This window comes from Copadichromis virginalis, linkage group LG4 (genome assembly GCF_057382275.1).
Source record: "Copadichromis virginalis isolate Kocher_CV1m ecotype Utaka linkage group LG4, C_Virginalis_male_GT1.1, whole genome shotgun sequence".
Taxonomy (NCBI): domain Eukaryota; kingdom Metazoa; phylum Chordata; class Actinopteri; order Cichliformes; family Cichlidae; genus Copadichromis; species Copadichromis virginalis.
The window spans coordinates 31821538-31893626 of NC_140621.1; the positions used below are offsets into that span (position 1 = coordinate 31821538).

General features: G+C 39.5%; 1 protein-coding gene across 1 annotated transcript; it reads right to left on the minus strand.

Annotated features, from left to right (window-relative positions):
• Window positions 1-9505: 9505 nt before the first annotated feature.
• mybpc2a (myosin binding protein Ca) lies at window positions 9506-48621 on the minus strand. Its single transcript, XM_085454930.1, has 26 exons — window positions 48543-48621; window positions 48263-48411; window positions 46295-46412; window positions 46007-46055; window positions 41954-42010; window positions 41688-41854; window positions 41346-41478; window positions 35639-35763; window positions 31802-31907; window positions 29834-30003; window positions 28129-28294; window positions 27489-27595; window positions 27358-27387; window positions 25887-26026; window positions 25485-25644; window positions 24621-24725; window positions 24267-24455; window positions 23993-24127; window positions 22072-22239; window positions 21653-21741; window positions 15727-15922; window positions 14453-14592; window positions 12698-12857; window positions 11313-11449; window positions 10200-10386; window positions 9506-9901 (listed from the first exon to the last, which is right to left on the minus strand). Exons 2-26 carry the CDS (start codon window positions 48350-48352, stop codon window positions 9867-9869), a joined length of 3159 nt encoding a protein of 1052 aa, XP_085311056.1. The 5' UTR covers window positions 48353-48411; window positions 48543-48621; the 3' UTR covers window positions 9506-9866.
• Between the last annotated feature and the right edge of the window lie 23468 nt (window positions 48622-72089).

The following is a 72089-nucleotide window of genomic DNA, read 5'->3' on the forward strand; positions in this document are numbered from 1 at the left end:
CGAGGGGGGGCGGGCAAAATAACAGGCGCACCCTAACAATATGTGAATATCAAGCAGCTAATAAGGAGGACCACCACCCTTCGCTCTCTTCATAACGGCTGCAGGCCTCCCCGTGACGCTTTCATGCTGCTTCGTGGACTGCATGTGGTCGGATCTTGGAACTTCTTTTAAGTGGGAAGCTGTGAGTTATGAGAGACAACAGAAGCGAAACACCCAGCGTTGTTTAGATCGGCTGGCAGAAACAACACTGCTGTTTTTTTCAGAATGTTAAAAAAGTGCTCGATTTGCCTTGAAAAATTAAATTTTTCTTTAAATGTGTGTGTCCTGCATAGGGAATTATGTGGCATTTGTTAATTATGCTTCATACCTTCATGCCTTTTAAACGGTTGCTTCAAAGATGGAGAGCAAGTCTGCAACCACTTCCAGTCGTCTTCGAAGGAACTTTGGTATATCAAGACAGCAATAACATGCCAATAAGACAGAGACGATCTGCCATCAGTCTGCTAGTCTGCAGCTGAGTGGGGTCAAGTTGGCAATTAAAATTGTTTGTGATAATATGGCAATTAACTGTGATAATTGGGGACAATTCCAAATCTGTTGCTATCTACATACACAGAACTTCATGTTAACAGTTTATATTCAGAGTGCAGCTAGAACCTCATAGATTTAAGCAGAAATTCCCTGAGTGATGTAGTTTCTGTGGGAAGCTGATTTCACTGCAAAATTTGACTGATGCTCTACAAACTTTCTTTTATAAAGGAAAAATAACCAGTCGGCAAACAGTTGAGTCATGTCCCTTACAGCAAAAAGATGCATCGGAGATAAATTGTGCTTATCAGCACAGACTGTTACAGACTGATTGCAATATAAAATAAAATAAAATACTCCAGTAAAAACTGAAGTACTGATTCAACTGCTTTACTCAAGTAAAAGTGAAAAAGTATAGGCTCTGAAACGTAAAATCAATAACTATTCAAGTAAAACACAGATACCTGAAAATCCTACTTAAGTACTGTAATGAAGTATTTATACTTCGTTGCTTCCCACCTCTGAGTCAGACCACAATTGTTTGGAGACAGGTTACTTCCCAGCATGCAACCCATGCTCGTCAAACGTGGTCACCGTGGGGCTGAAGGCGTGACCAGCTAGTCGCCATGTACTAGCAGTAAGTTTCTGAACTTGCCATCCTATTTTTCCTCTAGTGTGACTGAGCTGTGACTGTGGTTATAAATGTTAATACAAAGCAATAAAACCCAGAGCTGACAAAATGAGGAAGTGTCAAAAGCTGCAGTTCCTTGAATGGCCACTCGAGGCTGACACCTGAAGTAAGCCAATCAGCATTGACTCCCATGTCAAAATGAACTTTACAAATAAAAAAAACCAATAACTTTAATGAAAGCAAACCAAACCCAGTAACAACAATTCAAGCAAAGAAATCCAGAAGAAGCAGGTGTGAGGAGCACGAGAACATCAGACATTATCACAAGGAGACCACAAGCTGACAAACAGACTGATTAAACAACATAGTTAGAAACAAGACTACATACATACACAAGACTGACTGGGCACAGGTGAAAACAACTGAACACAGGTGAAATCAACAAGGAAATGACACAAAAAAAAAGCAAAAAAAAGCAAAAAACGAAACTAAAACAAACACAGGAACACAGATAGAGAAGCATATGAGAAACAAAAGTACAAGGAAAACTATAAATATGGCAGAACATATCACATACAGTCTATAGATACATCTATCTAAGAAAGCTAGAACTTAGCACAGCACACTGTCTTCCTTGTATGGTCACTTCTGGCTCAAAAAAACTTAACTTGACCTTTCAAAATGGGACCGTTATAATTACAATAATTTTCTACATTGAACTGTCAATGTAAGTTTGGCCTGTCATACTTTTTCCACTTACAGTGGAGGAAGCTGGGCATTTTACCCCATTTAAGCATTACTTATAGCCATCTATTTCAGCCGGTTATTGCTTACAACACTTACAACAATTTAGCTATCACTTTAAGCAAACTATTACAACTAATTTAGTGATTAAAGAAAGACTTGGCATTCTGCTCACTTGCTAACTAGCGCATTTTTTACTCTCTCAGTGCCAACACTGGTAAGGTACTAAAACTGATTCTGGAAAAGCACCAGGATTACTAGTCTGTGAGCAGTTACCTTACATCAGTGCATCGAATGCAGACCACAAAGACTCAACTATGATACATGTCAAAAATAAATAAATAATATCGAGCATGTCTTGTGTAGTGTAGACATTACGGTGGAGCAGCGTTTGCACCCCTGGGTGCCTCTGCCATTTCAAATGGCCTCAGACGTCTTGTCTGTTGCATGACCATGCAGATCTATGATCAGACCTAAAGCCTGTGCATGACTGACAGCAGCTACTGTTAGAGATCCACCATCGCGTCTCAGAGCTGCCAACCCATACTGGGCTGAAGGCTTTCCTAGGTTTGCTCCAAAAAAGAAAAGAAAGGGAAATGTCAACCACCTGAAATATTTTTCTTCACTCCACGATGCAGTCTGTACCGTTTTAAGCTTTTTGACCGATCTTTGTCTGCATATGTTTCCACGATTTTGCAGACTGTTATTTTTCTCACACTATGCAGGTGGATTTACGTGCACAGCATGTGATTCACCTGTGTGTGGCAACATATTAAACACCTACACACATAAACATGTATGTGTGTACCCACACACTTTTATTTACGAGAACCTTTTGCTGACTGTATTTATCACCTAAGCACATATTGTAACAGCCACATTTCAACCTAACATTCAAGCATTTAAATCCTAAACCCTTTAACCTACTCTATTCTATGATATTAATGAATTCTGCACACAATTTATAATTCAGCAGACATGTCCATTACAGTGAGAGCAATCAGTGTACCGCTGAAGACAGAGCAGCATGTTAGGACTGTACTGGGAACCGTACATGAGGAATAAGAAGCTCAATGACAAATCAGGAGGTAAAACTTTGATAGGAATAGTCAGGCCTATTAGCAGTAGGTGTTGGACACAAAAAGCTTTGTTACAATTTGAATTTTTAGTTGGCTTATCTCAGGGTATTTGTTAGCCCTTCTTTTGTTTTTTATTTTGAGCAATGGTCTACAGCAGTCTTCTTCCAGGCCAAAGGTGCTTCCAAAGGTAAAGATTATATACAACCATAGCAGCAGAAGTTAAAAGTCAGGCAGTGCTATTTCAAAGCTACAATATTTTAAATTTAGAGGTAATTCTGTGTTGCTGTGGATACTGTTTTCTGGTTGAGCTGCAGCAAGACCATTTTAAAGACTCTTTTTTGGAAAGTTGTCTGCCTGATTTTTTATAACTAAGACTTGTGAATCCTCAAATCATTTTCAATTCCACTCAGTCTGAAATTGGTGCTGAGAAGGCCAGTACACCAAAGGTGAAATATTTAAATCTCAACAACCCTTTCAGCTTATACACAGGCATGTGAATTATTTTTTAAAGCAGACTTAAAATCTTTAAAGCCATTTCTTTAAGATGTATCGCTGCATCTAAGATGGCCAGCTTCCTTCTGGCTGGGAGTAGATTTGTGCAAGTAAAGGCGCTCTCATGGTTTTGCTGATTAGTGAGCGTACATAAGATGCAGAATTAGATATTAGCCAGGGTTAAGAAGAGAGTCAACTAAGCCAGAAGCTAAAGCTGTAGATATAAAGTCTACTCTTAATTTGTGTTCATTAACTTTAAAGTAATAAGATTATTACTACGGCTGACCTGAACTATTAGCCTTCTTTATGACAGTCTGGGCTCAACCGTATTCGAACTGGATAAGGACTTCTGTATCCAGAAGGCCATCTGCTTCTTTTTTTTCTTTTTTTTTTCAAAGACACCAACTGTGGTTTTGGCATCTCATCCGGAGCCCTCGCTGTGTATGGAGGTTTTCTGGGCATTAAGGAGGAGACGCAGAGCACAATGCAGGGATTATATAGACATCCCTTTGGACCCGAGATTGCTGAAAGAACACCAGGAAGAGTTGGAGGATGAGTTGTGGTTGAGGAAATGTGTGTCAGGGCTAGTTTGTGTCCCCTGGACCATGTAGTGTAGGAAAAACGGGAGGGGGTATGATGTTTTAAAATGAAGTATATTGCCAAACTCTGTTACATTAAACCAGGGGTCAGCAAACTTTAACACCCAAAGAGCCATTTGGAGCCGGTTTCCATGCAAAAGAAAACACTGGGAGCCGCAAATACTTTTTGACATCTAAAATGCAGATAACTCTGTATATATTGTTTTTTACTATTATGCTTTGTGTGACCAACTAAGGTGTGTTTCTTATGCAATCCATGAAGTGCTACAGAGAAAATTACATTTTATTTATGTAATTAACACATTTTGAGCTCTTAAAGAAATATAACATAAGGAAAGACACCAGCTGAACTAAAATGATCCATGTAGCAAACAAAAACTGTTGTGAGCCGCCACCCTTATATCGCCTTTGGGCTTTTGGAGCCTTGACCTGACTTTTAAAAAATAATTGAAAAAAAAGCACTATGCTGCTGAAAAAAATGAAAAATAGATATTTGCATAATTCTGCCTAAATATGTATTTTACCTGGTTAATGTGTGTGGCGGGGCGTGGTCTGCAGTGTCGCTGCAGGAGAGGCGGACGCACCTGAGCGGCACCCGCAATCACGCCTCGCCGCCTTAACGTCTGTGCCGTCTATGCTGTTGTTGGTGTGTGTCGGGCTGTGAGCTGAAAAGCTACAGCCGCCTGTATGCGTACAGCAACCGTGTGTGAAAAGTGGTCAATAAAGAGATGCTGAAAAGCGCATTCATGCAAACATCGTCGGGTCTGCCGTGGTATGTTTACAGTGGGACTTCTGCTCCCGAACCTCTGCGTACAGCGTCTGCAAATCAGAGCTGTACGAAGTCACTTTCATCTTTACACAGGACTGTAAGCTGTCATCTGTGAGGCGTGAGCGGTTTTAGTTTTTAACATGGTTCACGGTGGAGAATAGCTGCTGACATAATGTGAATCCGAAGATCCATAATTGTCCCACCTGGGGTTGAAAGTCTCGATAAATGCACGGCGTTTCGGCGGGTACACCGGCTTCTGCGAGTGTGACGCTTGTTTTGAGCGATGAAAAAAATGAAAGAATATAATTGTATTTTTATATTTCAATATCACAATAATCTTCCAATTTAGAACAAGTTAAAAAAGAACTAACATAAATAAAATACACTTTAGCTAAATACTTCTAATTTATTTTCCCAAACCACGGGGAGCCGCATGTTGCCGACCCCTGCATTAAACTATTGAAAGTTCCGTTTAAAATTACAATATTTAATTAATTACACAGTACAGAGTACATCATAGGGGCTAACGAAAAACTCTGTTTCTGCTGTTTCATCAGCCTATACTGAACCAAAACACAAAGGCACATTTCTAATAGTATAAACTATTTAAAGACGCTAACAATACCACAGCAACCTTGTGATAAGAGGGCGTACCTGTTTCTGTTGGCTGCATGGAGCCATAGACTGTATATAAAAGATGGACATAGTGGTTCAAATAGTGATGTTGGTTTTTAAACACTATGTCATAAGTGTAAGCTATTTAAAGATGGCTGCTCCTTTTTTCTGCTGGAGATTTCTTCCTGTTAAAAGGGAGTTTTTCCTTCCCACTTTTGCCACCTCCTTGCTCTAAGGGGGTTGGGATTTTCTGTTATTATAAGGTCTTTACCTTACAATGGAAAGCTCCTTCAGGCAGCTGCTGTTGTGATTCTGCATTAAATAATAACAGTTTATCACATGCCTCTTCCTTTCCACATTGCACATAAGGTGTCTTTGGGCACTGGTGTCTTGATGCAAAGGCTGCCTATTCTCAGAAAAATAATGTTTTGCAGATATGCAAAGACCACATGAGAGTTATATCAGTTCATGTCATTTATACCTTTCTGTTTAGCATTTGGTTTCCCTTTTTCCAATTTATTTTATTTTCACTCACTTTCACCCACTACTTAGGTTTTGGCAATAAAAACTACTTGGTTAGGATTAGAAAGAAACTGCAGGAGTTAGATTCCCATGGCTCTTATGTCATAACCTGGTGAGGCATGCAGCTACCAAATGGCACCTTTTGAGGAATGAGGCATGCCAGAGGATTTCACAAAATTGTAATATTATAGAGACATAGACTTCTATCCAATTTGAATTACCCATTCAACCAGAGAAGTCCCTGCTCTGCATTAAAAAGACAGCAGGTTTAAAGTGCAAAAGACTTTCTGCCATAGACTGTGTATAAAAGATAGATATAGCCCCAGAAAAGTTTGAGAAATGAAGTGGCTCTTTCTAATAGCCAGCAGGGGGCTAAATCTGCAGTTTCAGAAATCTTCCTGGTTGTATGGAAGCTTTGTCTCTGTGACCGCAGTAAACCCTTTCGTAATGTGACAGTCCATTTTCCACAGGCAAAGACACTAAAGGCAAAAATGCTTAGTTTAAAGAACTTATTATGCTTTCAACATCTATGAGTCTGCTAGGATCTCCTCACGTTTGAGTGGCGTGAACTTCATCATCAGATGGCATGCACGCGGGTCAGTGCAAACATCCCAATGTCTGCTTGTTTTTTGTGGATAATTTACAACACAGTGGGCAAACTATGGACACTGAGTCTCCAGTTGTCTGTGTCCATGCCTATAAGAGACCATAATGAAGTTAACATCTTTAACCGCTACCCATCTTTTATATACAGTCTATAGCTTCTGAACTGGCTTCACTTTTCAGCCCAGAAAGCTGTATCTCTCATTTACTCATGTATAACTTGTGTATGCAAACATTTCCAAGCTTTACGTTTGTTTGCTTTTTAGTGCATAAGCGAGTCGAACCTGAAGTTGATCCGGCTGGCAAAATGCCAACGTTGCAAACTCTAAGCGCTCACCTGAGCTCTAAAAATGGGAATCTTCCTTTGCAGAGGTATGACAGCGCTGTGCCACCGTTAGCAGAAACAGAGCTGTTTCTGTCAGCCGCATGCAGTCATGAAGTTGTCATTATTGTGAAATGTGAGGGCAGCTCTCTACTTTATGCCCCCCACCCCCCTGCAGATACAGTGTGCTCATTATTTGGATCATGAGCTGCGGGAGGGTTCGGGCTCTTTAATCAATGAACAGAATGACACAGGGTATAAGTCACAGTGATCTTCAATAAAGCACACTACAGTAACCAGAAGATGAAGACATAAAGTCCATGTGGTGAAATGTACAGAATTACTGTGCAATAGCCTGGATGTAGATTAAAAGTAGCTGGCTGGACCTGGTGTGACGTTGAGAGAAAACAGGTGGATGGTCCAATGTAATGTGTGTGTTCCCCTTCTGTTTCATTTAGTTCCTATACTGCAATTACACGGATGAGACTCACTGCAAGGCTTTTTCCCTCCAGTGCTCTTTCTCTCTCCCTCTCTCAATCCAAGTCTGTGATTTCATGTATAATTACTTGCATAATTATAGTTCCCTCCGTTCTACTGTTTCAGGAGGTCTGTTTCTGTCTCTCTGGTATCGCTTGTCTTTCTCGAGCACTCACACATCCCGCGCACACAGACACAACAGTGCTTGCACCCTACTGATTCTCCCACCCTTTCCCTTTGCCTGGTGGTAAGACTTGTCTTGTCACTTTTCTTTGTTTAGTCGTCGTCTGAGGCAGGCCTGTTCTAATATTGGAAAGACAGCAGAGCAGATACAGTGTGCATGAAGAAGCTGGTGCTTTACTCCTGAGCTGCCATGCTTCCTCATTAATTATTCATCCAGACATCGCAAACTTAAAGAGCCTTAAGGTGTGTCACAGGGAATGAGGGGAAACAAAATGCTCTATAATTTTTTTTGTTCTTGCTTACAACTTAAAGCTTCCCGAACTGTGTGAGAAGACAAGAGGCGCACACGCGCACACACACATAAACACTGATCGTGGCATTGTAAACCAGCACCTTCTAATGTTTTTAACGTTTCCTACGGCTTGTGGATGATGCCAGTAGATACAATTAGTTTGATTGCTTAGCAACAGAACATCACTTTTGAGACAGGGTAAGATTCAGGTGGAGTATCGAGGTTACATGCTGTTTTTTTTCCCAAAGAATCTGTTTTTCCCAAAACTTCCATGCAAAGTAGCACGCGGTGTATCTTCAGTGCCGCTTTAATGTGTCAATCAGCAGAGTAACACACCACGCTGTGTCTCGGGTTAACTGACAATACGATTATATCAACACCACACATAATCCACACACACATACTCGCAGAGTCATTTACTGCTCGACAGGGTTCAAAATATAAGCTTTGTACCGCACTGCAGGTCTACTGTGTAACCAATCATGGCCTACTTTCAGGTATCTGGAGGATTTCCCCGCTTTATCTGGCCACATATGGCCTCATCCTATTTCAACTCATCTTTATGCTGCGATGTAAAGGAGGAAATTCAATTTCTTGTACTTGGAAGTGTTTCAGGATGAGTGCCAAGAGTTACGGGAAGATTGGCACAGTTTGGGAGCCAGGTTTGGCATTTCGATAAGCGGTGCATCAGTAATGTAATGATGCTTAATAACCTGCCACTCACAATTACAGCACAGACCCTAATGGTGGTCAGTTGTGTTCTTTGTCACTGTGCTCTTACCCCCTCTGCTGGAGAGACAAGAGACCGGGACCTGATGTACTCAGCGGTGGGGCAGGTCTCGAGAGTAAAAAGTACCTTCACATCTCCAAGGGAGGGTGATGTATTTGCCCTAGTTCACAAATGTCACACCTCACACTTTCACTCTCCAACTTGAGCTTTTCCTTCAGTCAGGTGAAGTTAGGGTGTGTGTGCGTGTGAGGGAGGGCAGGCACACTTGGGTCGGAGTTGCAGCACATCGGTGAGGCTTTAATTTGGTGTGCGAGGCGAGCCGCCGCAGACTCTCCCAGCAGAGACGGTGCTGTGTTTGTTTTGCGGGTGTGTAAATTAGCGGTAATTCGTTTGCTCAGTAATGACGTGGGAGAGCTAATTAGGGCAGTGTTGATGGGTGCATTAATTAGTCTCTAGTGTGTGATGCTAATGAGACCCTGATTTGGAGTGTGTATGTTTGTGTTTGCATGTGCATGAGTGTAAACCATGTTTCTGTAAAGGCCCACCAGTATAGGTCATGCCATGAGGAATGTAGTATGAGAGCATGAGGGAATGGGTAAATACTGCAAGAGAGTGCGTTGTGAGTCAACACTGGTACTTTGTGTGTGCGTGTGGTGGAGCAGCAGGGCTATATCTGTGTATGAGAACCTCTTTAATCCTGGTTACGCCATGATGTCGGCTATGCCTGACTGAATATTGATCCCTCCATTGAACCATTACAGGCCCCTGCTCACACACCACAGCGAGGAAACAGGGGCGTGCGTACAGCCGGTCAGTCACACTGCGGTGCTTTCAGTGCTGCAGCTGCATCCCAATCATAAATTCATACCAACCTATAAAAACGTCCAGGACACAAAACAGACAACACAGGGAGCCGTAATGGATGAAAGGCTGTTTTATAAGTGTGTTCAGTGACAGGTCCACTTCACAGATAAGAAGGATCCATCTGTGTGTGTGGTCACAGCAGGGCAGCTCTACTACTCTACACTGTGGGTTCTCTCAGTCAGGGAGTGACAAGGTGGCAGCGTGCTGAAAGAATTTATGGCATATTACTGATATGGCATTCATCATAGCAGCGGTGAAAGGCAAGCATATGCATTTAGGGGGGTGGGGGGTGCACGGGGTGGCTTTAGAGCCTCACAAGTGATCTATTTTAATCATATTTATTCATGACTATCCCGTTATACATAATCCATTACTATTCCTGTTCAACTGTATCCTCTGCTGTTTCGCAGTGCCGCTCATTTCTTCGCCTCCTCCCCTTTCTCTTGTAAAACTGTGGAGAAAAAGAGAAATTTAAATCAGCACGAGGGGCCAGCAGATCATCCTGTTTAAAGTCATCTGTGGCTCTGAAACTTTCTCTGACAAATACAATAAGGTGATTTATATTTAGCACAGGAAAAGGAATTCTGCTTTCGCCTGAACAACAGCTCAGGCAAAAGGGGTTGAGGGGATGGAGATTTGTCATGGTGAGCTTTATTGAAGCCTGCCAGGGAGAGACTTGCCCTGACTTCAGGTCATGCTTTAGCTTTGAAACTACATTGTTGTGGGAAGTGAAAACTACATCGACATACCTCGAACCTCCAGAGTGCACTCCACCTCGTCTTCCCCGAGGTCATTGATGGCCCTGCAGGAGTATCTGCCCCCATCAAACAGGCTTGGCTTGCGGATATTCAGAGTCAACACTCCCTGGTTGTTTTGCATCAGAAACTTGGGGTCTTCACCGATGATCATTCTGTTCTTCATCCAAATGATCTTTGGCTAAGGCACAGTAGGATGTTGGAGGAGCAAGCAAAATTGGTGGGATGCAGGAAAGGAGAGGAGAAGGGTGTGTGAGTGTACGCGTGGGGGGGGGGGGGGGGGGGATAACACAGCGAGGGACGTCAGGAGGGTAGGAGAGAGCAGAGGGAGGAGGGTAGGAGGTGAAATTAGGTCAACGTTTCGCCTTGACAAATCTTTGCCGATTTTGTGTGATTAAAAAAAATACATGCGCTAAAAGATCTAGCTGCTCCACCTCTTGTTCTAGCTTCCTACATAAAAATACATTCCTGCAGCAAAGGCATCAAAATCCTTTCTGACTGTTCACACACTCACTGCTTGACACTCAAAACCTGTAAAAAAAACACAAAGCAGGAAATCTGTGGCAAACCCTTGCAGTGCAGCTATCACAGGCCAATCCAGGTAAAGTCCACACACGATGGTGCTGTAGTGTGTAGTATAGTCATTTGCAACAAACAGCTGGGGGTTACCTTTTGTGCATTCAGCACTGCTTTATTGACAGCCATGACTTTTTTTTTTTTGTCTTAACACAACCACACTAGGACACATTGTACTCACTTTATTTCACATTTATTTTACTCGTCATGCAGAAACTAGGAAGCACACTTCTCTATATTTTATCTTTAGGTTTTCTAGATATGTTTGAATCTGTGAGCCGCACACAAACTACCATCAAAATCCACATACTGATTGGTGTCTAAATACCTAACAGTCTAAATACCTTGTTGCTTGGTTTTACAGACCAATTTTTAAACCGATTTTTAAAAATTATTTTATATCTTAAAAATATAAAAAGACAAATAATTAAGAGCAGAAGGATAAATACCTTGGGTTGTAAATGAACTCCAATCAAATGCCCAAAAAACGACATCACTGACACACACCTGTAAAAAGTAAAGTTCAGATACCTTGGGGTTGCCACGAACGGCACAGGAGATGGCGGCACTGTATCCTGCAATGACACTTCTGTCCACCAGGGGAGCTGTGAATTTAGGACAGCTGCTCACGTCTATCTCTTTGTAGGGTGAAGTGTTGTAGAGCAAACCTGGACATGGGGTGAAGACGTTGAGACACACATACACTCACACTGCTTGATGCCAACACAGATATAATGAAACATAATCAAAGTCAACATATATGAAAATAAAGTACATATATCCATAAATAAATCAAAAGGCAGGGTAAAGAGGTAAGCTTCAAGTTTATGATTAAATATTTCAACACGTCCTCCAGCAGACTGGAGCATAAAAGCTAACGCTGACTCCCCAAAGGTTTTTGTCCTGTGCTTTCCAGCTCTTTCTATGATGAATGTGAGACTGAAATAATACCGAATTTGCTTCCTTGTATCAATAATGGATATTCAACAAATTTACCCATTGATGGGTTAAGAGGAAATTCAAATAATTCTGAGAATTTTCTGAAGAATATGATGAAAAGACAGATGAAGGCCATGTAGCTGAAAAGGCTTACATAGTGTAGTGGATGAAAGATGTTTTCATTTCGGTGGGGCATGCCTCAGTTTAAAAGACGCCAAGCTAGTTTGTACCACGCTGTAAAAGTCGATTCTGTCCAGGAAATGTGTAACACATAGACTGAAATGCATAATTATTAACCTTCAGTTGTCACTGTCCACTATTTTGGGAATGTTTTGTCTGTAATATCCACGCCGCATCCTCTCACACAAGCAACTGTTCTCAACTGGCTTTTGAGTTATCGAGGCAGGAAGCTGACTTTTTGTTTTGTGCTCAGGTCAGGTGGGCACCGCGATCAACAACCCTCCAAATTTTATAGGCCAGACTGATGCTTGGAACACAAAAGAGATTGGCTGGTGGGCTGCCAAGTCTTCTGGGAGAGTAAGCAAATGCAACAACACAAAAACAGTAGCAGCATTTGGCTGGTGGCAGGTGTTAATTTCCCAGCCTGGTTGCTTTCATAATATGCGGCCAATATTAAATGGTATTTAACACTCTGTCAAAGAATATTTCTGTTAAGCGTAATCAGTGTGAATTAATTTAGTTTTAAACCATGTTCAAGCAATTAATCACAGCCGATAATTAATTATAGGTAGTTCTAATGTCGTTACTGTGTTCTACAGCGAAAATAATACAAAGCTGCGTTTTATTTAGTGTAGCTTCTGCTTTTCACTACTGTACCCTTTACAAACCACAATGCTCACTTTATCTTTCAATTGAATACAATGTGGTCTACCGCTCAGCATGCGTTAGATGTTGCTCAGCATCAAAAGCAATACTATCATGTTACAGAGAGCAGAGCTCTGCGGGGATTTCATTACCTGTTTTGGTAATGACAGCGGTGTTCTTGCTGATGCCAGGCTCATCGCTGAGGCCACAGATGTTTTCGCTGAACACTCGAAAGGAATACTCGTTCCCCATGACCAGGTCAGACACAGTGCAGCTGGGCCTGCGGTTGTGCTCATAGACCGTGAACCACTCCTGATGTATGAGAGAGAAGGAGAGGTTCAAAGAGGCTTATAGCTGAGGTGGAGCTCTATATGCTGAAGAATCTCCAGTGCCCAACATCTATGTTCTTCTAGGCCGCCTTCCTGTCGATTCATTCAACATAACGACCATGGTAGCGTACGACGGCTTTGCGTACGACGTACGACGTTGGGTTTTTTGCACATTCGCTGAGCATTGCACATTCTGACTTTGGAGTAAATTTTCTAGGAAGCCAGAGTGGGAATGCCGTGTGGAGATGACATGTTTTTCACTTGTGAAAAATCTTTCTCACTTGGAATAATGGACTTCAAAGCCTCAAAACACCTTCCCAGATTGATGGGCAGCAAATATTGTTTCTTTAACATGATAGCCGATGTCTTTGCATCTTGGCAATGTATCTACACACCTGAACGCTCCAGACTAGCTTTTACAGGAGTGCTCTCACTTATCAACTATCAATTAATTAAATGCATTTGATTATATGCACTTGTCTTTCGCTTTCCCTTATATTTCCTGTTGACACAGTAAGGGTGTACTTACTTTTTTTGCACACTGCTTCTGCATTTTGACTTAGTTTTTATTAAATAAATAATGGCAGGGTGTAATATTTCATATGTAATTTTACCCAATTTTAACACCTTCCAAGGATCTTTATTATGTGCTGATTGACAAACTGATTGAAAAACTTAGAACTGACAGTTGATTTCTTTTTTACCATGACTGTAGTGTAAAGTGGGCTTTTAGAGGTTTACTGCTTTCAAGAAATTGTTCATAAAATTGTAGGGGGGAGAGTAACAACAATGAGCAGAAAATGCTATAATTTTATAGCATTTTGAATACACATATATATACATATATATATATACATACATATATACACATATATATATACATATACATATATATATACATATATATACACATACATATACATATACATATACATACATATACATACATATACACATATACATACATATATACATACATATATACATACATATATACATACATATATATATATATATATATATATATATATATATAAACATTAAATTGATGCTTTTTTTTTTAAACATGAAACTTGGGTTAGTTCAACATAGAAGCTGAAAAGTGAGCTCTGGAAGTGATCCATAGGTGCACAAGGAGGCGACCCTGATGGGCAAAATGGGACAAATCAGGTTCAGTTTTTGTTTCTGTAGTTACAGAAAGTTTAAGCTTGCATTTTTTGGGGGTTTTTTACATTCTGTTTCTTTTCTGATGATCAGACACAGTGTGATCGTTCCAAATTTATTCTGCAGCAGCTAATGTCAGCAAAAGATCCCAAAGCAGGACTGATCTTCATGGAGCGTGCCTGGCTGTTTAACATTTAGCAAACCACAATATAGAAAATGTCAGGCAAAAACAATTAAATCTAATCCCAGTGACATTAAAAATAAAACACAGAAGAATTTGGTTCAACTTGTACTTGGATGCATAATTTAAAAGACACTGTTGCTCCGGAGTTGCATGCCTCCAGCACTATTATTAGCGAATTACCTTGCTTGACAAACCCTCTCAGTACCACCTGTACACTCTGTCATGCATACCTTAGTCTTCTTGTCAGCTTTCTGAATGGTGTAGCCAATAATCTCACAGTTGCCGTCATCTTTAGGCGGCTTCCACTCCAGCGCAGCATTGAAGCCCCAGATATCTGTGACATGCACGGCGATGGGAGGACCAGGCTTTTCTGGTGGGATTGTGAGAAGTGGCAGAGTCGAGTTACAGGTGGAGGATTTTGTGTGAAACTATGAACAAGACAGGTTCATTAAACTGCACAGCTCAAGGGTGGTGAAAAAATGTTCCACACATGCATAGCTGGCTGAGATAACTCTCTTCTTTGCCTAGACATAGATGTTGGCAAGGCTTTTAGAGGCTGAGAGAGGGAGAAATGTACAAACAGATATGGAGCAGGGAAGTCCCAGTGAGACAAAGAAATCAACACTTGCAGCCGTAGAGATTTGACAGATTAGACAGATTAGAAAGATTGACAGATTAGCAGAGCAAAAGACAATAGGATCAAGGGAAGGCGGTGATAGCTGCATACATTACTAGAAAAACTGTTGGCATAGACGTAACAAAGAAGAAGTATGCCTCGATAACAAAGCAGAGAAATGCAGTGTATTTATCACTGATCCTTCTCTGTGGCCTTCACCAAACACAGTGCAGTAAAGAAAACAGTGCAACATAGTAGTGTGTGTCTCATTAATCTTGCTGTGAACACTCTTTTCTTTTGGAGTACAGTACAAACTGTGAGCACTGCTTCTGTTTTTCCCCTTTAATCCCTCCTGTACTGTCTCCTGCTAAACGAGTACAGTGACAGATCAACTGAGGAGGGGGGGGATCAGAGCCTCTCATTATTAGCTCAACCTTCTCAGCAGAGGAAGTGACAGAATAGCCCTCAAAATCCAAACCTAATCCAAGTCTATAAGCAAATAATCTCAGCAGAGCCCCACCAAATAATCCACCCAGAACCCTGACCCGCGGAGACGAGCAGTAAGCTGGTGAATGAGCTGGCGGCCACAGAGGCAGGAGCCAGGATTATAACAGAGTGAGAGAGAGGACTGAGCACTTTGATGATTTGCTACTTTGAGTCACAGATCCTTCAGAGTATGAAATAAGGAATTATCATCAAATTTGACAAAAAAAGACTCTTGACATGTCACAGATTCAAGCTCGAAGATTCATCCCATTTCAAAAAGGTTATTAATCATGCACTTTGTGAATTACGTGCTATGTTCTAATCTTAATGAGAGAACATGAGGTGCGAGTTTACATTCTTTAGGTGAAGCTTAGAAGGTGTTGCCATGGTGAAGGGACTGACCTACAACCTGGATGTGTATGTCAGCGCTGTCTGACATGTTTTCAATCTGAACAGACAGTGTGTACTTTCCAGAGTGGACCCTCTCGGCAGAGCGAATAAAGAGGATGGTGTCAACTTCACTGGTACGAGTTCCCACTGTGCGGTCCTCCATGGGAACACCATCTTTATACCAGGTCACAACAGGACGAGGCTTTCCCTGTAATTAAAGGGAAGGAAAGGAAATGATTCCAAATATTTCAAGGAATACAGTCTTTCCAAAAATCGGGCACAACCCTTATAGCAAAAGAAGATCATAATTTCCATCATGTCAGACAGTATGTCTCTATTGTCCCATGAGACCATTCTGCCCCGCTAAGCATTTATTTTAAAATACTGAGGCAGCAAAAGAAGCAGGAAGACTTCAGCACAGAACAGAGGAATCATCACTGTCAACAAACCTGATGTTACCCACATAGCAAAATTGGTATGGCCCAGATCTGGCCCACACAATGTGCTTACACATGGCCCACATACCGCAAAGAATGACGGCCCTTTGGTGGCCTAGATCAGGTTTGCCAGATGTGGCCCACGCATGGTCAGCAATGTGTCCACAAGTGGCCTTTTGCTGGCCCTGTGCTGGCCCAGAACAGTTTCAGCTCTGGCCCCAGATGTCAGCCTAATGTGTACCTTAATCAAGCCATGTAATAACAATGTGCATAATAGTGCAAAGTAACATGACAAAACTCTGTTCAGACAGTGAATGGACTGATTCTTATATAGCACTTGTCTACTCTGTCAGATTACTCAAACACACCACACTCACTTTCTCTAAACTGAGTGCTTCCGAACTACATTTATACATATTCACACTTGACATACAGACTGGAAGAGGCAGGGATCGAACCACTAACCTTGTGATCAATAGGTGAACTGCTTCACCTCCCAAACCAAACCACAATTGAGCCAGATATGGCATGCCATCACATAGTGCCATCTATGCCAGGCCTGGCCCATATCTTGATGTCATATGTTTTACCATGCCAGAAGTCAGCCAGCAGTACCGGCTTGATACCAGATCCGGGCCAGACCTGCTTGCTATGTGGGTAGCTGGGGTAGAGGTGGGTTACAAAGCAGCTTGCAGATACAGAGATACACAGCCTGCCCAAAGATAGAGATATGCCACTGAAGTAAATCTGAATAAAGATTTATTGGCAAAGAATCGCAACAATATCAGATGGACTGCAGAGTGAAGGCAAAAGGGCCAACAAGTGCTCAGCATCTCTGTAATATAAATATTCTGATCCTGATTTGAACCTGCTCTTTGCTCCTGCCGTACATCTGATATCTCATCCCAAACCATCTCGACTGGGTTTAGGTGACCAAGGAGTCCAGGCCATCTGGCGCAGCACTCCATCACTCTCCTTCTTGGTCAAATAGCCCTTACACAGCCTGGAGGTGTGTTTGGAGTCATAGTTCTGCTGAAAAATAAATGATGGTCCAACGAAACGCAAACCGGATGGGATGGCATGTCGCTGCAGGATGCTGTGGTAACCACGCTGGTTCAGTGTGGCTTCAATTTTGAATAATTCCCCAACCATGTCACCAGCAAAGCACCCCCACACCATCACACCTCCTCCCAGCACAGATTTCCACTGGTCTAATGGCAATTCCTTGTGTTTCTTGGTCCAAACAAATCTCTTTGGGTTGTTGCTTTTCCTTAGTAGTGTTTCTTAGCAGCTATTTGACCATAAAGGCCTGATTCACAGTCTCCACTGAACAGTTGACGTAGAGATGTGTCTGCTACTGGAACTCTGTGTAGCATTTATCTGGTCTGTAAACTGAGGTGCTGTTAACTTGCGATTTCTGAGGCTGATGACTCGGATGAATTTATCCTCAGCAGCAGAGGTGACTTTTGGTCTTCCTTTCTTGGGGTTGTCCTCATGTACGCCAGTTTCGTCGTAGCTCCTGATGGTTTCTGTGACTGCACTTGGGGACACATTCAGAGTCAAATTTCCCAGACAGACTGACCTTCAGTTCTTAAAGTAACGATGGACTGTCATTTCTCTTTACTTAGCTGATTGGTTCTTGCCATAATATGAATTCTAGCACTTGTCAAATAGAGCTGTCAGCTGTGTACCAACCTGACTTATGCACAACACAACTGATGATCTCAACCCCATTAAGCAAACAACAAATTCCACAAATAAACCCTGACAAAGCCCATCTGTGAAGTGAAAACCATTTCAGGTGACTGCATCATGAAGGTCACTGAGAGAAGGCCAAGGGTTTGCAGCGCTGTCAACAAAGCAAAGGGGGGCTACTTTCAGGAATCGAAAATATAAAACATATTTAGAGTTATTTATCAATTTTTTCTTTGGTGCATAATTCCATATATCTTGCTTCATACATTTGATGTTTTCTTTTTATACCTACAATGTAAAAAATAGTAAAAGAAAAAAAAACATTAAATGAGAAGGTGTCCAAGCGTTTGACTGGCAGCGTATCAGAATAACTAACTCAGTAGCTGAGTCTTCAGCTGATATGCCATTATTTCATCTGACCTCGATCTGGGGGCCCACCTAAACTAATGCTTTGGTTAATCTGTTGAAAATGAAACAACTGACTTGATTACTCACTAATAATGTCCTTACTAGTAAATTGATCTTTTGATTAACAATAAATTGATCTTATAGAATATTTTTTTAAAAAATTTAAACTTTTGCACATAAAATATTTTATTAAACATGTCACCGATAACTTTAGTTATGGCCTGATATTACATCAGTGTAAAAACAGCCGCGGGAACACACTCAGTCCAGCTCGTGGATGAGATGACAGAACAGTCGGTGCTCTTTTTTCCCAGGAGAACACTATGTAGCCATGTTCTCTGTCTCAGAGAAGGCTTTTCATCTGCTTCTTCAAAAGGAGACCGAGCTATGGCTCGCTTTCTTCTTGTCTATTTTTATTTAGAACAATGGTTTACCCTTTACAGCTTATGGTTAGATTCTTTTTTACCACTGCCATAATTTGCAAGTTGCTGTCAAAAGCTGTAACGCTCCCTGTGCCTTTAGAACTCTTGTTCCCCTGTTACTACCAACATTAGCACATTAGATTCCAGAAGAGGACGATATGTTTTCAAGTAGCAGCCATGGGGAAATAAGGGCTTGGCTGTTTTTTCTTCAAATGATCACTCAAGGATTCACTTAAAATATCTACAATGTGCAGTGGGATTGAGCTTGGGTAGGCTTTGATACAAATGTTACCCCATTTTTAGATTTTTAGATGCCCCGGTGCATGATATAGCCATTTGTTAAAGATAACTAAAAATAGCAAGTTTAAAGTTAAGGTAATGTGGTATTTACAGATGGCCCCAAACACCAGAAATGTGAACCAATAACTTTTGGCTGGGGATTGCTTGACTAGCTAATCATGTTTTTCTGCCATCTTTAGGTGAAATTGCATTTTCTAGTGGAAATAAATTTAGAATAGCAATTAGTAAAGATTTGAATGTATGTCTTTTTAAATCATTTTCAACAGTTAGTCATTATGTTTTCTGTCCAACCTCACGGTTTTGCTCACAGCTCATATTTCAAAGCTCATGACTGATTTTGACTCCTTCTGTATTTTTAGATTCTATAAATATTCCATAGGCAGTCGAGTGGAGGTATGTGTGATGTGAAAGCCTGATTTACAATGGGTGCAAAACATTTCTTTAATCTACTCTCTGACCACTTTACCAAAGCTAGATAAAAAATATTTTTAGGTGTCATGTGGATATTCTGCCTTTACTCTCCTTTAATTAAATATTAGACATGGGGTACTGACACTTTGTTCAAAGTTAAAGTGTATAAAATATCACCACTAGGCTTCAGTAGAGTTTTTACCCCTCAAAAAATGTTAGTGTTTGAGGGGTAAAAACAGTAAGCTGTTTACCTCAGCTGTCTATGTGTGTCCGTGTCTATTTATTCTGGAGGCTTTAAAACTCCTCCAGAAGTGAAGCTCACTTCTGTGTGATGACAGCGATACTGGGGAGAGTTGTTGAGGAAATCCTGAACTTTTCTTTTGGTAAGTGCTGCTGTTTTTTGCCACTGTTAGCTACTGTTAGTGTGTTAGTAAAAATTTCTTTAAAGTGGATCTACAATTGCTGGACTTAGTGGGGACTAAGACTGATTATAAGAGGGAAAGTGAATTCTAGAACACTTGCATGATGTTAGCTTATTTTAACAAACTGTTGTTGTTGATTAGACAGGTCATTATCAGCCGTTCAGAAACAGGAGGGTCACATTTAATGACAATAAGTAATTGCAAACATATTTGGAATAAATAAGATGGTTTTGCACAAACCCTGACTTCAGTTTGGGAGATGAGGTTTGAGGTAAAGAGAAAAAGCATGATATTTTAACCAGATGCTGATTGTGTTGTCTCTTTCCTTCACGTTTTGCATCTTTGGTGATGAGAACCCCGTCTTATGTGATAAAACATACTGTAGGTACGATCCTTCATATCTTGAGTCTGGCGTGAATAAAAGTTGCCATGACAGCAAAAGAACACCTATGAGTTCTCTTCTCCACCGCCTTTGATGTACCACATATGCAGCTGGTCTCAAGCCACACATATAAAACACAATTAAGCAGAACAGCAGTGTCCATCTCGGGTGCTATAGTCAAGATGGCAGGGCAACGTGATAGCTTTCACAAAGCAGTGCCTGCTCCTATGTATTTTTAATGGATTATTTAAGTTTATTATATACAAGTTTATTAGATTGCATCAATTTGTTGAAAGGCATAATCATACATCACATTAATTAATGTATATTTATGAGTACAATATCCTGTTTTTCTATTAAATGAACTCAAAAAATACCTCAAAACCAGAATTTTAGCCTTGAGACATAAGAGCTGTATTTTGGCTGTTATTCCTTTAACATAATCTCATTCTCCTCAACCCTCACTGTCTACTCATATATCCCCGCACTTACTCTGATTCAAAACCAAAAATCAATCATTAAACTTTATGAGAAAACAAGCCGTATTTGCTTTCACTCCATATTTTTTCATGGTCATCTGTCCCTCACCTTTGGGGACTCTGAGCACATGCCAAATGTAGGACTCCAATAAGCAGGCAGAAGGTAGCAAAAGCAAACCTTTTATTTATATTTATGTATTTAACAAAGAAATCCAAAAGCACAGCAAATTGCAACATAAAACTTAAACGAATCCATAAACTTTAAGGGAAAGAACAAAGAGCGCACAAGGGAAGATAAACAAAGACTGAGGCGAAGGACACGACTACTTCTACACAAGAGGGGAAAGTGGAAACAGGAGGGTAACAAGACACAACTGAACCAAATCTATACAATGAGACAGAAGGTTCTTAGTAAAACTAAATGTAAAACCAAAGAGACGAAAAAATTCCAAATGAGTAACAATAATTGCAACAAAGAAAACACAGAGACATGAGTGAAGGTAACAGATGGGAGAAGACGCAGAATGAGACAGAGGAAGCACTGAGGGGACCATAAAAACAAACTAGAACTAGAATCAAAACCTAAATAATAAACAGAAATAAAAACATACAAAAAAATTCATATTTCCAAAAACTCAAAATGCTGGAACCACCCAGAGAACCCACTCCACATTTAGAGAACCACTGTTCTAACATTTGTATATTTCTTAATATTTGCTAGGATTGTTTACATCTCATTTCTGTTTTTTGTTTGTTTTTGTATTTTGAAGAGGAAATATGTGCCGTTTGCATGAGGAGTGAGACTGGTGTTCTGTTTACAGTTGTTTACTGCCTGTGACTGCACCTTGTTCATTTGCATTTTATGCAGTTAAACAATAAACAAACAAACAAAAACCACATAAGAGCACCTTGTATTGTCCACTCTTTTTTTCCCGATATTGCAAATGAAGTGTAAAAGCTAAAACTCTAAAACCAGACTCACCTGGAAGGGGATGACCAAGTTCACCTTCTCGCCCACTTGTGTGATGAATTTGGTTCTCAGACGCCGAGGCAGGCGTATCTTTGGATTTTCTGGTTGGTGGACACAGAGAAGCAAAAGTTAACTTTGTGAAAGAGTGGGTGATGTGGGGGTGTGTAGATATGTAAAATGTAAAACATGTAGAGCTTTTAGGTTTTCTGTATGTTCCTTTGCGTGGTTACAGTAGAAATGAATGACTCTTATTGGTTAAAAATCTCCGATATTTGCAGTAAATTTATAGTAGCTAAATTATTTTTTCCCCTCTGATTTATCCTAAATGGTTGCTGAACATGATGTCTATCCCTGAATACACTAAATATTTCTAGTGCTGTTAAACAAATGTGTTCATTAAATGCTGTGTTTGATTAAAGCTTGTTTCTGACCCACAATCTCTCGGATAGTGACGGCTTGGGAGAGAACGGCAGGAGGACTGTGGCCGGCAATGTTGACTGCGATCACTCTGAATAGCATTTTCTCCCCCACTGGGAGTCCCTTCACCCTGTAATGGATATTTCCCACCGGTTCCTCATTAACCCGCACCCACTGGTCACCTAAAAGCAATAGTAGGAATAGTGAAGAAACAGATCAGAAAACCAGGATTAGTGTGTAACTTTGAGATTAATGCTGAGAAATTAATCACGTATAAATATTGCTTACCAGTGAACAGGCAGATATACAAATAACACTAAAACACACACACAGGCACATTGGCAAATACGTCTTCACTCAAACTTTTTTCTTATACCTACTAATCTTAAAAACTCACATACAGTTTGTAAATAGCTGAATGATGATTGCTATTACAGTAGGCAGAAAGTTGGACAGTTTTCTATAGCGCACATTAATCCAGCCTCAGGTGGCCTTTTCTCAGGGGGTCACAAGCTAGTGTACTCCTACAGCCTGGATAAATGAGAAGGTTGCATTAGGAAGGGCATCTGGTGCAAAATCTGAGCCAAATCAAACATGCGGATGTGTGTGCTGTGGCAATGCTTTGGGAAATAAGGGAGCATCTATAAGTACCTCTCACATTACACCAAACACATGATTTCTTTTGCCTTTGGTCATGTTTTTTTGTTTGTTTGTTTTAAGAAGGATTTGTCATATCACTCATTTATTACTTTAACCGAAGGAATAATCATGACCATTACAGTTCCTATAATAAATAACTTTTAGGCAGAGAGGTTTAGCAAATGATCAATCGTTCTCTTTGTATGAATAATTTTTGGGTTGCCAGGATTTGAAGAATCTCATTTGCACGACTGATTTCTAATGTGTCTAAATTCCAGTGTTCAGTGTTACTGTAATCACATTACATTTTTCAGTAATGCAGTGCGAACTGAAGAAGCTTCTAAGATGAGAGGTGAAACGTCTTCAAGCAACTTAAAGAAGTCCCAACGCTTTTCTTTCCAAGCTCCTTAGACTTCTTCCTACACTTGTGCTGCGTTCAGCTGATTTTTTTTCGTGCATGACAACAGAAAAATGCTGGAGCGGTTTAGAGCTTTTGAGGAGCAGTGATATGGATTTTTTTTTTCCATCGGAAAGAAATTCCAGGACATAAACAACTATATTATACTCCAAAACTTTGGCTCTTTGCAGGCATCTACTCAAACAGCATGCTAACATAAAGCTAGCCAAGAGTGACGATAAAGCTCAGCAGACAGGTAACAAAAGCAGCAAGTAGTCAGGCTTGTAGCCTCCATTTCTCTCTGTTTGTGTTTCTACAGCAAAATCCCAGTGCCATGTAGTACATTATGAGTTGACTTGTAAAGGAAATGAATTTCAACGGGGTAATGTTGTGTTAAATCCAACATGTTAAACTTTTCAGTTTCAGGAAATAACATTTCTAATGTTTGACTGTGATCATCCCACTATCTTCTGCCTGTCATGCCTCTGGCTATACATAATTCATGTATATACACAAAACACAACAGATGCAAATATCACTGTTAGCATTTATATTGTAATGATTATCTAACCTGCTTAAAATTGTTTAGTGGCCCCTTCCTTTCTGCTGCATACCCAAGATGGCAACCACTGAGCGTGACAAGTGTTTCACACGTGTAGAGCATTTCATGCAGCCTTGATTGAGAGCCGGAAAACAATCATACACTCAGAATAGCAGGTGTAAGTATGAATTCCTCTTGCTAGCTAACTCAAAGGTGCATAAATATATATTAGCCCACAATTTACTGTTAATATCCCCAATTTGTAAAGTTCTGACATTTATCTAATGTCGTTAGTTATAGCTTACAAATCCAAAATAAATCCTTAGTATAAAGTGATATCCATTTTGGTTATTCTTACTTCCTTCTTTGCAGTATTCAATGATGTAGCCATCGATGCCACCTGCTCCGATTTTCTCTGGAGGACGCCACTTGAGTGCACAGGTAGAATCTGTCACATCATCTACTGTGAGACGAGTGGGCTCACTGGTGGGGGCTGAGAGAGACAAGAGCTAATTAATACGTTAATACGGGGTATAATGGGATGGGAAGGTAGGTTAAGCTGCTTCAAAATGAGCATTGTGTGAAAAGCCTCTGTTAATTAACCATTCTGCTAATGACAAATGGCAACGCACCAATGGGCATGAAGGGCTTTGAGCTTGCACTGGGCTGAGAGATGCCAATGTCGTTGACTGCAAACACCCTCATCTCGTAGAGTACACCTTCAATCATCTTCTTAGCCTCGTATGTGGTGGACTCGTAAACATCAAAGTTGAGCTTCGTCCATCTGGGCGAGCCTATCTTCTTCCTCTCCATCAGGTACCCTCGAGGAAGCAGGATCAACATACGGTGAAGTCGTTAAAAACAGCTCCATGTCAGTTAGAAAAAAATATTGCAATGTAATAAACAAAATGGAATTTAAACTCCTCTTTTCTCCTGGGAGGAAGACATCAGATGTGAATATTACACGCTGCATGTTTCAGGGGTACCTTTAACGGCAACTCCACCGTCAAAGGCGGGAGGGTCCCATGTGATGATGGCAGAGTCCTCGCCAACTGATGCGCACTTGACGTTCTCAGGAGATTTTGGCACATCTGGAGAGGCAGGTTACAGTTAGAAATTGAAAGCATGGAGAGATGAAACACAGAGAGAAATGGGAGCGTTTGAGGTTTTTGATGTAGTACAGTACGTAAGACAACATGCAGATGTGATTTAGGGAGTCAACACCAAATGCACTGGTAAAGCCATCATATGTTTCACTGATCACAAATGAAAAACGTTACATTTTTTATTACCTCTATATAGACACTGCCACTTTGTAGAATAAATTACATCAGTGGTGATTACAAATCATGTTAGAGCAAGCTATTCTGTGTGTTTTATGACTCTTAAAAACTATTAATCAAATGTTTCTATGTCCCTTATTTAAGTAATTTCATCCACTGCTCTCTATTCATTGCTTACCCTAAAATCCATCTTGGACTAGAGACTAGATAATTATTATTTATTATATAAATTATGTCTTGGTCATTCTTAGTTCTATTAAGAGACAGACAAATTCCTTACAGTATGTATTTTAATGAAAAACAATATCTGAGGTGAAAGTCTAAAAACATATGTTTTTTTTAAATATGTTAATTGTTGTGGGTAGAAGCTGCAAAGACACTGGACCTAAAATTCAGATGATGTGAGTTTTTAAAAGATGGCACCACTATTGAAAATTATGGATTTCCTTTTTTTTTTTTTACCATGACCCAGTCTCAAACTCTGAGGAACTATTGCCCTCAGTCAGACAGAAGTAATAGAAAGGGATCAAGGAAAGAAAAAGGCAAAAGTAAGAAACAGCCACTGACCCACAACTCTAACAAAGAGATCCGCCTTGTCCTCGCCGACAGGGTTAGTCACCGTGATGGAGTATTGGCCCTCGTCCGCTTTCTCCGCCCCCTCTATTACAAAGCTGCACACATTCTGCTCTGACTCCACGTGGACCCGTCCCTCAGCCTCGGACAACACCTACCACACAGGGCAGCACAGAGTGAGAGACAGAACAAAAGGAGATTGCTGAAGAGGACTGTGTCGCATGACGACAGCCACCACAAAGACAGGTGATTCAACCGTCCCACTCTAGTGTTGTTTCATTCTTCTTTTGTGCTGTTTAATGACTAACGGCGAGGTACTCTGATTGACGCAGAACATATAAAATATCTGACGCGTTTGTGATGCGAGGTGAAGGATAAGAGCCATTTCTTTCTCACTTGGTCTCCTTTCATCCAGCACACAGTGGGGGCCGGCTCTCCTGTGAACTGAACGTCCAGGCGAAGTTTGTTTCCAGCCACCACCGTAATGTTGTTCTTGCCGCCGGAGCTACCGGTGTCCAGGAAGATCTTGGGAGGATCTTTCATTGTGACCAGATGAAGACAGGAAGAAAGAGACCATTTAGTTTAGAACAATGATGTTGGTTCTTTTTTTGTTTTTTATATTTGAGATTCAAGGTGTCTCAAAGGTGGCACAAAGACTAAATTTACTGTTTTTTTATTCTATATATGGTCTTTTTGGACTCTGGCAAAAAAAAAAACCACTAGAGGGATTTGGGGGTTTTACATTTGGAACAGCATCATACTATACTGCCTAAAGCCAAACAAGCAAGTTGGAGCTTTTGTCTACTCGATGGCTTTCCAGAGCTGTGAGCATTTTCAACTTTCACATTCTTCAGTTCATTATATATTTTTAAATTGTTTCATAGAAGAGCCTTTTGTGTTGCATTTTATGAAAAGATCACACAATTTTGAGAACAAAACAGAGAGCAAAGAGCAACTTAACAGCAGCTAAAAAGCAGTTTGTTGTGATTTAACTTCACACCTTTCTGCAGGGATGTATAAATGAACTCCAGGGTACGTCTGTAAACTCTAGGGTGTTGTTGCAGGTGGAACAAAGTGCACTACAGACATACCTAAGCATCAGTCTGAGTGTGGTTAAATAAAAAAGGAAGTGCAATTTCACCAGTATTGTTCAGTTTTATGATTAAGAAATGTAAGTAAATCTGCCAATAAGACATCTGTCACTATGTCTAAAATTACAGAAAATGCTCCACCTCATGGACCCATTATAAAAAAATATAAGTTGCTATAGTAAAATGCTTCTGTGTTTTAATTGTTTTTGTTTACCTATTACTTTATTATTTGGCATAGTATGAGTAACAATAGCAGAGTTCCCTTATCAGTAGGAAAAACTGTAAATACAGTTAAGTTCAGTGATAGGTTTTCAGTCCCTCCAATCCTCTTATGGCTCAGGGACATTATAAGTGCAGCAACCAGAGCTAAGCTCCAAACAAAACCTGCACATATGAAGATTAGAGATAGCCCAGATAACTGTCACCCAGTCTATTTGTATTACCAAAGCATATAATAATGTCTGCGCTAAAAAACTGAAATGAAATCCTTGATGTGCTTCTGGGATAGATGAAAACCTGACATAGACAGAATCTGTCCCACTAACTATAACGTACGGTTAGGCATCAATCAATAAGAGTGTTACACTAACAATAAATGATCAACTATTTGATTTTTTTAAAAGGGCACAAGGACATTTTAACCATTTCCCTGTTCAGAGGGTCACTCAGTGGCATCTTATATGATATTTGCTATATTTTCTCAACAGCTGATTAGCTCAATAATGTCATACACGACAGTATAAAGTATGAATTTTGTCTTTTAAAAAAGCACCTACCTTGTCGTGGAACATATTCAATTTTTATCTCTGTGGGGAAAAATGAAACAGATCAGGAAGATTCAAATTTGCAACTTATAGGTTGAATTCAGAAGAACCGCTTGGTATTTTGATTTTTACGTCGCTCTCACCCAGGAAGTTCAGTTTTGCTGAGAGAGAAAGTGCGTAGCCATCAGGAACGAAGGTATAATCTCCAGCGTCTGAAGCCTTCACATCATTGATCGTCAGCTTGTGGATCCTGGGGACATGTCGCCAGATGTTACCAAGGAGACAGCAGTTGTTATGACCCGCATTTATGCAAAGGACAGTTGCCCTAGCAACATACTTCAAGAGACAATATCGCAGAGTGAGAAAGCTACTAAATGGCTTTCACCTTGTGTGACCGCTGTCACCTTGGCATATCTCCTTCCATAGGCAGCTCTGATGGAGGGCTTACTGAGAGAAAACCCAGACCCTTGGGGTCTGTTTGTTGTTTGTGTGTGACCATGTGTGAGTGTTTGAGGGAGCGTGTCTATGTGTTTAGAGGTTAGAGCTTTACAGATTGCAGCCTATCCCCAAAAAATGGGTCAAACAACTAAGAAAGCCCTCTGGTAATAGTTTTCCAAGCCATGTAGCAAACTGTTTATTGTCATAGCTATATGATTTTGTGAGCCTGGGTGTGTGTGTTTGCTGTTGTCATAATGCGTGCAGCTGTACATGATAGGTAGCCAAGCTGGAAACAACAGTTTTATCACAACAGAACATCAACCCACTGGAGTCTGATAGCGATACCTTCCAATGTGTGAAATTTTGATGCGATCGCTGGCCTCGACTTCGATACCATCCTTGAACCATTTTCCGGTCACGTTTTCATCAGACACCTCACACTTGAATACAGCTTGCTCAGATGCCTTCACTGTCAGGTCGGCTATGCTCTGTAGAACCTCCAGCTCCTTATCTGCACCACAAAGATCAATCAAAAGTTTAATTAATTAAAAAAAGCCTAATTAATTAAGTGTATCCATGCAAAATTAGTGCAAATACAATGTTACAGTTTTGCGCTTGAGTATTACAACTTCCTGGATTTTATTTGTGTGTTCCCATTTCCAATCTTTAGTGTTGAGTTACATTAACTACCCATTAGAAACCTAATTATTACCAAGTATTTATAAAGTAACGTTGGATTTGGAGGAATCGCTTCCTCCCCCTTTTTTTCTTTAAAAGAAAAAAACTCTACTATATACCTATGCTGGCATTGCTACAAACTAACAGCGACCTCCACACCCAAATGAAACCATTGCACAAACGTCAAAACTGCAGTTCTGTGAATGAGCACTTGAGGCTAAAACTGAGTCAGTCTCCACAGACTCCTATGTTAGGCTGCCTCTTGCACCGCAGCAATAAACATGATCGCAAAAACGTGTCTTTAGCCATTTTCCCCCTTTTATGCATTCGTTTTAGTACAACTAATCCATACATACATTTTGTAAACCATTTCAGAGACACCCCAAACCCGCTTTTCTGGTCATCTTTTATCTGAAAGAACCCATCCTACTCGGATTCCCTAACCACCACTATGGAGTAGCAGTTCTGAGTTCTGGATGACCTAGAAGATCCCAGAATCAGTACAGAAGAAACTAATTTTCTTATATCTGCAATTTGCTTGCAGCCACAAGTGAACGGTAGGAATGTAGATCAGCTGGTAAATCAACACCTTTGCTTTCACGCTCATCTCTTTCTTCACAGTAGATCTGAGCAGTAGTCACATTACTGGACGGTGACACAGGCAACACTGACAACAAACGGGGAGTGTTGCCTCTGAGAGGAAAACTATTATCCAGCATTCCTTCGTTACCTCATAGGCTTTAGCCATGCTGGTTTTAGCCACTTTGACTGTAGTACTTTGTTTATATCAGCTACCTAATTCGCAGTTACTATAACTATACTATTTTTTCTCTGTATTTCTATCCTTCATCTGAGGGGGAAGGACACAGATTTTTTCACACTATAATCAATTTATGGGACTCGTTTGACTCACAGCGTGTAAGTGCCTGATATCTGAAGCCTGATATCAATTTTGGAGGTGTAAAACCAAATTAGTATGACGAATAGTGTGATACAACTGATACAAGAGATTAATGAAATAAAATTAATGATGACATGAGTAATGACTAATTTGTTGCTTTTCATGCTTGTCAGGACGGAAAACATCAACATGTGCTGAAGTTTGTTTCTAACTGAGGAGTCATACTGGAAATACATGTCTGTAAACTTTAAACAGCACCACAGATTTCATGGCCTTTGCAATTTAAGAACATTAATATTTTAATTATTAATTTTTATTTTAATTAATAATTATGTAATGTTTAATTTTTAATTGCTCCAATAATATATGATCATGTTGTTATTTGCTTTTCATGATCCCCGTTTGTTGTCAATAAGCCCGGTTAGCCTGGATAGCAAGTTTTCAAGCACTGGTGGACTGGAGGACAAATACCTTCAACCTCCAGCTCTGCCTTTGACTCCCCACCGTTGGTATAGACGTAGTACGTTCCAATATCCTCTTTAGTGGCTTCATTTATGATCAAAATATGTCTCTTCCCATCTTTCTTTAACCTGTACTTTGAACCTGCAGTGTCTCTATTCAACTCCACTCCATCTTTCATCCTGTGAAGAAAACACACACACATATATACATCTGAAATACTTTAGCACAGGAACGCGAGAAAAGGGACTGATACTTGAGATGTTGGCAGTGTTGTAGATAGTGAGATCCTTCAGGAGTCAAAAGGCTTTGGGAAAAAGTTGTGCAGTAGGTGAGGATTTTTTGTGTACAATATCTGTACCAAAAAAAGCTGTGTATAGCAAAGAAAAAAAATGCATGCATTCATACTCATATCTTTTAGTTTGGCTCTCTAAAAATCTCTGAGTGGAATAACCACGTCCAAAAAAGTGCAGACAAGAAGGAAGCAAGGAAGACAGTGTCCCAGTTAACAGCCCATCTAGGCTTCCCCTAATTGCTCAGACAGCTTTGATTGCTGTGTATTATTTCAACAAAAAAACAAAAACCCAAAAGACATCTTTGTAGATTTTGCCTAGAAACTGTCTGGCTTTGTACAACAAAGAAACTTAAAATAAAATAAAATAAAAGCCACAAAGATTCTTCTTTTGTGGAGAAGATTATTAGACAATGATATTAGAGTCAATTGCAAAATGTTTAGCTAATAGCAATGTTTCATATAACAATTTGGTTGAGCTTATTGATAGATGCTTACTAATAATGGTTTTGGTTTTGGGGGGGGTTTGTTATTCATTACACCTTTTGCACCGATAAATCTTTATTTTAAAGCTTTTCATCACACCATCTTGGAATAATAAACCATTACAGTACTGAAGTGACAAAACAGATAAATCTCCACCATTGCTTTTGGTAAATACTGTCTTATTTGCTGAGGGCAGTTAGCCAAAGTATAGTCACAGTAGAAATAAAGTCCACCTATTACTTAGTAGGTTGTAAAATTAGATAAATACACATCAGACTGGCTCGTACTGCCAATCTTTTTAAATCTTATCTTAAAACACATTTGTATTTACTGGCTTTTAATACAATATGAGAGTTATTTGACAATTCATATTTGATGTTTGCTATCAATATTATAAGATATTTTAATAGGTATTTTGTATTCTTGTACAGCACTTTGGTCAACATTCCTGTTGTAATTAAATGTGCTATATAAATAAATAAACTATATAAATGATATAACTATATAAATACAACCTCAGTACAACAGCAAAACATGACATATTACACTTTGTCATCATTTATTTAATCAAACTTAAGCAGACCTGCAGAAACAATACTTGAAAAACTAAGACAGGACAGAAGACAGAAAACCTGATTGAAACGCTGTGCCATCAATAACCTCAATGAACCTCAATGAGCTCAAGTAACATTGAAAAGTGAGCCAAAACTCTGTGATGTGAAAGCCTGATAAAGTCGTATGGAAAACAGCTACTTCAAGTTACTGCTGCAAACATTCGCCCTAAGAGGAATTGAATCACTGGGTACTTTGCTTTTCACACAATGCATTTTGGATTTTGCATTTTAGTTTTTAAGAAATAGATCATAATATGTTGTAATATGTCATGTGCTGTTGTTCATATCTCGCTGTATTTACAGTATTTAATTTTAAAATGTAAAGCCTTAGGAACTGACATCTGTCCTTTTGCCATGACTCTGTTGGAGTGTCCTTATGCAGAAACCTCAGTTACACACTATTAGCCAGTATCTTTTATGTTAGCTTGTAAAAATTAAAAAAATTGAGCTGCGTCAGCATTGCTTTATGAGGCCTGAAACGTATTGTCTCATTGGACTGTTTATTCCGTTATACAGAGAGTTTTATTAGCTGAGTAGCACATTGATGAATTTCAAACTCAAAATGAACCGAAGGGTAAATTAGCTCACCATATGACGTTAGCGCCTTCCTCAGACACTTCCACTTCAAACTCCACCCTCTCACCCACCACTGTATGAACATCATCCAGCAGCTTGGTGATGGTGACTGGAGGTTCTGAAAACAAATAGCTTTGAGTCAAACAACAGATGGGAAGTGAGTCATTAAAGAGATACGCTATTTTATGTAAATCACCAACGGGAAACTGGACATATCTAAATCACCGGAGTACACAAATACGAATGGAGAGTAAAATAAGTGTGGCGAATAAACACATCTGCAAGGAAGCAGGACTTGAGGAGAGTGACTAATGCTTTTCTACGATATTAACAGCAATAAGAATCTATCATTAAAAGATATTAATTATGTCATAATACAGTATACATGTACCTGTAGGTCAGGTTTTTTAGCATTATTTTCTTCTTTTTGAATGGTCGATACCCTACTTTAGTACCTGTTAGCAGAAAAATAGGATAGCACACAAAACATGTAAACGCTCCTTCGTATTTGAATAACAGCATAGTATATTCCTGAATTTCTTATCCAAAGCCACCAAACACACCCATCTTGTGGAGGTGGAAGGCACCTCAAGTCTCCTGAGGTGGTGGGAGTCACATTGTGTAACCACATGGTGTGATGCTTGATGCTCTACTAGCCTCAGCTATTTGTCACAGTCGGCCTCCAGTCCCCCTCCGGACGTTTCAATTCTTTCTCCCCTTAGCTGGTGTGCCCGCAAACTCTCTGAACTACACTCACAACACCACAGAAATATGTAAAAATCTGACTGGCATCACAAAAGTTTTGTGAAATGAATTTGATGTTGTCCACATAAAAGCTGAGGAATATATTCTCTCTGGAATACACAGACACAGCTAGAAGAGTATGACACTGAAATAGCCCAGTAGGTTTGTAATAGCGGCCGTACCTTCAAGTCTGGAAAAAGCAATATGTGATTTGTACTCTGATATGGAATCACCGTGACATGTTTGGAGGCTCCCAGAAACTCTAAAAGTGAGACACTGAATGCAATAGAAATGTAGATGTAGATACAAAGTCATGTAATCAATAGTTTATCATGAATTTGTCCCTTCAATGAAGTAGCTGAAAAGGCAACTGAGTGAGTGAGCTATACAGGTTTCAGTTAGGACAAGAAAAACAATATTTAATCTAGCTTTAAGGGTTTTTTCAGTTACATAATCTGTTTAGTGTTTAATAAATAATCACAAGCTTCATTTCCAACTGTTTTTTTTATGTCTGTTTATCTCGTATCCCTTCACCCGTTGCCTACTGGTGGTGGTCAGAGGGCCCGGTGGCGCCAGTGTCCGGCAGCCTTGCCTCTGTCAGTGCGCCCCAGGGTGGCTGTGGCTACATTGTAGCTTGCCATCACCAGTGTGTGAATGGGTGGATGACTGGATATGTAAAGCGCTTTGGGGTCCTTAGGGACTAGTAAAGCGCTATATAAATACAGACCATTTACCATTTACCATTTATATATTATCATTTTGTTAGTCTATGTATTTATGTAAGCCTGTGTTATTATTATTTATTATCATTATTATGCTATAACAAACAAATATGGGATAAATAAAATATAAACTAAAAGATATTTATTAACTTAATCTAATAACTTGTTTTATCTAAACTGTTCCAGCTGGTCCCTGATTGGCTACTTTTCTTTGATTGGGTGATATCTGAAAAGTTTATTTTTGCTTGTATATTCTGTTTGTAACCCATGTGAAATACAGGGCTTCAAAATCCCTTTTTGTAATCTAAGGCTATAGCCTGTTATTGTCACAAGGGGGCGCTGTGATGCAGTCTTGTGTTCTGATGACCTTGCGTCTAGTGCGCAGGAAGTATTACCTCTCTCTTCCTGTGAGATTTTCCCTCTGATGGCGGTCAAGTACGTGTCGGAGCGCATGGAAAAAGTATCTTGGTGTGCAATACTGCAACCCGGTTAATGAGACCAGATTGTTTTACGTATAAATGCTAATAAGGTACTCTTTTATTAGGCCCCGAACTCTGACCACAAAGGGAATAACGTCTGTCAAGTTATTTGTGTCTGAAAATCCCGGTGAGTCACGTGCTTTCGTTAGCTACCTGTTAAGTTAGATAATGTATTTCACTAGCTGATTCAGCTCAGAAACCTTTGAACAAAAACCAATCGGGAGCTATGAGAATCTGGCGTGTTGTTTTACTTCTCCTGTTGTTCTTTACAGTGTGTTATAAGTGTTGAATGCTTTGAGCTAAACGATGTCGATGCTAGATGCGATGCTAGCTGCTAATAGCTGTTAGCCACCCCACCCCGCTGAAGCCATATTCCGATCGGGGAGGTATTCAAGTAGAAGCAATAGCTCTGTTTATATTAGAATGGTTATGTCTTAATAGATATGAGCATATTTCAAGTTTAATAGGGTTTGCACACTGACAATTCCCCTACAGTACACCTGTTTGGGTTTTCAACGACTTTAAAGGACAATTCAGACTGGACAATTCAAACTTCACAACAGGAACACTTTAATCTGTTTCAGTCATTCCCAAGAGCTCTGATACTGTTCAGTATAAATCTTCCATTTAAATGTCTTTATTTTGTTTTGTTTTACATGTATTCACCTTTAAAATGCACTATTAGTGTGCAATTTGGGTTATTGTGTTGTATATGTATATAAATGGTACTGAGGCAATAAAGGTCCCAGTTATTCACTTCCAAGCCAACTCCTTTTGTGAGTCCCCAAAACAAAACCTCCTCCTGAACCTAGTAAGATGTCTAGGGTCTCTATTTGAAGTGAGAGTGTACTGGTCCTGAGTAGAGGCGCTACATGTTCTTAGAAGGAAAGAGAGAAAAGAAAAATATTGGAAAAACTGGAAATTGGAATCGTCCAAGACAATCTAAGTTGATGCATCTTTACAATAATGGTACTATAAAGGCCAAGCAAATCTACTTTAAAATTGTATATTGTAGTGTAGTATAGTATTCAGAATATGAATTTGAAGATGGAAATAAGCATGAGATTTCGCTTTAAGAATCTAGTGTTATTTCATAAAGAGCTCAGAGGAAAAATATATGAAACTAAAGCAAATCAACAGAAAAAAATGGGTTTCTGAGAACATCTCAAACTGATGTCTGCTAGCCAGCTTACAGAAATCACCTCTACAGTCAGATTTTGACCTGGTTTGCTGGAGCTGAAAATGCTTCCTGTCTGAGCACACTTTTATGAGTCATTTTCGATCAAGACACATAGACACATTGTAGCTGCCTGGGAGTGGTTACAGAGCTTATTTTTATGGTTCTGATGATGTAAGAGAGTAAAGTATGGGATTAATATAAAAGCAGTAGACTGAGTTACATCCATTAAAATGTACAGTAAAGTGGCATGCATTTAGTCGATCAAATAGGCCCAATTAATACCGAAAATGACATGTGTTACAAGAATACGCAAAATACAAGTGCTTCTTTCAAAAACCCTGAATACAGAGCTATCATACACCAAATCTGCCTAGCAATTTTACTATTACCATTGATCCGTATTCAAATTGTCCTTCAAAAACACACATATCAGTCAAACTCGGATAAATATGTCAGCACATTAATACAAACAGCACGGCGACAATGATACATGACAATAAACAAAGCATGAAAATTTCACTCGCCACGTACCCATTAAAAATGAGTGAGCAGACAACAGAGCGCAGCATGTTACTGCGTGGCATAAAAGCATTGAAATACACAGATGACATGAAGGGAACAGAGCTGTCAGGCCTCTCAACACTCAAATGACAGCATTTGCTAAACCAAGCAGAAAAACCGCTCCCTCCTGAAAGGATTCCTCCAAAGACAGTGACTCATATACCTTTGACAAAAAGCTCCGTGAAGCACTTCTCCTCCCCGACCACGCACTCGTATGCTGCATCATCCGACAGGTTGCACTTATTGATAGTGAGTGTCCGCTTGTTGCCCACGCTCTCAAACACATACCTGGACGCAGAGGGATGGCGGGGGAAGATTATACGAGTCGGATAAAGAAGAAATGAAGTGAGAGACAAAGAAAGGGAGAGAGAGCGAGAGAGAATAATGATTAAGTGCTTTCAGCAAATCCAACCACAGTCAGGCGAACGGGGCCTAAAGACAACAGAGTGACTCAAAGTTACAGATCGAGACAAAGAATGCACACATTTAATATATGCTCCCACACACATGCGTTGAGCTTGCTGTGAAAATATGGTGCCAAACATCAGAGAGCTACAGTAATGCCACAGTGTCATCACACGCAGTGATGAGGCAGTGATGAGAAAGATTCCCATGGTTACAAGCTGCAAGCATTCACATCATCAGACCACTCAAGGTCCATTAACAGTAGGTGTAATTTGAATACTGAATAAGTACTTATTGTAAGGCTAACAGTTAAGCAGAAATGTTAGAAACAGAGTGTTCAGGATTAAAATGTATTACATTTTGATTTCATTGATGTAAACATGTCATGGTCCCTGGATTTCTTTATTATTCTCGTATACTGCTCGAGACAAATAAAGGAACACTTAGGAACACTCAGTGACGCGTTAGGAATAAAATGATGCCACATCATTTGATGGAAATAAAAATGATCACACGGCAGAGGGCTGAATTGAAAAGTACCCCAAAAATCAAAGTGAAAAATACTGTCGGCTGCGATTTCTACCCCTCACAGCAGTTTCAGAAAACCTGACCTCTGACCTTGACCTTGAGGTGGAGGTCACTGAGACCCAAACTCATCTGAGATTTTTAGTAGCTACAACTGCATTATTCATTTCAAACCACTACGTCACTTCATTCTTGAATTCTCGCATTCACAAGCTTGCATGTCTGCACCGCCAGCCCGCCACTCGGCAAGGTGACGACAATATCCCATCAGACTTTTATGAAGCAATACCAAATGTAACTCAGTAGTCTGTATGCCCCCCCTTGCTTGTATGCATGCCTGACAATGTTGGGGAATGCTCCTAATGAGACAACAGATGGTGTCCTGGGGGATCTCCTCCCAAATCTGGACCAGGGCATCACCGAGCTCCTGGACAGTCTGAGGCGCAACCTGGTGTTGTCTGATGGATTAAAACACAATGTCCCAGGGGTGTTTTGTGAGGGGGGCAGTCAGTGGTATAAAGTCCTTCATCCTCCAGGATCCTCCATGGATATGCCTCCCTACACCATCACTGATCCACCACCAAACTTGTCATGCCGAGGAATAGTACTACCACTAGCAGTGACACTGACCCTAGTCAAATGCAAAAATAGTGAAAAAACAGTGAGGAAAAAATGTCAGTGGCCTCCACATGTAAAACATTGCCTGTTTTGAGGGTTGTCTCATTGTTGCCCCTCTACTACAACTGTTGTTAATTTCATTATTGCCAAAGTAGCTGAAACTGATTAATAAGCCCCTCTGCTTGTTTTTTGAGCAGCGTATAATGTGATTATTATAATCAGTAGTAAAGGTTGTAATAAACTCCCCATTGCTTCTTTTTGTACCTTCTAATGCTGTTGCACTCATTGGCAAAACTAACAGGCAACCACGCAACCTAAAAACTAAAGCAAATGTGACCATGCCAAAAACTTGAGTAAATCCTCATAGAATCCAAAGCTATAATACCTTACTTCACAGCAAAAATAACCATGGTTACAGCCTCGTATTTAGAATAATTTTAGTCTCTACAGCATACACTGGCTATGGCAGATTAATATATGAGTGCTAACTCAGCTAATACTAATGTTAGCAAGCTTTTATAAGTTAGTCACTCATCCAAACTTGAGCTCAAATGGCTTGGATGATCTGTACCACACCACAATTTGTCTCATAACCTCAATACACCTCCTCCAGAAGGAACCAACCGCTTAAACATGGAGTGAACTGAATTTTCAGATGATAGATGATAGCTATAAAACAGCTACCCTCGATCAAATGCTCCTAAACCTTAAAGCTTACCAGTATCTAAGAAGATGAAAGTTCACTACCGTAGTATTGTTATAAAGGGACAAACTTTCCATAATGCCAACAATTGTTTATTTACCGAGCTGTGAGGGTGGTTTTTATTGGTGTTGAGTTTGGCATTTTAACACTGGTTTTTAAAGCCAACCTCAAGTGGAATTGCAGCTTGTAGCAGTTTTGCTGTGATTTAATTTTTCAGCCCTTGCTGCTCAGTCATTCTCCACAGACTCCCTTTTGAATAACCCGATTTCAGGAATCAAACTAATATGCTTATGATAATAAAATAAATTAAATCAAATAACAAAATAAAATAAAATATTTGCATCTGTATGGCTATTTCAGGGGGTGATTTTGTATGACTCGCTCAATTAAACTCTTAAACACTTGAAGTTTTCGTTATTAGGGAAGAGTCCACTTTGACTCATAGGTGGACACCAATACTGTCTCATATAATGGGAGGCGGAGCCTTCAGCTATCAGGCACCTCTCCTGTGGAGCTAGCTCTCCATTTTGATTTGGGAAACATAAATCCTTTAGGATTGAGTTTAAAACTTCCTTTTTTGATAAAGCTTATAGTTAGGGCTGGATCAGGTGACTCTGAACTATCATTCAGTTATGGCGCTGTAGGCTCGAGCATTTGACTTCTCTCTCCCATAATGAATGTTTTAGCATAATCTCTTTATGCTCTCTTCTCTTTCCCTTCATCCAAACAGTCAAAGCAGGTGGTTGTCCCAATCTGAGGCTTTCTTCTCTTAAAAGACAGTTCTTTCTTTTTGTTACTGCAAAATCCTACACATATGGGGTCATCTGAATTGGACCACTCAATGCTGGTTAAGAGGACCATTTTTTAAAGAAAACATCAGACAACTAGCATGACTTATAGTGTAATTAATTCTACAGCCCAAGAAGTCTGTGTTTTAGTTATTTTGAGTAAAATTCTAGTATTTGTATGTTATTCTAATAACTAGCAGGTATATACGACTGTACAATGCATGCATACATACAATAGATGCACTTTGCACCGATGCACTGTCCAGATATTGTCTAACAAGCCACATAATTGTAGGTACAGCCATCTTTAAAATACAGTCTGTTTGCAGAACTTCCTATGCCCATGTTACCCACAATGCACCTAACTCTGTTTAACTCTGCAGCTCCAGCTGACTCAACTAGCATCACGGGTGGTCTTTCATTGCCCATATGGAAAAGAAACAGAAAAAACTTATAAAAGACTCGCATCAGATTTGGCTTGCTTCATATAATGAATCATATAAGGCTTATATGATTTACTCATGAAAGTGGCCACTTTCTCAATACTTTCATATATTGTTTTAGGAAGTATCCAAAACATACAAGTTTCATTTATATAATTTTTCAAGGAATCTTTTATCTGTTTTCACTCTTGTATGCTTTTCATACAAGTTTCACACAAGACAGATACAAACTTTATAAGATTTATATATATCTTTTCCATATGGGTGATGTGTTATTTATCCATACTTCACAACACTCCCTCTGTAGCTATAGACGTCTTTTCATACTTTTTTCCCCAACACCTGCGAACCAACTTTCAGTAAATGTCTGTTATTCCACGACATTAGTTCTTGAAGGTATCATTATGTCATGTACAGCGTCCTGCAATCTTAAATTATGGTATTTTTTAATAGAAGAGTAAATTAAAGAAGTGCAGATAGACTAAATTTAATCAGTATGGCATTTTTTCCTCATCTCTGAGGCTTTGGTAAATTAAATGAAACAAAAAGACAACTCAGCCTTCAAGAAAAATCACTTTACCTAATAAACAATGTTTTAAGCTGCTATCAGTGAAGGAAAACACAAAACAAAATTAAATTTATTTTCTATGGTGTAACACTGAGCGGTAAAATAGTGAATCTCAGCTGACCATAATAAGATAATCTCTTTTTATATGTATTATGTCAAAAGAGTTTTTGGATTGGTTTTGGTTTTATGCTTTATCCACAGCAGTAGTAGGAGTGAAATAAAGCAACAACAAAAAAGAGCAGGGCTGTAATACCCTGATCCCAATGGCTTTTAGTCACTAACCTAAAACATTTGATTTGTTAGAGCTGAATGGTCACAGCCCACAGCCTGGAGAGACCTCCAGGGAGACTCTGCTCAGGCCAAAATAAAAGTCGCTTCTCCCGATGTAACTGTCTTAATCATAACAGGAAGAGGGCCGCCTTACTTTCCAATAACAGCATGAAGATTCATGAAATAGCAGATGGTGGAGCTATTGAAAACATAGCACTTGAAACAGCTGTAGCCTCTTCAATGAAAGACCACAAGTAGCCTTTGAAGAAGGAGGGAAAAGAGCACAGAGGAGAGCGACGCAGACACTGGATAAAGCTCAGCAGGCTAAAGAGGCTCAAAAAGTAACATATGTATTCTGTCAGACATCCCAGTCAGAGCTAAAGGATTTTGAATTAACCGTTTACACTCCCTGCACCGTGTTTTGCTTGAGGAAGGATGTGCTTGCTGAACTGCTTGAAATGTACTCTGCAACTCTTGCAGTTGCTCCAGTTGGTCAAGTTGTTATTGCTATAATGTTAGTGACATAATGAGAGCAATCAAGCTAAGCTAAACTATTTAAAGGACAATTATGTTTTATTTATAGATGTTGTATCTCCCCTTAAAGTGACTATTGTGGCTGCAATGCAAACTTTGCACTCTTAACCTCTGTTGAGATGCAGGGAAATGAGAACTCTGACAAATCTGGGACATCCTGCCAGTTGATCTAATCACTAGCATATTCATCTGCCCACGAGTTTGTTTATGTGCATGGGGCTGACCTTAACTGGCGTCATACTGTCAAAAGTTTGTCTTCTTGGGAAAGTCATCACCAAAATGGTGGATTGCCCTAAAACCAGTTATCCTGCTACGGGAGCAGTAAGTCATTCTAGATGCTCAGCCATATTAGTGAAACCAGCGTCAAGAGAACAAGGAGCTACATCAGATACAACACAAGACCTGTAGGATGAAGACAGAATGATAACAGGTCTATCCTAAGACATGGTGTTGAATTGCACACAGCACTTTTCTGAGTTAGATGTGAGTTAGAGTTAGACTTACAGTTGCCACAGTTATGTGTTTTCACAGGACTCTGTGTAGTCCGTAAAAACTAAGTACACCCCATAATTAGCTTGTAGACATGTATTAAACAGCAAAAACCTGAAGTATGCATGTTCTATATCACTTCATCTTCCTCTCACATCATTATTTTGGTCCACTGTTCTTTACAGTGTTGCTTCAGTTTGGTGCAGTCCTTGTCCTGCTGAATGACCCAGCTTTAGCTGTCAGACAGATGGCTTCACACTCGATTCTGAAATGCTTTGGTATACGGAAAACTTCATTGTTGACTCAAAAACTAAAAGGTGGTCAGGTCCTGTGGCTGCAAAACAAGCCCAAATCATCACCATGTTGACAGTTGATATGAGGAGTTTGTCCTGATATGCTGCAGAAAGGGTGTACTTAGTTTTTCATTACATAGACTCCTATGAAAACTTTCTTCTTCACATAATCATAGATGACAGAAATGTGAATCTAAATACAAAAACTGGCACAAATGCAGGATAGTTGCTCACTTAGCTGATGGTTTGATTTCCTGTCCATTTTTGAACCATTTGACTGGAACGTTGGGGTCAGCCACTTCCACTGTGAGATGGATCTTCTCGCCCTTGTCCACTGTGTATGCTGGATCCAGCTTCTTCAGGAAAGCTGTAAAGACAAAGACTCTAAGGGCCAAATAATACCTGTGCCAACCAACAGCAGGCATATGCTAACACATATTCCACCTGTCGTCCCAGTAGCAAAACTGCTCCTCCTTAAACCGCTGGCCTTTATATGCTGCTGGTATTTACAGCCTGCTGCCTGTTATCTCATTCAAAGCACAAACTCTGCTTTTGCCTCATAACTCCGTCCCGTACCATCACTCTTTTTGGACTCAGCCTTCATCTTCTTCAGCCTCGTCAGCATACCCCTCAGGTCTGTGATGCCGTATTGAAAGGCAATCTTCTCATAGTCGCAGGGCTTAGCTTTCTTTAGGATTTCCCATACATCCACTTCTGGTTCCTCCTTCCTCTCCTTCTTCTGCCTGGTGGTGTTTAAGATTGTGAATGAGTTAATGAATGCAAACCAAGTTTAAGACACATATAGATGGAAGATGCTTCTCTGAAAATGTAAATTATCTTGCCTTTTCTTGAGCAGTGCACTGAAGTCTAGCTCTCCAGCATCCTCATCTGCATCTCCACTGGAATTAAAAGAAATTCAATTCTGGGATTATTATTTATTTCTTTTTATCCTGTGCTTTTTACTTTATTTGTAAATTAGGTGGCAAAAAGACATTAATAATGTATTTACATTCAATAATATACCCTTTTTTATTCCATATTACACATAGGAAATTCTAATACGCAATAATACTGAAGATGGTCGAACAGTAAACTTCTAACAAATTTGTGCCTGTGGTTAACACTTACCCTTTTACCATCCTGCATTCAGAATGATGCAAAAAAGAAAATGGGGGCAGTGAGAACATAGAGTGAATCATAAGCTCTGATCATGCCCTAAACTTGACTGACAGAAGAATCATAACAGACAAGCAGCATGTAATAAAATAAAAGTCTGTTTATATAAGACTCTTGATCTGTTAGGTCTCTGAAGTACACAAAAGCCACAAACAGAGGACCATGTGACATATCACAGATGTCCAGCAGATTTGAACCAACATTAACATTACTTATTGCAAATTCTGTGTTTCAAAATTCCACATTTTAAAAAGTTATTTAGCTATCAATACAATTTGACCATGGAAAAAAGAGCTATAATTGTGCAACCCACCTAAGTGTTTTTTAAAAGCACAATCTTTATAGTATGACTAGGCTGTACTTTGTGTAGTACCAATTTGTACCACAAGACAGTGGAGTGAATCAGTCAGACATGTCATTAAAATTGTTATTTACAGAAGCAGCTTGACTAAATGCAAAGCCTCCGGAGGAAATCGGAAATGTAAAGTGAAACCAGTCTGTTAAATCTGCATTCTTTCACATGGCCAGCAGGGGGCAACATCTCTGGTTGCAAAAGGAAGGCAGATTGTACAGAACTCCGTGTAGCTCTTGGCTCCCTTATTCTATGTATGATGACTTTACATGTAAACCTGACTATTTGGTCGCTTCTATCGCGTTCGGTGTGTAGTAAGTCTATTTTCATCTGTTTAGCAGGTCATGTCAGTGGGCGGATCCGGGGGTTTCTCTGTGAATTTCACATTCCTGTGGCAGCGTGCTAGGAGCCACATTTAATTTTTCCCTGTAGAAAGAAGTTTTCTTCCCACACAGAGTGTACAGTGGACGCTAATGTCAGTACTTTACTCGTTACTTGACAAAAGTAATCAGATTATCTTTGGTCATGATGTGATTAAAGGAACTTTATGTAAGAATGAGACATAAGCATAGTGAAAGGAAGAAGATACTCAAAAAGCGACAGTCACATGCAAAATATTTTGTTGATACAAGTAGGGGGAATTAAGCATCTGTAACCATGCATAAAACCCTTTATTACCCTTCAGATGCACATTTGCAAGTATAAAGTGATGGTGAATATGTCATGTGCTGTGGCATAATCAGTCGCTGTCTCGTGCTCAACAAGGTGACAAGCACTGTGTGTGGCACACACCAATAAATGTCTACAGGATCGAGTGCTGCTTGTTTTCCACCGTGAATGGTTTTGGCAGCTCCTTTACAGCGTGGAGTGTGTTTTCCTGGCATTGTTGAGGCTCATTGAACCCCTCAGAGATAAATGCCAGTAAATTCAGAGCCATTCTGAGTGGTAATGCTCGTCCTATGGATGAACAGTTCATCCAAGGATAACATCCATCCGTGTTATCCTTGCCATCCTAATGGAGGTAAATTCTCGCTGGGTGGTATTGTCGTCGATCACCAGGCACACATGACCACCAAATGATAAAAACGATGAGAGTGAAAGCGATGTCTGCGGTGCTGTGGTCACAGCAAATGCAGAATCTCAATCTGCTTGAGCACTTCAGAGAGCTTCTCTCTGCACAAAAGTCAAGTTATGTGAAAAACTAGACTGAAAGTTTAGATGAAAACAGAGGTGAAGAGCTCTGCTTCAGTATTTGAGCATGTGGAATGAGTGCAAAGAACGATTAATGATACCTGTTAATGTATAATAATATTATTGTGTGGTATGGCAAACAGTGATTCACACTATAAATTCATATTATGAATGAAAAAGCAGTGCTAAACACTAATAGACTGTATAAAAAAGATAAAAGACTGAAGCCACAGCAAAGCGTCATTATTATGCATCCTTTTTGATGGCAGCTGAAGGGAACTTCTCTGGTTTCATAACTTGTAATGTAGAAAAACCGATGAGAAAATGAACCTATTCAGATGTAGTTCAGTGAACATTTTCCTGTTTAGTTCATCTCAATTGCTGGTTTAAGTATTTTCTATTAAAGGGTGAAGCTCATTTTGTAAAAAGGACATAATTTATAGTCAAAAAGATATAGTGGTGCTATTCTATGCATTTAGTGTGTTTGGTTTTAAATGGACCATTAGCTTGTTTGGTTAATTTGTACTAAAATATATTCTGAGACGATGCTTGCTCAGTTTTTCTGATAAGTAGATTTTGTTTTAAACTTGTTCTAAAATAAAGAAAGATAACAGATGCACTGTAACAACCAACGTGGCTACGTGCTACCGCTAAGCTCTAAAACTGTAGTCCACAAACCAGAGCGATGGTTGCTAGAACCATCTTTTATTCACAGTATATTAAAAAAAAACACATTATGTGTATTTGACCTCCACAGCTAGTAACAACAGTATTTTATTTTTCCTTGATTTAGCGTGCAGTAATGAGATTCGTTATCACCACCTATCGCGGCCCACTAAGAAATAAATCAAAATAAAATCCGGTGTCAGAGGAATTCTTTGAATTTAGATGTGTGGTGCATCTGAATCTGTTATTTTGACCTTCATCTCTGTGCAGTAGTGCCATGGCATACTATCTAACAAATGCAGATATGCCCGTACGCATTTCACTGATAAGAATAAACATAGTGGTATAATGAGAATTCTACCTAGAAATGCTTTTAAATGCTGGTGAAACACTGCTGTGTAAACATACAGTGTGTATTTTCTGTTTCCCTTTGAAGCCCTCTCAGCTGGCCGACCAGTCAGTGAAGACGCAACACAAAGAAGAAAATAGCCTGATATGCCTGGGGCACACAATGAGGAGCTTGTGCTAATTCAGGCAGACACGAAAATCTGGTGTTAATAAAACTCCAGAAATTAAGAGAAGAGGATTGTGTATCTTAATGCATGCAGACCTTGTGTTAATGAGAGAAGCACAAATGATCCTCCTATGGGAAACAGGATCCTCTATTCTTATTTTACAGAAGCTAAGCTGCAAGACTTCCACATAACAAGTTGTTTAACGCACTCATACGCTGTTTTCTTCCAGCAACATATTTGAGTTTTAACCAACTTTTCACTTTTCATTTATCTCACTAACCTTCTCTCTCCTTCACCCTCTTGTTCCCTCCTATCAGCACTCTGCAAATAAACGCACCGACATCCTGTCTAAACCACAATATGATGCTGTCTTTTTGCATGTTGCCTTTTTCATCTTACCTGCCCGTTTTTACTCATGCTCTAATGAGGGAGGGAAATTATATTTTTGATCACAGATTACAAAAAAGGGCGACTCAAGGTATCGGTGCAAAGGTGTCAGCTGATTTACCAGCACAAGGCACGTGTACATATGTACAATTTACAGGCTGAGAACAGCTGAAATCTCATTTTTCAAAAAATAAAGAAGACTACACATTCGCAGGATACATTAGCATAGACCAACTTCACACAGGCCAGAAGCAGAGACGGAAATAGACAGTGAGAGAAACAGTTACACATACACACAAAAAGAAATACTCCCTTCGGAGACTGTTACTGAGACATGTGACGAAATACATAAGATCCTAAACCACGAGGGAGTCCAGGTGAAGCAAAACACCAAGGCAGCAGATGCACTGAGACGTGACAGAAAGAGATAGATGGCAGACTGAGTGACTCGTACAAAGTCGACTACAACCGAGGGATAGACAGGCACACGGGCAGAGACGCTGGTTGAGACTGACAGATGCCCAGAGGCAGCGATCTACAGAGGAGCATATGCGAGACAGTGTGATGGGTGACATGTAGAGTAGACCCACGCCGACACTGACACTCACGATCGCTTAAATGCCTCCAAGATGTTGTCCTGCTGGTCCTCTTGTGCAGCTGAAACCAGACAGAAGGAGAAAGGCTGGTGAGAGCTCAGCTAGGTTAATTCATTACTCAGCAGGCTTGAGCAGCAAAGGAATAATGGACTGATGACCTCACTAGGCCACTAAATGATAGGACCTAATGTATATCGCACTCACTGAGTTATTGCCTGACAAAGCTAGTTACATAGTAATGGTGGATACGCCAAATGGAAGATGACAATAATGTGATTAAGTGTCTGTCTCCAGACCTACCCTGCACAGAGACTTCGAATGTGCAGCTGTCGCACTTGTCTTTGGAGGTGACCTCGCAGCGGTAGCCACCTGCGTCTCCATCCACTACTTTGATGATGCTCATCTCGTAAGTGTAGATCTGACAGAGAGAGAGAGGGGGGATGATATGCTAGGAACACACACAATTCAATGAACACCCAAACGCAAAAGCTCAAACGTACACGCACGTACGTGCTGACCAACACATGCTCGAAGTATGGATAAAGCGAGCAGGGTGACACTGATGCCTTGAAATGTTGCTCGGTTAGCTAGTCACTCACTAGACTTTGATTACGTGTTCATCATGTCCTCCGTTTTCTACACCAAGATGTCGGGGGAAGAAATGTCATTAAATGGTAAGTAAACAGATTATTTCTACCAGCTTTTATGCTGTTGATTTTTGTGAGTTTTACAAATATTGACTGAAATAAACAAAACTTTGTGGGTGTGATCTGGAAAGCATAAAATCTATTAATTGCAAGTTTTATTTTCAGTTGTTCATTACTGCAATTTGCTATTAATGTTGGCAGGATTTTGCACAGGCATGCCTTCGTGCCTTTGTTTGCAGTAGTATAATCCAAAAGATTCAATATGTTTTAGACGAGAAGCTTTTTGTGCCGTGGTGGAATAAATGTGATTTCACAGGATTCAAAAAGTGAATAAATATTGAAGCACATTACTATTTGCTACCACTTGGTTGATCAGTATAAACAGCTGAGCTGAGTTCAGTTACAAAGTTTGGATCTTTCGTTAAAACCGTCAGTTTTACACAAAGTTTTATCCCATTTTTTTAAAAACCACCAAGAATCTGAGACAAAGCAATGAGCAGGCTGACTTGCATGCAGTCAGGATATTTAAAAACTGATATTTAGCCATTAGCACTTTCACATTTTATGCCTGAAACTTACAATGCAGGTCACTAAGGAAAAACATGTATTCACCAACCTGTTGCCAACTGGTTGCTGAAGGTTTGTTGGCTGTAATTTCACCAAAAATCTCCTTGTGATTGGTTTGGTTTGTAGCAGATTTCACAGAACAGTGACTGCTCTGTAAACGACTGCAAACTAACCACTGAGTGATAGTGAATTTTGCAAAAATGCAGTACATACTGTAAAAGGAAACCTTTGACTGTCAAAGTAAAAGTTGCTCCTTACCACTGAAACCAACATGTTTCAAAAAGTGCAACTTTGACTTCTCTGTTTCCATTTTGCATCTGACTCTTCAGTTTCACAACCACTTAGTGAATAGTTGGTAGGTGCAGCAGTTGGAGATACATTCTGCATTTCTATTTGTAGTCTATCATTTTATTCCCCCCCTTTCTCCCCGACCTCCTCGTATTAATTTTTTTAATATACATGTTTTCAATCCCACTTGTGCATGAAATGAAACACACAGCCATGCAGTATGTCATTATAAACATTTGTGAAAGTATGCGTCTTCTGTATAGCTTACTGAACTGCAACCATTGCAAGAAGTTGGGTCCAGACATTTCTTCCCTCCTACATATTCCCTGAGAGCTGTAAGTGGTATTATTACAAAGCGGAAGCATTTAGGAACCACAGCAACTCAGCCATTAAATGGCAGACTGTGTAAAGTTACTGAGCAGGGTCACCAAATGATGAGTCACATAGTCAACACGGCTCTGCTGACTCAATAATAGCCAAGTTCCAAATCTCCTCTGGCACTAATATCAGTACCAAAACTGTGCGATGGAAGTCTCATGCCATGAGTTTTCATGGTGTAACGTTTATGTAGCCCAATATTTCTGTCCATAGTGCTGTACGAAATACCATAACATACTCAGATATTTTGGTCTACAATAAAGTGGTCAGTCAATCAACTGAAAGATTTGCTATAATATTCATGAGGCTATGGTCCCGTTGATATTACTGTCTCTTTATTAATACATTCACAAAAGTTATATTTAAAACAGAGAGTATAAATGCGTACCTTGGTGTTTCTGTCATAGGACTCTTTAAACTGAAGATGCTTTCCAGCTTTGCTACCCAGGTCAAGCCACTTCCCCTTCAGCCATTTCATCACCGGTTTCTTTATCAGGTTTGAGGAGTCCACTTTAGCCACAAACGTGATGTCCTTGCCTGCCAAGCACGAAGATTAAATGCAGTAATTAATTAAACTGTGTGTGTAACAACTGGAATTTAGCACTAAGTGGCCATTCCTCTCATTTCAGATATAACTCAGTTTTTATGGCCAATGATTTTTGCCAGACCTTTTGTTGCTGTAACACTCTCCGGCTTCAGCACAAACAGGCCGGTCGGCTCAGACAGCTGAGGACCCTCCCCTGGAAGATGATCTGTGACGGGAGTGGAATGAAGAGAGTAACTAAAGTATGAATTTAAACAAGAAAATGTTATCTGGGCACAGCATATAGATTTTAGATAAATAAAGGCAACCAGGCGACCAAGCAAACCCCCAAATCATCTTCTAAGTGCCTATTTGAAAGTCATTTGGGAAAATTCTGAAATTTAGTTCAAGGACACAAAGCCTCAACCCACTAAATTCTGTCTTTGCACGGTTATTTAGTGCTGAAACTGAGCAACAGTCTCTCCACAAGGCAGCTTGTTTGCATTATGCCTTTGTTGTTACACTGCATAAGCCATTTGGGACCCTCTGACAAATGACAAGCGACCAAGGAGCAGGCTGGCCCACAGGGAATATAGAAACTCCTCAGATCACCCCTGAAGACATCATATTACTATTGACTCTCTGCAATCATCTGCCACCCCAACAGAACATAAGCTGAAGCCGTACAGTCTTATCATGGCAATAAAAAATGAGCTGCTCTTTTATCTACTCGCTTGTTTCTTTTGCAAGTAAATTGATGTAACCTTTGTAAGGTGTTTGCTTGTCAGTTGATATGCTTTATAGAAATGCTAACATATTCACTTCTTTTACCATCAGGAGGCAACTCTGCATCGGAAGGGGAAAAAAGAGAAAGTGAGGAACACGTCAGTCTGTACAGTATTTGTGTTGTCCCATTAAACACAAGTGTTAATTGGCCCAGTGATCACCTTGACTTCAAGTGATGAACACTCACACATTAAATCATTGTGCTCTCACACTTCAAAAGAACACAGATTTCTTTCTCAGAGTCTAATTAACATTTTTTTCTCTTTTTTTTAAAGAAAAGTACAACTGTTAATGAGTTATTTCTTCAACAACTGTCCTAAAATCACTTCAACTGTTCTGAGGTACAGTACACAATCTACATAAACTGTCTGAGTCAGACATCCTGCAGATTTAACAAGAAAAAAGGTTCATACACAAGCAATAAGCCAAAGGTACATCGAATCACCTATCAGATAGAGTGAGTAGGACCCTGACTGGACATCCATTGGACGAGACCAGTTGCTGAGAGAATGGATCCAGGGTCACAAGTCAGATAAGGTCATGCGCTTCCATAAATTCAGAGAGCCATACTGTTGGCGCCTCTTCCTCTCTCTGCTTTTATGGGCTCAGTTAATTTGATCTTTTAATCAAAAAGTACCCCTGAGGACAGATCCAAGTTCAGATGTTCAGCGTGATTTAAAAGGTTTCCATTGGAATGCTAAGTGGGTAAAACTGATTCTGGGATAGGGCTCAGGGGACACTTTTGAATGTTTACACTCTTACGCTGTTGCACTGGATGCTGGCTGTGTTTGGGATGGGGCTTCTAAATGAAATTGACTCTAGACACTGTGGTACTTTGGCACTGGGAGTTTTAAATTATGCCAAGCAACACTATTTAACCATGCATTACTTTTAGACTCTAAAATACAACTTATAGATTTTTTTAACTGTTTGTAAAGGATTACACAGTATAAATAATATTGTATGGGGTTCTTATTTCCTCATAATTTCCTAATCTTTTCTATAGAGTTTAATAAACTACAACTGCAACATTCTCCTGTTAAAACCTTGGTCTTAGCATTCGTGGATATTATTTTAACATTAATTGTCTTAAGTTTGCCAGTGAACATTTACAGTAAATGATTCAGAGAAGGTATGAGAGGAGGCGCCGCGATTAGAACATCATCCCCATAGTCAAGCACAGCGGTGGAAACATTATGCTTTGGGGGGGTGTTTTTGCTAAGGCTAAAAGACAACTAGATGGATGAATTTTGGATGAGAACTTTCTTTCCTCCCAGAACACTGAAAATGCATCATGTATGGTTTTTATAGCATGGCAGTGAGCCAAAACCAAGGTAACAAAGGAGTGGCTAAAGACAAAGCACATTAGCTCTCCAGCCCACAGTCCTTTAGAAAACCTGCAGAGGGAGCTGAGGTTTTTAGTTTCCAAGTGGCAGTCAAGAAACCTAAAGGAAGCAGTTACTGTAAAGAGGAGTACGTCCAAATCCCTCCTGAGATGAAACCCTGTGACAAGACAAGACAAGGTACTAAGTGATGTTTTTGGGGGGATCAAAATACTTATTTCACTTTAATTTCTTTGGAAGTGAGCAAATGTAAAAATTCAGCAGGAAATAATTATTCCCTCCCAGTGTCTTATACTGGGCCTTGGTCTTTCCCCACAGTTCATTTACTGTATGCCCTTAAGCTATCTTATTTCTGATTGGCCTCATAAATTAGAGGTATATACGGCAGGTGGGTGGGGCTTCTTTTGACATAGTGAGCACCATGTGTCTGAGATACCCACATTAGGTATATCTAATGTGCATGTTAAACTTGTGTTAAACTAAGCATTATTGTAACAATATTGTTATTGTAACAATATATACATATATTAAAGAGTGTAAAAAAGATATAGTACTAGATTCCATTTAATAATAGTTTTGTGTCAGATCATAAAAGATGATTTAGTGAAACCCATTAAAATGAATATTCTGACCAACTTAATTCACTGGTTATTGAAAACTTCATTCACTGTGTTAATTTAATTACTGAAATGCCTAGTATGCAGTTTGTAGTGTATTTTCAGGTGAGCACTGACACTGACTAAAGAATCAACAGATACTTGGTTTCCACATTTCACACTTGGAGGAAAAGATAAGAGAGTAGTCGGGATTTCTCTAGTTCTATAAAGTCAAGTACTACACATGGTATACTACTATAATCCTAATTGTACAGTACATATTATTATTATTACTTATTAAGTGTATGAAAACATAATGAAACTAGAGGACCTCATTGTGTAAAGACATGAACAACAGAAAAATCATTATGGCTGTAAACAGTAATCAGTGCAGTGTAACACTCTTCAGCACTAGTAATAATTAGGCCATGTCACACACACAGATGGCATATATCCAGCAGAAACACAGGCGGGATATATCGCTTTTTACCAATCAGATCTCATCATTTCACTTTTAAAACAGACGTTTGCTTGGATGCTTTGGTGGAAGCAATCTAACCACTGTTCTCTGAATCCTTTTGAAAGACTTTTTTTCACAAGACATTGTCAGAAGCTTTTTTGTTATCTGCTATATTTGTATTTATTTACTCATTTTACCATCAACATGTTTCATCTGACAGTCTATCAGTTGAATTTGCCGTGCCTTGAATTGCTTTTAAGCTGCACCTTTGCATTGATTTCTTCCTTTTGATTTAGGTTCCTTTATCTGTCTGCTGTGGGGCACTTTGTCACTTTTGTTTACTCCATAAATAAAGTTATTCTCGTCATGATTAGTGTCGTTGTTATGTTCAATGTCCAGAAATCACCGCGGCTATATGTCTGCAACAAAACTGCATCTTCATAATGTCTCCGTCTGCTGAGTGAAAATACTGAAGCTTTAAGCAACACCAGAGCAATCCCAGGCTTCAGTGAGGAAGCGTTTTTCATCTGATACCCATGTCCACTAACGCAAAAAGTGACTGACACAAAGCAAGCACAAACACGGAAAGCACAAGCAAGCTGGCATGTATTGTGTCGAGTCTTTTGCTTACCATCCCTAGGCTCATTGTTGGCTAAATGAAAAGAAACAGTTGGTACATGGAAATTAGTCTTCACAGCACAGCACAGGTCTCATCAGACTGCAGAGGGCTGTGTGTGTGTGTGTGTGTGTGTGTGTGTGTGTGTGTGTGTGTGTGTATAAAGAATGAAAATGCTTCAACAAAGATCGGATTAAAGACAATGCATAAGCCTATTCACTCAGACAACCACAGTATCTTCAGACAAACACACAAACACACAGATATAACAACAAAGCAAAGCACTTACCTAAATCTGTTAATGAAGAATAAGCACAGGTTTTGTAAATAAACAGGACTAAATAAGTGGTAATGCAGATATAATGTACTGTAAGCTTTCCATGCAAATGCATGCTGTAAATAAACACAGCATGACAGAAAAGTGCTTGGCGTCATAAACTGCCCGTGCCTCTGTGAGTTACAGTGATAATTGTAGAGATAAATCAATGTGTTTAATTTTACAGATGAGTAAGGACAAAATGAGCGCACACATATGTCAGCACACCTATAACGCTATTTAGCTGCAGGACAGTGCTTACCGTCTACAGCCGGCTGCATTTCTGCCACAGAAAGTGACATAATAGTGTAAAAGGAAACAATCTGAAAATTTTAATTATCAGGCCCCAAAACATAATAATCCCTGCGCTGACTCAAGCTGTGATGTTGCAGGCCATGAGGCATGTAGGTTGTTGGTGGCAAGATCCAGATGTTGTACAGATGTCGACTGAGACTTCCAGATGTAAACAGTGTGCCAGATTACAGATATAAGTTAAAAACAAACAAAAGGCAGCAATCCAAGGATGGCTCAGAGGTTTTTGATAGATAAATTAGGAAGTTTCTGTTATGGTGGATCTGTGAGACCCAAGTCAGGCTGGACACAAAATTGACTTGAAAAGTTGGGGGTGCTGTTTCAGATGCCCCTGGGCCGAGAAGGAAAGGCAATTTTTCCTGTAGTAGTAGAAAATATGATTTAAATTTGCAATACCTCAACAGACTGACTGGCGTCTTCTCATTGGATGATGGGTACTGCCATATTTAAACTTCTCTGCCATGCTAAAATACTGGGGGGAAAAACGTGAGTTCTCACAAAGCTGTTGGTGCCAGCTGTCTTGGGTGGCTTTTACCACCCAAGATGGTAGCATATTTCTGACTTTGGTAACCTTAGATTGTCTGAAGGACTTCTCGATTCTGTTTTGCTATTGTACTCTGGACTGGATGTCGGTCTGGGTGTTAGTTTGTCGTTGTGCATCTTAGACTCTTTAGATGCTATAATCATGTTGTCCATTATAATCACAGAATGGTAAAAATTGTGTTTCCCAGTTTAGTTGTGGTGTCTAATTCCCCCAGAAATGCAAAATATCTCCATACATGACATGTAAGGGTGAAGTTGTTAACATGCACTATGCACATGTTGTTAAAATCACAGAAATAACATCAAGCTTACAGTCACAAGGTCTGGTGAACTTTCTGCAGCACTTTTGTGTTTTATGTTTTTTAGAATAGCGAAAAAAAACACACAAAAAAACCAACAACAGAGGCTTATCAGATTTGTTTTGTTTTTTCACATATAAATTCATACGTTCCTACACCTGGAGCGAGATCAGATCAGTAGAGTTTCCCTTTAGATTGCAAAACATCACGCCTCCCTCAGTGTTTATGTTCTCCCCCAAAGCGGGACTCTCAAATCACAGCCAACGTTTTAGCTCTGCCAACTGCAGCCAACGCTAACATGGTGGGCACAACAGAAAGGATTTGAGAAACAAATTAGCTAAGTTCACTGGCATATGGCATATTAAGCAAAAGGTCATGGAGTTAAGAACAGACTAAAGCTGTGCCAGCCATTTGCTTTGAGTGTTGCTTTGGCTTTTTCAATCATGTTTGCTTGGAATTGTCTGATTTGGGTTCTAACTGTATATTGGCCAATGTACCCCTTCAAAGACTGTGACTAAGCATAAATGAGCTGGAGTATGAGTAGAAATCGCTGCTCTACCTCATCATTGCACCTGCGCGCACACACATTTAATCACTCCCGGTGAGCTGCAGAAGGTTTATGTAATAATTCATCTTGACTGCACACACTCACACATACACGGGCAGAGAACCACGTGTCCAACTTTCTTGCTCATGCCCTCTATTACAGTTGGCCCATAATAAGAACTGACATTCAATCCAGAGAGGTGAACTCAAAGGGTGAACATATTACACAAATAGACTGTTCACATAAATGTGCAACAAAGTGTACTTCACTCTCTGGGAACCTGTTATTTAAGACTTTTTATGAGCTGCAATTAAAGGAAATTCGCATAAACATAAATAAAGACCATCGTGCAACAGAATCAAAAACATAGACTGTATAAAAGATTGCTTTTTATACTTTCTGGGTCTGAAAAGAGAAGAGCTTTGTATTCTGTGACTTCAGTAAACCCTTTCCTGATAACTTTACGGTCTTAAAGCTGCTTTCACATCTTCGTGAATACAACACAGTGCCTGTTTTGTACATTATATTTAATTCTATCAAAAAGGCAGATAAAGCCTTGTTTTTCAGTCACACACATCTCTCATCACTTTTGATTGAGGCTTGAGGTTTCATAACAGTAGTTCATAAATCAATGAGTGGCTATGTCTTTTATTTACAGGTAACACACCAGCCACAATCTATGAACATATTATATATGTAAACAACAGTTAATTATAGTTTACTATATGTTAAGTGCCTCCCAGGCCCCCCGACTTCCAGTGAAATTGCTCTAACTCTCAGTTTGAGCTGATTACATATGCACATAGAAGGGTGGGGAGGTCCCAGAACAAAGCTATATATTGCTGAACATACATTTTTTTTGCAGAGAGAAATAATTATGTTTCTTACAGATGTCCCTGATGGAAATAAGAGGAAAAATCAGCAAAAAAAAGAAAATAAAACTCAGTTTTCTTTCTCACAAATACAAAGTAGCATCTTATATTATAGAGAAGGCTGGAAAACACTAAAGGGTGATGACACAACCAGAACAATAACAACAACAATAATTAGTAATAATAATTTATATTATTGATTTGAACCCATCATCGGGCATTTCAGAAAGCGCTAGAGGTGCTGGGTATATCCCAGGTTTACTACTCCTGAATTAAAAATAAATATTAACTATTTCAGTTTGTAGTTTCGAAAAAGGAAAATTCACAGGAAAATGAGCTTTTGCCGATTTTCAGAATAATTCATTATTACATGTAATAATTAACTGTTAACTGACACTTAAACAGTTTACGGTTCAATATTCCAGTTAAAAGTCATATTGAACAAGAAAATGTTAAAATGTAAATATAAAAGCTTCCTTCCACATAAAAGATGGAGGTTAACAGGTTGAGAATCTCCATTCTGTTTTCTAACATTCTTAACCATTAGTAAAACATGTATTATGTCTATTTTATAGTGGTTATTTTAGTGAACCTTTATCTTCACGAAAACAGTAAAACCTCAACAGGTTATCTGACATTTGGATTAACAACTGATGTTAATGTGGAAGTTGATTAAAATCATTTCTATTTTCATGACACCAGTGTAAATTGTTTAGTCCTACTCACTGCCATAGTTTTATTTAGCAGCACAGATAGCATCAGTTCAGACTTCTGCAGTGGCTCTGCCCAACACATTTACTTTCTAAATTATTCATATCTTTATTATCGGCATTGGTAGTACAGTAGTAGTAGTACTGATGCTATTTAAAACATGAGGAAATAGGCAAGAATTTCTGTAGCCATGGCAACCTAGAGATTTTAATTTCAATGCCTTTAATTGTATTACAATTTACCTGCAGCAATTAATACTAAATTTAATGTTTTCCTCTCTGGATATGTCCCCTCTGGAAAAACCAAAAGGGGCGATTTGTCTTCCATGTTGGATTTTGTCTAATCACAAACACTTTTTTGTATATCAGCTAAACATAGATACACATGTAGAAGCTGCAAACAAAAAATCAGACACAAAACCTACTTTTTAATTAAATAAATAAACTAATATCAGGATAAATATTGTGCTGATAAGGTGCCAGCTTATCTTTTTCTAACTGATTTAAAATTGGTTGAAGTCCTCAGCTGTTCCCTACACGAATAAGATTAAATTTAGGAATGCTATATTGCTCCAGTAAATAAATGTAGCTAAAAGGCAAATATTCATCTGTATCCATTGCATGTAATCACAGATTTAAATAAAGCCAAAAATATCATATAGACGGGCTCGTGTATACACGGTGTGACACTTACCCGTGAATTAAACACCTTCTTCACTGCTCGAGATTTTAACAAGTGATTACCGAGGAATTCTGAACTGCTCAAGTGCATGTGTGTAAGTGTGTGATCATGCATCTCCACACTCAACCCCATCACCACAGAAGTTCACTGCTTCTGTGTTTGTTCGGGTTCATCTTTAAACCTTACCCTCCTCCTCTCCTGACATCTCTGAATCAGTGGAAGGAAAGACATTATTTTGATGATGAGGATGAAGGCGATGAAGCTGACAGCGATGATGAAAAGGATGAGAAAGATGAGGATGAGGATGATCTACAGACAGTCTGCGTGACACAGAGACTAACCAACACTGAACGCCGGTTTCTTACCCTTGTTATCTGTAAATGAGAGAAAAAAATTTATATTAGAAGCATTTCTTTAAATATTTGTTTCCAGTGCATGTTCTGCTTAGAGTGGGTGGCCACTGTATGCATTACTCAAAAAATAAATTGGATATCTGGAGCACAGCTAGTGGGCCCAGTTTAGATGTCATGAAGGCTCTTACCAGCAGGGGCTGCTGCATCCTTAACACCCTCGGCTGCTGCAATTAAACAACAATTATGTAAATTAATTTGCACGTCCTCATTATTTCATATCATACAACACTAGGAGCACAGCGTTTGGATAGTCTTTCAGAGCTGAGACTCGGTAAAATGTTTAAAGAGTCACATCCTGTAATCTGAATCCTCACGAGACAATAACTAATATAACCGAGGGCTGCTTGTTTATCGCTATATTTATCTAAAATGCAAAACATCATTCTGTTTCTTACATTCAGCTGTACACCGTCAACACAGATGCTTTCAGATAGGTTTTGGGAACCACTCTGCAGGGACACACTCTTTTTTTTACTAGCAGTGATCAGACACCTTCATAAATACACCACACTGCACATGAAATACACTTTAAAATAAACAGTTTCATTTTAACAACATAAACACACATTCACATGTACCCGCACAGGGAAACGGCAACCCTGCTTTGTGAACCTCTTCTTGGTTTCTGTAGGGTTTGCCGCTGGCAAAAGACAGAATATTGGATTTCAGCGAGGGAATAGTGCATGATTCAAATGAGCCACAGTTTACAGAAACAGTGAGCTTGAGATAAATATAAGCAATTTTGTCAGCGATCATGAGGAATAATTGGGCTTTAAAAAAGTCTGAAAGGGGCAGCCGCAAGACAAAAATGCTTTTGATAGGATAAGTACATCAAAGTTCCAGGATCGCAGATCTAGGTTACTTTAGAAGCTCTAGGGTGTTTAATGAGATGGCAGATTAGGTATGAATTTCTGTCTGCCAGACAAACTAAAGCACACAGTAGCACAGTAATAATTCAGCTCTGGCAGCATTCGCATCTTAACCATCCATTTAAATAATTCTGCAGGTCTGCGCCCTCATTAGGGCCCCTGTTTAAATGTTAAGAAGGTTTCACTGTGGCAGGGAGGTACAGTTGAGACGGCAAAGTTTATTAAAGGGCTGAGCCACGGAAATGAATAAGGACATCATCTTGACAGCTATCATCTCTCCGAACGACCAACGAGAAGCCACAACTGGAACGGCAGAGCGTCCCATGAGCCTACTTAACAGTGGGTCTAAGATATCAAGGCTCAGCCTTGGCACTCTGGTTGTGATCAAGGCTGGCATACCATGTGTGGCAAACTGAAGGGGAGGCAACACTTCTATTTTGGATAAGGTTTGTTTTTCATGTAGCAATCTATTAATGCCTCTCTCAGCACTTCAATCCTTGAGAGGATCTGTGGCACAGCAGGCAGTTAAAACTTTCTTTAGGCTCCTGCTGAACCATCTTTCCCACCTCTCTCCCCCTCGAAATCAGAGGGAAAGTCGGTCACTGAATTTTGCTTTATTAGGTGCTCGTCTGGTCCTCTGTTTTTCAGGGATGTTACCTTGATGTCAGTGTGTTTGCTGGCAGGATTTAATCTTTGACTCAACATGATGTAACCGAAGACGGGAGGAGGTTTTGTTTTTGAGAAACAATTCTCACCCTGAGAGACAACTGGGGCGTTAAATAAATGTCACAAAATCACCATGGAAACAGCCCCGTGCTGATTTCAGATATGTGTGATTAATAATATAACCGTTTTGCCAAAGACGGCTGGAACTCAGAAAGTGTGCGCTATGCACAGGAGTCCCGCTGGTGTCTCACTTTACTGAAGGAAATATCACAGCCTCTCAGAGGAAAATTTCATATGAAAGACTGTTCATAAATGGTTTTAAACCCCACAGAATAACATGAAAGTAAAGTGAGAGAAATTTCCCTGTTAAATTATAGTGAAATACCAGCAGCTGATTTGCCAGCAGTAAACTGTTATTTTACAATCGGACTACTGTAATCTACAATAACATTCTTTATTGTCAAGAAATCTGCATTGAATATAATCTTTACACTGTTCAGCTGTTCTTTTACTGTTTCCATTATCACCTCAGTAAACAATTTATTACACTGTTTACTCGATTAGGACACGTTACCATCTATGCATATTCGTTGTAACTCCATCATAACTTGCACAGCAGTTGTGCAACTATTGCCATCAGAGAATTTTAAAAGAAATAATCAATAAAGGGGAACTCTCAGTCGCAAACTTCCAGTTTCATAGGCAGCGTTAACAAGAATGAAGTGGACCCCAAATTTGCAACAGAAAATGAAGCGGAGTGAAGCATTTTTATGATTATTTTATTGTCTTTTTGATAGAAAGGACTGAGCAATGATGTAGCTCCATTTTGATATGTTTTACAGGGTTTTGATTGTAGCAAAGCGCGAGGCAGGCGTTACTGAAGCAATCATAACCCAACAGTCTATAGAAAATGTAAAACTAAATGAATAGACAGCAAATTTTTATAGCAGTTTATTGCAAGGTACAACACACAGTACCTGCTCAAAGATCATGTCTGGGGTCTCAAATGTGCAACTACCTCTTACTAAGCCTTTCAAAAAAGAATTTCTACAGTTCTCCCACAGTTTTCTACAATAGTGTCATGGTTAACACTTCCTTCTCACAGTAAGAATGTCCTGGGTTTGACTCCACAGGCCAGCTGGTGCCTTTCTGTGTGGTGTTTGCACATTTTCATCGCGTTCCCTGTGGGTACTTTGCCTTTCTCCAGCAGTCCAATGGCATGAGTGTTAGATGAATTGATGTTTCCAAACTAGCAGTAGGTGTAAGTGTAAGCATGCATGGTGTGTCCAGGTTGTACCCTGCCTCTCCAGCCCCCATGCAACCCTGAGTTGGATGAATAGAATTGTAATAAAAAACTATATTGTACACCTGTAATTGCACATTAATAAAACCCAGGAAGGAAAGCCGAGTGTGAGTACATTTTCCTCACATTGTTTGATGGTGAAAGAGCGTTTCCTGACTAAAAGCAGTTCTATAGCTTTCTATTTTTTCTGTACAGCTTTCTTAGATGTAAAAGTTTCAGCTGTCATCGTATGAAATCTCAGTCGGAGCTTCATTCAGTGTCAGCGGAGCAGCAGCACAGCAATATGAGAGTGAATGAGAGTTTTGGTTCACTGGTGTCAAGATATGAGAGAAAGATATTGACGCTCAGAGACTCTGGTTTGACTGTCTTGAAATGTTATATGTGGTGTGACATCTTAGAACTGTCACTGCGGTTAAAGCTAAATCTGCAGTTGCAGGCATTAATGGGAGGCGTCCTAAACAACAGATGAATAAAACAAACATTTTGGTCACGTGATAAACTGGAGACACATTAGAGAGGAGATTAGATTTGCTAATTTGCATCCCAACTGACAACCTTTTCTTCCCCCCTTACATCATAACTTGAAAATACGATGACAAAACAGCACAGGCTTTTTAAAACAAACGTACGGTATAAGATCTCTTTACCCTGTAGCTGCGTGCTGTCTCACCGCAAACAAGCAAGATAGTGACACACTCACCAGTCTCTGCGCAGTTTCCTCCACTGCACCCAGCAACGTTCATTGTGCAGTAAATTAGGTTTCACAAAAGAATTTTTAGCCTTCAAGGTCACTGCCACCTCCTCTCTGCATGATTACGCAGGGATTTTATACATTATCAGGATCACCCTTTCACATCTAATTTATAAGCTTTTCACTGCTCTGGATTGGTTATTTTTTTCCCATTTAGGTAGTTTGCATCATGAGGGTAGTATCAGCAAGCGGTTTAGATTTTTTCTGTGTATCCCAGGTGAAACATTTTATGCAGATGATGATAGAAGGGTGAAAAAATGCAAATTATTACCCAGCATCCAAAATGCAGCACGGAGAAAATATTTAAAGATGTACAAGGGACGTTTTACACTGGCAGCTGCAAGTGGCAATAAACGTGAAAAAACAGACAGCACGTGAAGTGTAAAAGACACACAGATTGCTTCTGTTTCCAAGAAGTGAAATGTCAAACAGCGGCGAGACAATCTTTCTTTCAACACAATACTCCTTCTCTGCTGTTTATGAGGCCGGCCGCATTTGTGCTCATTTGTTAATATGTTGAAAATGAGAAGCTTTGAGTGCTAAGAGGCCAGTAGGATATCTTTCTTGTCGCGCTACCAGACGGGTCTCCCACTCGACAAGCCGATCTATTCATTCAGAGAGCCAAGTAATTCGCGTGCGTACCTCGGCAATCCTTTGGATAAGTAAGTGAATTATTTTTGGCACACCCCCTGAGGCATAAAATACTCACACTGATGCCAAAGAGCTGATACTGAGCAGGTTTGCAATGTACACCATCTTACTTCAGTGTGTTGGAAAACCAAGATAGAGCATTAGCTAACATTAAATCACCTTAGAGCTTTTTTTTTCTTGTCTTGTATCTTCTTTTCTTTTCTGCCATAAGTCAAAATAAAAGACAAAATACTTTTTTATATAATGATTAAAAAGTGGGAAATTCAGCAGAGTCTTTCATGGTTATCTGACATTTCTTGACATGTTTCAAGGAGTGAAAGATAACTAAACCCATTTACATACACATCATAATAAAATGCAACCCTGAGCAGGTAAATATTATCTCTCCAGTAGATTTTTATGAAAGTTAACTAATTTTCACTTTGCTGGGTTTTTATATATGAAACATTATAACATACTGTGGAAATGATTTGATGCCCCGAGTCAAGTGAATTTATTTATGAGCAGCTTTAAAAGAAAAACAGATGACCAAAGTGCTGTACAGCTTAAAAAATAAGAAAAAATTATATTAAAACAATACAAATAAAAACAAATATAAGAACTTAGTCTGGCTTTGAATGTCAGAAGCTAAAAATAGAATGTAAAAATACCTTTTAAAATAACTCTCAAGCAAATAAAACATTTCCAGTCTGGAAGAGATGATGCTCACTTTCTAGAAAACTACCCAGCATCCATTTACTGTTTTTATTTCATTTTATTTTTGTTTTTTGGGGGATTTTTTCTGATGCCAAGCTCAAAAAGAAATCAGGTCTGCTGACAACAGGGAATAGCGAACACAAAATCAAGCTGGGAAACACATGAAAGCTCTGGTGTTTAAGGCTTTGCTGTAATGACCTTTCAGATGACATATTATTAGGCCTACAGATTAAGCTACCCATAACTGTGTAACTCAGTTGAAATTGGCACCACATTTACCAGCTGCAACATTATTTGATTACCCGTTAAAGCTGAGCCAGGCAACATATTTTTGGCATCACTGGACACAAATATCTATAATAACCTCTGAGTATGTTTTTTTTTTCAGGCCTTAGAAAATCTAGCCCACAATGGAGAACTCTGGCCATTGGCAAGACTTTTCACACCATATCAGTTGAGTAAAGGGAGTAAATAGTGGTGTGATAGGCTGGAAGAGCAGAATTCAGCAGGAGGAACATTCTCTAGATTTCTGTAGCATTATTGCAAATTCAAGTGATATAACATGGCTCATTCAGATCAAGGACATTCAAGGCATATCAGTGATAATCTAGATGTTTTTCATTAGGTTCAAGAGGTCCAAGAGGTAAATCCTATGACACACCTACAATCTGTCCCTGAAACAAAATTTTATGTGAAATGTACTCTTAAAAAAAGCTTTACTTTCCCACAAAACACTCATATTTGAAATGTGCAGAAAGAGGAAATCTACGGCATCTCAGTTAGTCAAGGTTAGTGACGTAGTTCTCTTTTGTAGCTCCACTTTGTGATCAAAGCTGATAAGATGGGTATATTTTATTTTTAAAAAAAATCTTGCCTAGTGCAGCTTTTAAAGAACGATTTTATCCTTTTCTAATTATCCATAAGTGACCCGTTTCTCCTTCAGCCCACGCCTGTAGCACTTCCTCTACTGCAGGTCTCTCTGTCCAGCTCTGAGAAAGCTGTGAGCAAGCCGCAAAGTCACAACCAGGATCACTGTAACCCTTGAACCCTCCCTGCTAATGCTGAAGGTAATGCACAGCTGATGAAGGCTCTGTCTGCGAGGATCCATCTGCGCTCTCATTACCATCCACGCTTCATCGACAGTCCTCTCTGGCCTAGATAATTTCACTCAACAGCCGTCTGCTTCCCTGTCTTCCAGGTATCTGTTAAATGGATAATGTCTCTTGCGGTCTCCATTCCATCTTACTTTTCACTTAATGCAAATCGTCACTCTCAGCACTTTTCGGTCCCACCAATTCTTTGTCCTACTTTAATCTGATTCCACTCTCCTCTGAAGTAAATGGCTGAGCAGAGAGGCAGAAACTAGAACTGGGAGAGAGAAGAACAATGAGCCAGACCAACTGGGGTCAAGCAGCTCAAGGATTGGGTTCTTCGGTGGAGGAGACGAGATATAGGCTACATGGTTTATATTTAACAAATACCAAGTGAGATGCGTGTTGAAAGAGGATTTACTCAGTTTTCGCTGACCCTGCCACTGCCAATACTTTCTTTAAATACACTCATCGCTTGATGCACAGTGCATCCATAATTATAGACCAAAAGCTTATCACTTATATCATTTTAACGTCTCGAGGATTTTAGCACCTCATGACTGTGGCTAAAAACTGATTAAGTCATAAAACTGAAGTCAAGACATAGGGGGGATTTTTAAGCTAAGTGCCTGGGTAGGGGGTTTTCTATCTGACCACAGATACTAAAAGACGTATGCATACCTGAGTTTTCCGTGTGCTTAGAATATAATCTTTCACCACATAGTGCGTAATAATCCATATAAGTTATGCTTTAGATATTTTACTCATCTTCGTGCACTTTAGAGCAGTTTAATGTTCTAATTTGGTTTTTGAACCAGTTATAAATTAGATTTAGCTGTTGTACATTTTCTTCAACCAGCCTGCAAATATTGCTGTTTGGTAAGATCAATGTGTCCTTTGGCACAGCTGCCTTCATGTCCTGACATATTAACACTGAGAAAAATCGTTTTTGCCTCACATTTGAGCACAACTGGTTGAGCGTCATTCTTCAGCTTTCACAGCTAATGCGATGAAGGGGAGCGTTTTAATCCAAACCACGATATTTTCCTAAACCTATTCAAGTCGGTACTGGTGCTTAACTCTTAGCCAAAAGTAAAAAGCATGTGAAAAAGAAGAAACGGAGTGAGAGAAAACAAACCAAATTAAGGTGCAACACACAAACTAAAGGTAACTTGTGACTTACTCCATCGCCACCCCTCCAGCCTCCTTCCTCAGGCTCTGTAGTTCTTCAAAAATCTTTCTTTTGTCACGCAGTGTTGCTGTGGCCAATGCCTAAGACATCAATGCCAAAGGACATTGTGCGTATGTGTCTGTGATGGCTGCAAAATCTGACATCAGCATTTTTACATCCTGAAAACAAGTTCCCTAAACCAGAGGTAATAACATTTTTTGCCAGCAAATAAAAGCCCAGCATCACTTTGTTAGCTCTACTTTTTTTTACATGCAGGTACAAGTCCCTGAAAGAACAATGAGATTGATCCAAATCAGCACCATTTGGGCTGGCAAACCAAATCTATGCTCTAATGACCCAATTCAAGAAGAATTAGTCAATGCCCATTTGTGTATCCAATTGGCTTTCCCATGGCTGCTGTATACTTGCAAGCAGCTCTGGAGTTCAACTCTAGCTCATCTCTTTTTGTCATGTTGTATCTAACTTTGTCATATTTGTGGTCTTTGATGCCTGCTCTGTTCTGTATGGGGATCTAGCTGCTGCTTTCCCTGTCTCGACCTTTCCATTTAAGGCCAGAGAAGTTCCCCCAGAGCAGAGACATGCCATCAAATATAAATTGCTACAAGGAAATATCAATCTTATTTCGACTACAGTGATCCTATTCAGCCACGGAGGTGTGTGTTTTTGATCCTACACAAAGTAAAACCAAGATGAAATAATTACAAAAATAATAAATCTGCCACTTCTTTTACCCAATGAGGTGAGGCCCTTGCACGTGCCTCAGAAAAGCATTTATACAGAATACATTTATACAGAATAAAGCTACTGCAAGCTAGAGCTTCTTTTTTTGTTTAATCAATCCTATTGACACTGACCTCAAGACAAGACTTTGTCATGGTCGAGTTCAAACTTTAGGTATTGATCTGCTCGGCACTAAAGAAAACACTCGGCTTAGTGCTTGTGTTCTCTGAAGCGCAAGTGAAACACGCAGCACTGGAGACAGTTTAAAAAACATTTATATTCCAGAGATCACTTATATTACTATTTCCCCTGTAATGTTATAATCATTACAAATCATACGCATTAGAAAATACAATAAGAACCAGCAACTTATAAGTTTTCTGGGCCGTATCGCAATTAGCCTTAAAAAATATTAGTTTCTCTTCATAAATCTGAAAACAATAAGTAGATTAATTCTGCGCTGATCCTCCACAGTCTCTCTCGCTCTTGTGCGCTCTCTCTCCCTCGCTCCGTCCGCCTCTCGCGCTCTCTCCTCCCATTTTGCTTTTGAAGGGTAACCTCTGTGGAATGTGCTTCGTTAATCTCTCTTGACATTTCCCTGCCTTCCTTTGCTGCGTGCGCCTCCTGCTTATTCAGGCAGTTAAGCCAAAGGAGTCAGGCCAAGACAAACATTTGAATCTTGAAATCTTTCTCATCACTGAACAAAGCCAAAAAGGGCATAGATTCCTCATAAGAATGTGTGTTTTGATGCTAGATACTGAACAGCTGTCTCCTTTAAACTCAGTGACTGACATATCCGATGCTGCTGCAGCTCAAAAAAGGCACCCATTACACGGTTTTGTTTCTGCTGAAGCTTCATGTTGGAGTACCGCTGAATACATTAAGCGTGTCTATAACCGTAAGCTATTGCACCAGCGGACATGTTAACCAGAAACTGGGGCTAGTGTGGCCTCCTCTCCAGCTGAGTATAATGCCAGTTGGTGGTAACACAGTCCTGCTTCTCATACTTTGTTAATGCATCCTGGCACCATTCTGCACAGCATCCCTGTCATAGCCCTGCAGTCTGGATGAGTGTGTCAGGTGAAACTATAAGCTCCTGTTGCTGTGCTTTTACTTTTTGTAGTCAGACTTGCTCCAGAGGCAAAATAGCACGAAGACCAGGACATAAAAACAGGATCTTTCTCCTGTTACACATTTGTAGTACTTGTGTCATTCATGGGATATAATATTTCTTTAAGATGCCAAAAGTTCATTTGTCAGCAGATGGTGATTCAAAAAATCAGACCGAAGAGAAAACCCCAAAGAGTGCAGATCTTAATCATGCAAAAAAATAACATCTGTGCCTCCTAACGGGCTGCACAACATCAAACTGTCTCATATGTGTGTCTGTGCTCATATTGAATAAAATAATTCTATCTAAGATAACTTATTGATTAGGATTACTTCCCACAAAGACACAGAATCAACAGCTTAAGGTAAACAGAGGAAAAGGTGTGATGGGACTTTGGTACATGTCCACAAGGGAACTTTTGAATGATACAGGTCAGTCCACTTACTAGCATTGTGTGCTTAATGGGCATGCCACTACACAGTACTGTGACAGACTTTTGACAATTGCTCTGCTACTCTGACTGTGCAAACTCTCGGCTGGACAAATGCCTCTCATATAACCTGTCTGATGTCAGATTTTAACAAACCAATGATTGCTTTTCTGAAAATATGGATTACATTCATATCACACTGAAACAACAACATTAAAACATTTGTTTTGGTGTTTCCAGTCATATCAAGGCAATTTGGAAACCCCTAATTTGAACAGCATAGACTTCAAATGTATGTAAATAAAGACCGAGCAACTCAGTGCATCTCAAATACAGTCAAGTGAAAAAATGACTTTTTTTTCAGGACTTTATGCTTTCTTATAAAAAAAAAACAAAACTAATTACGCCTTTACTGCTTCCACGCGATTAAGCAAGTAAGTAGGAGTAAGCAGCAGCCAGGTGCTGCTAGTCAGAGACAGATGATCAACAGATTAGAAGCTAGTGTGAGCACCTCCAGAAGGAGACGTTTTGGTGTTTTGTTGGTCTGGAGACACATGAAGTGTGTGTTAATACGCTACCACAATCATCCTAGGAGTGAATGTCCCATCAAACTGACCCCAAAATAAGACCATTCAAGCGTCAGAGAAACTTCAATAAGCCTAAGAGCTACACCTGAGACATTACAGGTCTGAACAAGTATGGGTCGTTTAAAAGGGGAGCCAATAGAAATGTCCTCTCCCCTAAAAAAAAGAAAAAGAAAAAGACAATAATAGCACAGCTTAAGTTTGCAAAGTTGCATCTGACCACACCAGAATACTTCTGGAAAAATCTGCTTTGGACAGATGAGAGCAAAGTTTAGATGTACAGCCCCAACACAGCATATCAGTGCAAACACTTCATACCAACTGTCAAGCACAGTGGTGGGAGGCTTGTTTTGCAGCCACAGGACCTGGGCACCTTGCAGTCATTCGTCAAACACAAAGTCATTAAGGTGGGGGAACGTTAAGAGAGCTGTGCATAAATGAAAGCCTGCAAACTTCTGTGAACTAAAGCAATGTTTTAAAGAAGAATAGGCCAAAATTCCTCCACATGAAAGACCGATAAAGTCATACCGAAAATGCTTCTTTCAAGTTATTGATGCTAAAGTTGGTTTTACAAGCTACTGAATCAAGGGGTGTACTGAATCAATGTAACGCCAGTGGGCTACGTTTCCTTAAAGAGAGATGTGAGTATGTGGGGTTTGACTTGGCAATGGATGGAAAAAGAGAAGTGCAGGACCCCCCATTTCATAACACTTTACATTTCTTTATAAGTTGACCTCAAAAAGTGGAATTTAGCCATACATTTTTAACAGTTTTAATAAATAAATGTGATTCAGGAAGTAATTAAATCATGAACCTCGGAGCAGAGACTGTTCTTTTTGAATTAGTCAGATTTAACTCAACCAGTCAGGCTGCTTCTGCTCTGGGAGCAGCTCTGCTTCTTACTGAGTGATGTTTTCAGTAACTGAAAGTCCAATCCTCTCCAATTCTTACGCATTTTTCGAACGCTATTCAACAGGGAATCCCTCAATGCCTGTAAAGCACCTTAATCCCAATATAAAAGCAACTCACTCTTTTATTAATATATGCAGTAATCACATGTGGCCAAGCTGCTGCTGTTGCTACACTTTCCTTAAATCGCATGACGGTGTGACCAAAAGTATTTTTGTATTTTTTGTATTTTCCACAATATTCAGATACACACACACACATATATACATATATATATATATATATATATATATATATATATATATATATATATATATATATATATATATATATATATATATATATATATATATAAATGCAGTGTATTAGCAGGGGAGAAATAAAAAGAAGATTAATATTAAAGCAGTCTATTTATAAACAGACTCTGTGTGTGAGTATCAATGGTATTATTGGCACTTGGCTGGCATCCACACTGGGAGCAGAGCATGACTGATGTAGTTTCACCATTTTATGATGAGGATGGAGAGCGAAGCTGTCAACAGAATCTGGGTACGCTTAAGCCTCTGCCCTCCCGATCACTCAATCATTTGCCAAGTTAATTTGACAGTCTTGATGATCTTTACAGCTGCATCACGTACTGAATAGACTGTCTCTCCATGTAGGAGGAGAAGGTAAATGGATAAATCTCGAGTAGCAATTAAATAGTTGCTTGACATGCAGGTAGTAATGGATGGTGTAAAACATCAAAGAGCAGATGTTCCCGTAATTCGAGTGATTGTCAGAATCAAAAATAATAACTGCACATCACAGAGCAGCTTTCCATGAAATCAATTTGTGACACAGTTTTAAAATAAAAAACATGCAGTTATGAAGATTTTATTGATCTTTTTCTTCTTTTTTTCTGAACTGTTGATCAAAATAACTGCAAATATAAGAAAAAAATATTACTTTGAAACTCAAAAAATCTGTATTGATCAAATGTCCACTCATCTGTAAAATGAAAGCCTCGGGAAGGGAGTCAATCTGCCTGGTAAATAGGAACTCGCAGTTTTAACTGCACTGATACAACCAGGAAATAAACAGGAGCGGTCTTTGCAAATCTAGATGACCTACTTTTTGTTTTCGGCTGCTTAGTTTTAGCTTGTTGGAGGAAAAAAAAACTATATTTAATATTTTAAGGGATTTTTTTTTCATATGAACCTTTAAAAGATGTGAAAGGTGCTTTGAAGAAGATTTAGAAGAAAATGGTTGAACGTATGCTCCTCCAGACTGTGTCTAGGTTTGAACCATTTTAATCATTATTGCCCTCCTTTTTTAAAAAGGTCACAGTTTACATAAAATCTACAATCTGAACAAAGCTTGGTTGAGCAATCTGAAAATATATGCAATAATCTCTGCATTAACTTTAACATTTGCTGCTACTAGCCTCTCAAATGTTCTTCTTCAGTAAACTGAGTGCAAGTGGGACAAAACAAGCAATTTGAAGGCGTCACCTTAGACAGCTAATCAATGGATCGAGGAAAGCGGTGGTATTAGTTGTAGCCTTACACTGTGTACAACAGCAAACCTTCCTCAATCTGTGCTTTGATGAGAGATTTGGTCCCAAGATTGTTGTGCTGTCATCCCTTTAGAGAACCTGTGTGTGATTTATGTGTTGATTTATTACAGCAGAAAGGATGAAATGATATACTTTCTTCTCATTCTTTTCAGTATTTCATCTTGATCTCAAAAGCAAGCTCTGTGCTCTATAGAGACTTTACTATAAAGAAAAAGGTCACTAATAATGTTTCTCCCACTGAGAGAAGTTGATAAAGCTCCGACGGTGCTGACATTACCGTGTTATTCCGTTTGTACGCGTTCTGCAACGATCCTGCATTAAGCCTGTCGTGGCCAAGGACCGAGGGATTAGACGCACAAGCTTGTGGAGGGAACACAAGAGACTGGATGGTTGTATATAATACTGACTTTTAATGATGATGATAAGAATTATGGCTTGTTTGAATTGGACCAGTCATGTCTCTTTCCCCCTGCTTTCTCTTCGCTCCTTGCCACACAAAAGGATGAAGATTTATGGAAGAACAAGAGCGCAGAAAGGGAAGGATTTGGTAATCGGTTTGAAAAATGGGTGTGAAACTGAAGATTAGATTTTATAGCAGTGCTGTAAACTTTCCTGACAATTTCAATGAATTGACATTGTGTGAACAAAGCGCTCTCAACATAAGAAAACAATTACTAAATGCAATTCTAATTTAGACATGAGGAATCTGTAAACAAAGGCAGCTTTAAATACCATATTAAGCTGTCATCCACTTCAGCTTTCCATTTATTTCCTTTTGTCTTGCAGCTCAAATCAACACCAGCCTGTGCTCCAAATAGGCTAAGGCCTCTCTCTGATCAAAGAGGAAGCTTTTAGAAAAAGGGATACATTTCTGGGTGTGTATCCACTGCGCATCACACTGCTTGGGCTGCGCTCTGAGAGGCTTTGTTAATGATATTTCAGGGGATCAGTTAACTTTTCACACTCTTTTTGTAGGACGTCGTGGCACAGTTGCTTGACTCTGCATCTGTCTGCAATCCATCAAGCAGCAGGCGCATACCTGTGGGAACTTGATGATCGCCTTGGTATGAAGTAATGCTACACTCGACCCGTTGTGAGACGCGTGGTTCGGGGAGCTGAAGAGCGGAGATGTGACATAATAGACATGGGAATACAGGAAGTTTAACCTTCTGCTAAACAACTGTGAAAAAAAGAAGACAGGCTCTGGCACCAGTTTTACACACAGATACATGATTGGTCCAGGTGTAACTATCACTAAGACAGATCCTTGTTTAGCTCAAAAGAATTCAGTTGCACATCTTAATTCATCCTTTAGAGAAAGCAGTTTTATTCTTGGACTGTGCTGGAGTAGCATGATTCAGAGCTCAAATTGATGCTTATTTATCTTATACCTGGCCTTGGTGTAGCCTCTCACTTCATCCACCTGTGTGAAAAAAGCCATTTTATTTCCTTTATCCTGCTCTTTAAGCCACCTTTTTTCTGAGTGGATACTACTTGTTAATGTAAGATTTGAACAGCTGGTAGTTTGGGCTTCTGTCCTCCCAGCCAGAGCCATGTGACCATAATAATGACATTCCCTCTCTCTGAAATCAGATCAAATTTCTTAACTTTAAAACGAAATAAAAACTGAAAAATAATTTAATGGTTCAAAAAAGTGACATAGTCTCAATGGAGAACAGGCCTGCAGCAGTGCTGTGGCTCGATACTCAAATAAAAAGAAAAAAATGAAACAAACTAAAATTTATTAATGATTTTGGAGTTTTTTTGTCATCTATCTACGCTCTTTAGTCACAGAAACAAACAGGTTTTAGGCTGGTCCCATGAGATATCCTAAAAATAAAGAATTGACCCTAAAAAAACACAGCCAGCCCACTCTCAGGATAACTAAGCAGCAACCTCCTGGCTGATAAATGAAGCCAGAAGTTGCAGAAACTGTGGCTCCATGACCACTTGATGCTGGCCTCAAAAGTGAGTCTGTCTCACCTGATTTCTGTATGCATAACTTCACAGCAGAAATAAACATTTTTTACAGGTTGGTACAAAAACATCTTGATCTCTAATTCAGAGGCAAATTTCCATCTAGATCTTTAGTTTAAAATGTATTAAGTTATTGTGGCATGGCTGTTTTGACTGGAACAGGTTGATGCTGACATCGATGTCTTTAGCCACTAGCTTTCTGCTACTTTTCACCTGTTTTCAGTCACTAAACTGCACAGCTCAACAGCATTTGCAGTGTCTCTGCCTCTTGGTCTGTATTTAATTTAATTCAATTCATTATTTGACAAAAATTTGGCTTGATGTGCAGGTTTTTATTAGTGGCATTCTAATGCTCAACTTATCAAGTATCTATGTCTTTGCAAAGCACTCACTGAAACACTAGCAAGAATTAAATGCAAAAATAGAATTTACTTTAGCTACTGCTGGCTCCAAAAGACCAGGATGGCAAAGACCATTCTTCAAAACAAAAGTTCTCAAACTGACAGTTGGTCTTCTTAGCTGTTATATCCAGTCTATGAGACTAAAAAAAGCTGGCATCAGCAGACGATTTACACGCACTCATAAGTAGCCGTTGAAAATGCGCAGTAGTGATAGCTGTTTTCATTTGTCTGAGCAGCATCATACTGTCTAACAGACAAGTCTGCAGAAGTTCTGCTAAAACAACTGGA

Excerpts from the sequence above, each read along its gene's own strand:
- mybpc2a (XM_085454930.1), bottom strand. The coding sequence starts at position 48,352 with ATGAAATGGCTGAAGGGGAAGTGGCTTGACCTGGGTAGCAAAGCTGGA. Across the intron at positions 35,764-41,345 it reads GAAATCAAACCATCAGCTAA|GTATGTGTTTGAGAGCGTGG; the intron begins GTGAGCAACTAT and ends CTCTGCGTCCAG. Across the intron at positions 22,240-23,992 it reads TGAATACTGCAAAGAAGGAA|GTGACCAGTGGGTGCGGGTT; the intron begins GTAAGAATAACC and ends TATTGCTTTTAG.